Source organism: Alligator mississippiensis, chromosome 5 (genome assembly GCF_030867095.1).
Source record: "Alligator mississippiensis isolate rAllMis1 chromosome 5, rAllMis1, whole genome shotgun sequence".
Lineage (NCBI taxonomy): Eukaryota > Metazoa > Chordata > Crocodylia > Alligatoridae > Alligator > Alligator mississippiensis.
Window position 1 is genome coordinate 27,223,768 of NC_081828.1, and position 72,089 is coordinate 27,295,856.

At 43.8% G+C, this 72,089-nt stretch overlaps 1 long non-coding RNA gene across 1 annotated transcript; it reads right to left on the reverse strand.

The window, feature by feature from the left end:
• Positions 1-207: 207 nt before the first annotated feature.
• On the reverse strand, positions 208-33,247 carry LOC109283557 (uncharacterized). Its single transcript, XR_002090759.2, has 3 exons — positions 32,874-33,247; positions 5,858-5,941; positions 208-4,466 (listed from the first exon to the last, which is right to left on the reverse strand). It is a non-coding gene; the product is annotated as an uncharacterized LOC109283557 (long non-coding RNA).
• Between the last annotated feature and the right edge of the window lie 38,842 nt (positions 33,248-72,089).

The window sequence follows — 72,089 nt, forward strand, 5'->3', positions numbered from 1 at the left end:
CCCAGACGTCTTACTTATGCAGTCTAAGATGATGATGTTCTGCTCGTTGTATTTGCCAATATAAGCCTGCATCCAGTTTTAATTTGCATTAGTTTGGATGGTTCTAACAAGTTCTTTAGCGGATGAGTTTTTTCTATCTAAGTTTTTTGTGATTGAAAAATTCAATACAGAAAACAACATTTATAGAACTCAAACAGGTTTATTTTCTTTTCCTATGTACATGTCTCTAAATACATTGATTATAAAAACATTTCAAAGCCAGAACTTAAACTGTAAGATTGTATTTGTGAAAAAAGGCAAAAGGTTCGATATAATTTAAATAGGACAAGATATTAACATTTTAATTAAATACTTTTGAAATAAATATTTTCATAGAGTCATAGAAAATTAGGGTTGGAAGGGACTTCAGGAAGTCATCTAGTCCAACCCCTTGCTAAAAGCAGGACCAGCCCCAACTATATTATCCCAGCCAGGCTTTATCTAGCTGGGTCTTAAAAACCTCCAAGGATAGAGACTCCACAACATCTCTGGGTAACCTGTTCCACTGCTTTACTACCCTCCTAGTGAGAAAGTTTTTCCTAATATCCAACCTAAACTTCCCTTCCTGCAACTTGAGACCACTGCCGCTTGTTCTGTCATCTGCTGCCACTGAGAACAGTGTAGCTCCATTCTCTTTGGAACCCCCTTCAGGTAGTTAAAGGCTATTAAATCCCCCCTCAGTCTTCTCTTCTCCAGACTAATTAAGCCCAGTTCCCTCAGCCTCTCCTCATAAGCAGAGGCCTGGGTTTTCTGGGATGTCCACATCCTTTTTGTAGTGGGGGCCCAAAACTGGACACAGTACTTCAGATGTGGCCTCACATTGCCAAATAGCAGGGAATTATTACTTCCCTCAATCTGCTGGCAGTGCTTCAACTAATGCAGCCCAGTATGCTGTTAGCCTTCTTCACAACAAGGGCACACTGATAGCTCATATTCAGCTTATTGTCCACTGTAACCTCCAGGGCCTTTTCTGCAGAGCTGGTTCCTAGCCAGTCAGCCCCAGCCTGTACCAGTGCATGAGATTGTTTCATCCTAAGTGCAGGACTTTGCACTTGTCCTTACTGAATCTCATGAGATTTCTTTTGGTTCAATCTTCCAATTTGTCAAGGGCTCTCTGAATCCTAGCCCACTCCCCCCAGCTTGGTGTTATCTGCAAACTTGCTGAGAGTGCACTCTGTGCCATCTTCCAGGTCATGGAAGAAGATATTGAACAAAAATGGCCCCAGAACTGACCCCTGGGCCACTCCACTTGATACCAGCTGCCCACTAGACATCCAGGCATTGATTACTACTCTCTGACCCTGATGATCCAGCCAGTTTTCTATCCATCTTACATTCATCCAGCCCATACTTCCTTAGCTTGCTTCCAAGAATGTTGTGGGAAACCTATCAAAAGCCTTGCAAGAGTGAAGGTATATCACATCCACTGCTCTACCTGTATCTAAAGAGCCAGTCATCTTGTCATAGAAGACAATCAGGTTGGTCAGGTATGACTTGCCTTTGGTGAATCTGTGCCAACTGTTCCTAATCACCTTTTTTTCCTCCAAGTGCTTAAGAATTAATTCCTTGAGAACCTGGTCTATGATTTTTCAGTAAAGCTGATCAGTCTGTATTTCTCCAGATCCTCCTTCTTCCCTGTCTTAAAGATGGGCACTATTATTTGCTCTTTTCCAATCATCTGGAATCTTTCCAATCACCATGAGTTTTTAAAGATAATGGCCAGTGTTTCTGCAATCAGAGTGTCCAGCTCCCTCAGCACCCTCAGGTGCACCGTGTGTGGCCCCATGGACCTGTACACATCCAGCTTTTCTAAATGTTCCTGAACCTGTTCTTTTTCCACTGTTAGCTACTCACCCCCTCCCCTACTGTGCTCCCAGTAGTCTGGGAGCTGACTGTCTTTGCAAACTGAGGTGAAAAAGGCATTGAGCACTCTAGTCTTTTCCATAACATCTGTCACTAGGTTGCCTCCCTCATTTAATAGGGGACCCACACTTTCCCTGATCTTCTTATTGCTGACATACTTCTAGAAACCCTCCTTTTTACACTTCACATCCCTTGATGGCTGCAAATCCAGTTACACTTTGGCCTTCCTGATTTCATCCCTGCATGCCCAAGCAATATTATTATACCCCTCCCTAGTTGTTTGTCAAAGCTTCCATTTCTTATAAGGTTCCTTATTTGTGTTTTACCTTACTGAAGAATTCCCTGCTAAGCCACGCTGGTCATACTTGCTAGTCTGCCTGTGCATAGGGATGGTTCATTCCTGTGTTCTCAGTAAGGTTTCTTTAAAATACAACCAGCTCTCCTGGACTCCTCAGACAGGCCTCCCTGCTCACCATTTTAATGAGTGAGCCAAAGTCTGCTTTTCTGAAGTCCAGGGTCCTTACTCTGCTGGTCTCCATCCTTCCTTTCCTCAGGATCCTGAACTCAACCATCTCATGGTTGCTGCTGCCCAAGTTGCCATTCTCCTCTACATTCCCCAACAATTCTTCCGTGTTTGTGAGCAGCAGGTTAAGAACAGCATGGCCCCTACTTGGCCTCTCCAACACTTGCACCAGAAAATTGTCTCCGGCACTCTCCAGAAACTTCCTGGATTGCTTGCAGATGTCATGGTGATTGAAGTCCCCCATGAAAATCAGGGTCTGTTATCAGAAAACTTCTATTGCCTGTTTGAAGAAAGCCTTGTTCACCTCATCTTCCTGGTCTATAGCAGACACCCACTACAACATCACCCTTGTTGCTCTGACCCTAACCCAGAGATTTTCAACAGGCCTGTCATTTCACATTGGAGCTCTGACCAATATTATTTTAGTGCTATGTGTAAGGAGTTTGATGATTTTGAAATAAGACTTAGCTTTTGATAGTGACTAAAGCTTATTACAGGGTTTCTACAAACCTAAATGTACATTTTTGCTGGATATAGTAATTAGTATTAAATTGAACCCTCTTAGGCTCCTGGCAGACATCAATTATATCTTAAATAGTCACCCAGCCACACATTCAGCAATTAATGATGCCCCAAAAAGGGAAACGAGCCATTAAAATATTACACAAAAAATGTGTAATATGGCTGTGGCTGGTTTCCATTGAACCTTAAAATGAGCATGTGGCAGGGTTTAAAACTGCACTAGGATATCCAACCAGCCCCAGTGTGGTCTCAGAGCTGGCTGACGATCAGCTGACTTTCAGACACCTGGCTTTCAACTAACCAGTGGAGGAGGATCATGTTCATGATCCTAGGCTCCCCCTGCACTGGCAAGTAGGGCACGATTGGGATCTGATCCCCAATTCAAAATTGCGCTTCCTGCCACTACGTGTGGCATGACAGGAGGCATGATTGTTAGGATTGCAGATCCCATCACGGCTTTAAATGAACACCTGTCAGAAATCTTAGTGATCCCACAGTCCTCAAATTAGAGCAGTATTTATTGGTGTCTCAGTCATTACATTAGCATTTGGAATCTGAACCTGAAGTCATTTGCAGTAGTCCAGGCACTTCCTTTATGATGTCCACACAGTAAGGACTAGCTTAGTTTGATTCTGAAACACTTTTAAATTGATAACCCAAAGTGAATGTGCCTATTGTCTGTGTTCCTTCAATTTTACTTTGTAGAAAATAAAATAATCAAAACTTGAGCATGCTGTTAGAATATAGTAAAAAAGATAAAGGCATTCTTTCTAATGAACTCTTTAAGTGAAATGTTCTGGAGGACAAAAATGTTCAAGTTCCTAGCTGACCTTTACAGTCATATAGGAGAGGATGTGCATAATGCATTATTCTGTCGGATATGCATTACTTATTATAAAATAATAGAGGCTTTAGTACTTTACATGTGACCATTAGAAAGATCAGAACATAACCCAGCCTTCATAATGTAATTGAGTGCTGCAAAAATATCTCTAATGATTAATATACTAGACATTATGCAATGCTCCTACAAGGTAATTTTGGCCTGACACAGAATAATGATTGTTACAGTATTTCTGTAGCTTAAGAGACATTAGGCCTCCAGACTTCTAAAACCAATCATTGTGTTGTATGTGGGTGTAAAGAGCCTTCTCATTAACATCAAAGTGGCTCAAGCATCTGTTTACAATAAGACACCGATATTTTAAAACCCCCTATATTCATATAATGACATAGTTTTGAATTACGCCTACAATAGAAAGAACATTCCAAGTTAAGGCTATAAACTCTCTCATTCATTCTGCACTACATCATGTATTTCATTGTCCTTGATCCTGCATAAGTATAGAAAAAGGATGAGCAAAGATTCATCTTCTCTTCTACACTGATCCAGTGCAGGGGTTGGCATAATCCCATTGTGGACCGTAGGTATTCATGCCAACTAATGCCTCTTCTGGCTTCCCTGGGCAGCTCCTGTAACACCCCCACTCCTTATGCTGTCCCCAGCAGTCAATCAGGACTGAAAGAAAGAGTGGATGTTTGAGATGAAGTGCAATGGCATTATTTCATACCACAGACTAATGGCCTACAAAACTGCATTCTCCTTCTTCATTCATATAGCAATTTGAAAAACAAGAGTAAAGGTCAGCATTCAAATTTATCATCTACTCTGGCTTGTGTTGACACAGAATGAATCAATACCGTTCCTCCAGAGAAGGATCTTAGAGGATAGCGGCTTGCTAGGTATTCCATGGTATGCATATTTTCTCCTCCTTTGCATACTAGCTTATCCCCTGTATTCCAGCATGTGTTAGATAATTTCAATGTCTATGTAACCTACAAAAAACATGGAACTTCACAGAGTCCTCTTGGTGAAGAATTTAATCTTTTTGGTGATCTCTTTCCACTGGAGGAAGGGGGTGGAGGCTTAATGGAAAGGGTGGGGGAGCAAAGTCTTACCTGCTGCTGCTCGTCACAGAGTGAAGGCAGCTGCTGCTGACACCACTGCTATATCAGCATTGGCTCAGGCAGGAGCAGTCCTATAGCCAGGCTCCCTGAGAGCTCTCTCTTGTACCCCCTTTGCTCTCTCCCAACCCTCACGCCCCCAAATATGTTACTGGGTAAAGGCCTGTGCCTGCTGTGGCAAAGACTGCCCTGAGGTGGGGGAGCACATTCTGCTTACCCCTGCCCCTCAGATACACCGCTGAGTGTGGTGCTGCCCTGCCTGGCTCCCACAGCTGTAGAGAGGCACTGCAGGGGTCGGGGACAACTCCAGCATCCCTCAGTAGTCCGCACCCAGGTCTGGTGCCCTACTCAACCTGGCCTAGTTGCACTACTGAGTTTTAGCACAACCAATACCACTAACATGGTGACCAAATACTAAAAGTTGGTTTTATGATCCAAAAAAGCAATTCAAAGGATAATTCCAAGCAAATGCAATATCAAAGCCAAATATTTTACTTACAAGCACCAAAGTAAAATGGTGTCTGAAACCTAAAACAGGGCAGGTTTGTTTTTTGTTTTTGTTTGGGGGGGGTTGTTTTATTTTGTTTCAGGGGTTTTTTGCACTCATGGAGCTTGAGTAAGCAAGGAAAATTTATTTATATGTATTATATAACCAGGCTACAATCCTGAAACCTTCAATAAAGAGTAAGCTAAAACACCATGAAACAGGGGTTTGCAATGGATGTTCTGAGAAAACCAGGAGAACAGAAAAAATCCTTGAAAAAGAGAACAAACAAAGGAACTCAGTGGTGAGAACAATAAGATTCAAGCTATGTTGGTTAGGAACAAAATGCCTAAAGTTTGAATTACGGTACTATATTAATGCCTTCATTCTTGAAACCTAAAGTTTGTCTCAGCAGCAAATATAAAAAGGTTGTCCAGTCAAACATATGAAAAGGAAATTACCTGGCACTTGCTGAAGTATTAGATGTTGGTGGTGGTAAATGTGCTGTTCTAGGATCTCCACCCCATCTTCATTTGTTGATGTACCTGGAAGAGCAATGGTATAATTTTAAAAAGATGGTTTGATACTTAAGCTGATTATGTATTTTATATTTTCATTAATAGGTGATACCCATTTCCTTTCCTTGCCTATTTCCTTTCTAGTAAAATAAGAGATCACAAAGTTGACACAGTGAGAAAGGTTATTACTAAAATACTGATACAACGGAAAGATGTTTTCACAACTGGCTTATTTTGCAGAGCTTAATTTTAGGAAAGGTTACAGGAAAACAATTGCTGCTTTCAACTCTAGGTTTTTCTTCCTTTTTGAAACTCCATAAAAAGAAAGAAACCTTTTAAAAAAGGATAGGAAAACAACTCTACAGTGCAAAAACTCTGCATGTAGGCTCATACTTTATTTACAGTTTTCATCCCAAGTAGCCAGGGGCAGGGATAAGGAATTATTTTTCCTCTATAGCCATAAAGAGATACTTTTTGAAGACTATATTCCAGTGACTGGAATAAATTTATTATCCTAACACTGTCCTCCATGGGTATTGATGAGTATTGGCAATAAGCATGGAGAATTTTCATCTAAAGTAAAAACAGAGCACTAGTTTAAGTTAAGACATATTGAAATATTGCAATGAAAGTTGAACAGCCCAGGTTAAAATGCAGGAGTCAAGTAGCTCAGATGAAGTTTACAGGAGTACTGAGACTTCCAGATCTCAATCAGCAGTGTAAAATTATTTTTTTTCAGGTTTATCCTTTTGCTGCCTCCTTTCGGCAGCAAAAGCATCCAGTCTGCATCATAAAATCTAACAATTTCAGAGCAATGCACTCTGGTTCACACTCTCACCCCAATTTTAATGAATATTCTGTTCATTTAAAACTGGAGTAATATAATATAGAGAAAAAATATACTGATACTGAATGCATTCCTTGTTTTCTTCCTATTTAATGGGAGACAGTATTTCACTTTCAGCACCAGAGAGTTGACTATGGGCATTTTAACATAGCTTTTCTTGCTTGTATTTCATCCACATATTTTACTCCCTTCCCCTCCTCTTGGCATTATAGCATGGAGTCTCTCACCTTAGCCTTCTTCCTTGATTAAATAACTCAAAAGGAAACAACATAGGTAAAGATGGAACTGGAAGAGTAAAAGTATGTAACACCTGACTTGTCAGCTGTAAGAAAGTGATTGGAAAATAAGATAATGGGGCCACTGTTCTCATTGTGTCTGCCCTCAGAAAGCTTAGGTACCTTGGAGACTTTTGGGAGACTTTGGGGGGACCTTTGAGGATTTTTTGTACAAGGTCACTTTTTGTATTTTTGTATGTACTTATTTATTGATTGGTTTTCATGTCATTCACAAATCCTTGTTTGCCAATTTATAAATAAAAAGGAAGAAATTTAAGGTTTAAAACTATATTTTAAAGTATTATATTCTGACCCCCTAGTCATGTGGATACACCTCCTGACTTCAGTAGACACATCATCATGGAATAAACTACAAAAGAACTGTTCAAAGAGAAAGAGATATTTCAGCATATATTTCAAATAAGGAAATTTTACAATATTTTACATTAGCATATCTTGGACCAAAGTTATAATTACATTCAACAGGTCTCTGGTCAGAATCAGAAAGAGAAACCAGTAGGCAACCTGCTGTTCTGGTGTCTCTCTCTCTCTCGCACACTTTCATTTTAACCAGAAATTCTAAACTGGGACTTGAGAAACTCTCCTAATGAAAGTTTAATCACAATATATGTATGTTTCAGTATTACGTTTTGGTCTACATGAATCAGCATTTTCTAGCAAATTTTTTTCTTAGCAAATTTTTCATCAAAACATTCCCAGTCAGCTCTAATGAGAACAGCCTTTTAAGCAGTTCAGGTTTATAGATAGTGCATCAAAAAGAAAACAATGAAGCACCACCTATTATTATTTCCATCTTTTATGTTACTCAGGCTAAAAGAGGCATTTCAATATCTCATCAGTGATGTCCTGATATATTTTGATGTACCACCACAGTATATTTAAAGGCATGTCCTTTGAACTGGTGTAAAATTGAAGTGTCTTCTAATTTTTACCAGGATTATAGCTGAACATGAGACAAACTTCACCCAACATCCAAATTAGCTGCTTTTTTTTAACAAACTGATATCAAAGAAAAATACAAAACATTTTGATCTGTATAGATTTCAATAGCTTCTAGAGATCCACCATGCTACACTGTACAAATGTATCCCCTACTGTGGAAAGTTTACAATTTAAGTGGGCAGTGATAATAAGAACTTACAGTCTAAAAAAATAATAACAATACATATTCACATACTTAGTGCCTAATTGTATAATTACAGTGGGAAGTATTGAATGACAATGAGAGCTTAATATCTTTACAAAGGTAAATTCTGTAAGGAGACAAAGCAGATGGAGAAAGCATTATTTTATTTATTTATTCCTCATAAGAGAAACTGAGTAACATAGCGGAGGCACTGACTACCAAAAGCAGTAATATTAAATATTTAAGCTGCACAGGGATCTTTACTAATGTACTGAACAGCTCTGGCACCTTACTCATGGCAATACCACATTCCTAAACCAAATGACACAGGATCTATTGACTCCTAGAAGCAGCTGCTCATTTGCCGCAACACAGATATTTGAGCCATGGTTGAGATTTGCACGTGCAAATGCTTCCTCACAAATATATTAGTACTCCTCCTACTTGTGATAGCTGTCTCAGGAGTTGAGTTGCTCCATGATTGTGACACTGCGGTTACAGTAATTGAGTTTTACTGAACAGGAGTTCAGGCTAACAGGTAATAGCAGTCACTTATCTACTCATCAGAGAGTAAGCAAGAAAAGAACACAAATCCCATTTTGAGTCTCCTTCTATTGCTTTATTTCTTTAGGCATTACACAAAGTGGCAAACTCTTCCAACAACATCTCATCCCATCAGAACAAATGTTATCACATCAGAACAAACATTATAATATTGTGCACTTTGCTATAAGAGTGCTAGAAGCATCAGAGAAATGTGCTGCTAGCCACGCATGTGAAGATAAATAATGATATTACCACTCAAGACTACATTTTCTACTCTGGGCTGCTCTGAGTCACTATGAGCCATTTTAATCTCTTTTTACCCTGCAGGCTTCTCAGATTCCCTAGCTCTTCACTGCATCCCCTTCATCTCCTTGCATGCTATCTTCTTCAAACAGCCTGGATCACTTTGATTTTTCTGCACTGTACCTCCCTGAACAGCTCAGATGCTCTAACCACTTAGCACCATTGTGGTGAATGTGTGCCCAAATGCCAAATTACCCAACAGCTGGGGAGAAGACTAAGATGACTCACTGAGCTTAACACTGATAGAAGTTATGACAAGAATTTGTGAAGGTGCGAGCTGGACCCCAGGCACATTGACAGGGTCTTGGAACACTTGAAGAATCAGACACCTAAGTTTGGAAGATGATATAGTTTCAGCTTTGAGGAGATACAAAAAATGGGTCAAAGGAAGCAATTATTTTTTTTTAATTTTCACTGTTCATGACAGACTGGCTGCAAAAGGCCTTGAACTGACATTTTACAAAACTGTAACATCTAGAAGGTCATTGTGGACTAATTCAGTCTATCCATCTGAGCTCTAGCCAGCAGGCACTAGGCTACTGGTTCATTGACAATGTACTGCCTTGGCCTGGGAGGGGCCAGTTCTGGATTTGTGAAGGGGATTAGAGATTAAAATAGAACATTACCCCTGCTTACTCAGGAACTACTGTTGCACTGTTTGGAATAAAGCTGGAATAAAGCTGTTCTCTGTGGGACAAACATTACAGTCATTTGTTCAGCCCTTTAGGAAGCATCACAGAGAGCAATCTGGAAGAGGCTACAGGCTACATACCAACATTATATAATCGCTTCATGTACATGAGGTCCCGCTCCATTGATGTTGCCTACAGAGCTGTACCCACATACACTACATCTGAAATTGGCCTTGTGTGTTCAGCTACCGAAGGAAGTCTCCTTTTAATTCTTTGCACTGGTAGATATTTCTTTCAGCTTAAATTGATTAATAATAAAACTTACAGTATTTCAGAGAAACACCATATAAATTAACCATAAACTGAAGCCCTAGCCTGTGGCAAAAAGATATAAAGCTTTCCTTCATGTCAGCTTGCAAACAGCTTTCAAGCATATTGTAAAGGTACTTGTTCTGGGTAAATATTTTTATTTTATAAATATAAATTACAGTTTATTGCCAGCTGCTTAAAATGTCCATGATTTTGTAGGATGGGCCTTGCTAACTTCCAGCTGTCTTCCATTTACATGAATTGGAAAAAAAACACTGGGTAAATTGCTGCCCATGGTGCAAAAGCAACTCAAGTGCCCATAATTTGTAGGAATTTGAGATAAGTCTAATTTAGATTTCTTCAAAAAGTAAAGTAGTATCCACTTAACCATTACCCCTCATAAAGAGCTCTTATGGGTAGATAGTATGATTAATAAGGGAAAATTAAAATAAACGGGCATTCTACATTTCAGATGCATGGCACACTTCATGAGTTTAAAATGACTCTTCTGTCCACCAGCCTAGCCACAGAAGCATACAAGTCTGAATAGATGTGTGCTACTGGAAATATAGCTGCAGCACTTTATTCATTTCAGGTGACTTTCCAGTACCGGATACATGTGTAACTAGTTAGAAATAACTGAAGAAAAGAGAAAAGGTTTCATAGCTCACTGGGTGGCTAAGCAGCTGTTGAGTGGTAACAATAATGGTATGAAGAAAGCATTTGTGTTCCTTATAGATGGCTTCTATAAGTGTTTTGCTCTGCAGGCTTTATCAGTGTTTGGAAACTACAGTATGTGCAGAGTACATGGGATGCAATAAGGAGCTGACACATGTATCTGAGTTACAGGAAGAGGTACAGAAGCAGCAAAAGGATAGCTTCATATAGAAGAGGCTGAGAAATACCATAAAAGAAATGGACACAGTAACTCTCATCTCTCAATAAGCAAGCTTGCACTATATACCAATATTTCCTAATATATTCTGTATTTCTTACTCCCTTACCCTTTATTCCCTCCTTGTTAAGCAGATCCAACATGGGGCAGGGACTGGTACATAACAGTCAGATGTATTTATAGAATACCAATCAGAGAAACCTCTAAGCTACTGAATGTGAGCTGAACTATCAGGAAATATGTAGCTTTTCCATACACTGCAGGAGCCTAAGTATTTTATATTCTCCTTGACGGCTTCTATTTACCTTCAACAGCACATCTCAATGGGTCCTTTGGGATGCTATTTATGCAGCATAGAAGCAAAAGTTACAGAACTCCTCTTTGATTGGACAAAAGGTCATTGGTCTTTGGCTTTCTGATTCACAGGGCGTTCTTTAAGGTCATTCTTCATACAATTATCTGTAAGAGAGACTTTTCCCCATCCCCTTCCATTGTTCTTATCTGGTCCTGATGGGCCAGCCTTCCTGCTTATTTTTCAGGACCACAATGAAGTCCATACTGCAGAGAAGAAAGAAAAGAATCATAGAAGACAGAGAAATAGAAAGGAAGTAGTCATATAAAGAAAAGCAAAAGAAGTACTGAAGGTAAAAGTGTGGCTGACAGCCCTAGAATCCCTCAGGATCACAGTCAGCAGTGAAGAGAGTTACCTTGCGGAAAAGACACAGCTGGCAGGAAAGATGTCAACCGCAGGAGGTAAAGAAAAATGCAGGCAGGAGTAGAAACCAGTGAGCCACTCTGTGGACAGGAGTGCCTTGGGAGAAACATTACATGGATAAGATGGCCAAGGGCTCATAAATGTGCAGACATCACAGAAATTATAACAACATTTCTGTCAATCTGGAATGACACTAGCCCAAGAGTACATTCAGGTTACTTCTTCACCCATTGTCAGAGCTCTGTTCAAAAGCAAACACCTTGTACCCTCATACCCAAGGGAGTTAACCAAAAATGCAGTCATTACCTCACATCTTGCTATTCCCCTAATATGCCCCATTTCACCTCCCTGAATACTGAAAGCTGCTTCACAGCACATCACTGTAACCAAGCTGTAACACTACACTTAACCAGCCAGCAGGGGTATTTAATAATGAGGCCATCTGTACCTTCTCCCCAACCCTGTCCGGAAAGCTCTGTGACACTCCAAGCATCGTCAAGCTTAAAGAGTCAGATTTCTAGGGTCCTTCTGTTAAACAAAAGTCCCTAAGCAGCACATCAGCAGTCCAGCCATAAGGTTTGTCCTTATATGCAAGCTGCTATAAATTTTTCAATATTCAGCAAATTAAATAGCACAATTAAAAGGCTGTAGAGTCCAAGGCAGGTAATAGACAAAATATATTCCAATTTTTTCTCACTCAAATTTGGGATGGGTATCACAGTGAACTCTCATCCCCCCACTTCCCCCATACCACAATACACAAGCAATTTTCATTATAATTCATAACTGTTAATTTTACATACTGATAACTTCTTCAAAACTCTTCTTTGAGGTTGAAGTTTCATGTTTGATTTCAGCCAAAAGAGAAATCCTCAAGTGCCTTATAAAGACATGGAATAAAAAGGAAGAAAGAGACTCTCTAAGTTTAAACTTAGAGAAAATGTGTTGCAATCCTTCCCCCCTCCCCAGCCCCCCAAATCAAAAATGAACGGACTTTGCTTCACCTGAATAAAGATCAAATAATTGGAGCTTTACATAAATACTTGGCAATGAGATCCATCTTCAAGCTTGGATTTTACGCACAGGCCAACCAGCAGTCCAGCCAGTAAGCTAGAATAGCTACAACCCACATTTTGACTTGCTTCCATTTCTACTGATGTCAAATCTGATCCTGTCTCTCTTCATTTGAGAAATCATTTCAACCCCCACTATTTTAAAATATCTTCAAGTCACAATTCTCAGTTTGAACTGAGCAATCTTTAAAGGTATTCTACTATGCTACACATTGGTGGCATTTTATATACACACACACACACACACACACATATAAAGACACATACATATACATAACATAAAACACATGCACACACATTTGGTATGTCCATGTAGTAACAGACACGCAGAAATAAGTAGCTTTTCTTCCCTTTGTCCTGTCCTGCTGGGTATTTTTAATCTATTCAGGTTCCATTTATGTACATAATGCCAAATTGTAAAAAAAAATAAAAAAAAATAAAAAATAAAAAAAATACAAATTTGACTTTAGAAGATGAACTGATGTAATTAGTAACATTACACTTATTTTATTACTTTTGCTCTAAGTTGTTAGTATTTTTTAAATCTTAATTTCTGAGTGACTTACATAATTGTTTTCGTTGTCTGAGTTTATTGATTTTTTGGGGGAAGGGGGTTATAATTAGGGTGTAGTAATTTACTTTCTATCTCTTTGGTTTAATTGAGTTAATAATGTCTTCTGGGAAGCATGATGTCACACTATCAGCTAATTGTTTGGAAAGCTGGGGAAATAGCTCTTTTATTGTATGTAAGAATTTTAAAAGGCAACTTTTCTTCCACAGATGTAACTCCAAAAATTTAACTTTCTTCTGAAATGACACAGCTGCTTTCAATCTTTTGTGTTTCTAATACTGTTCTTGCATTTGCTCAATTTTAAACTTTCTTGCTGGATGTGCCAAAGCTCTTTCTGATCGTGTGGGTGCAGACAGAAGTGACAATTGTCGCTCGATCTGGCCACAGAACGCAGTCTATAGCTGTGACCAAACGTAAGTGCACAGCTGCAGACAGCTTCAAAAACAGCCAATTGGATGAAAATCTGACCCTGCATTGCATGAGGTAAAGACATTTCAAAATGTAGCCTTTTCTGGAACTTGTGTCTGGGGAGCTCCCAGCCTGCCACTGTTTTTAGAATGGGAGGGGGGAAAGGAAGAGGAAGGAGTTCAGTCTGGGGGTTTTCAGCCCCCCTGGAGGCTGGGACCAGTGTATTGTGTCATGACCCAAAGGTCTGATTTTTTTGTGTGTGTGCTTCGGCACTAAGAATTATCCCCGTGGGTTTACAACTTCGTTGCACGGAGGAGTTCTGCTGCGCAGAGAACCCGTGTGCAGGGAAGTGTTCCCGCCACTTTGCAGCGATCTTTGCAGGGTGCATTTCCTTTGCAACACAGAAATGCACGGTGCAAAGGTTTCCCGCTCGTCGTATGCAAATTTGTGCCCCGCAATTGGCTAGTTCTAAATTATTCACACGTGGCAGCTAGCGATTGGCCTGCTAGCCGTATAAGAGGCTTGAGCGGTTTCCGCCCAAGCCAAAGAGGACTCTGCATCCATCTCGTGGGGACTCTGGGTGTGCGCGGCAGGGTAATAGAAACCCTGGGTGTCGCTCAGAGGAGTTTGGCGGCCTGATCCACCGCCCACCTCTTCCCGTCTTCGAACGGAGCCTACTATAAGACGTAACGACGAGTTTAATGCGCGCTTGTCCTGGACATCCGGAGTTTGTCTGCGTGGAGCCTAGCAACCTCCACGTGTTTGTTCGTGTTCTGTCTGCGTGGAGCCTTACAACCTCCACATGTGTTCGTGTTTTTTGTTGTAACCGCAACTCAAGCAAGTTCTCAGCCTACACCACGACCATCTCGGTGTAAGTAAAACAATCTTAAAATCAACCGTTACGTGTCTGTGCCTAATTCTAACTCGGCGCCCGCCCTCTCCGATCCGGCCTGCCCGGGCTGCTGGCCACAGCCCGCGTGCAGAGCGACGTAAGCGACCCGGGTTCAGACCCGGCGCGCACATATTGCAGCCCCCTTGAGGTGGGGGGCTCCAATTCACCCACCCCACCCTTCAGCACCAGCCGGGGAGCCCCAAGAACAAGCTCCCTCTGCTGCCTTTCCCCACTCTCGTTCTGAAAACCGAGCCATGGCAGAGAGCCTGGGCCATTGCTATGGGAACCTGGGTGCAGGCTCCCAGCCCACAGCTAGATTCCCCCGACCCTGGAACAAACAGTGAACTTCTGTTGGTCTGGGGTAACAGTGCAACTCAGAACATTGTGCAGAAAATATTCTGAGTTACAGCTGGGAGCTGCACTTCTGTCTGCACCCACAACAGTGTTCTGCAGTAGCCTTTATGACTTGGCTAAAAGGCAACATGCTGCCAAAAAGGCCCTCTCCAATATTATTCATGGCCACAGGAAATGCTGCCTTTCACAGATATGTTTCTTCAGATTGAGAAGGGGAGCAAAATCTTATGTTACCCACTGTAAGTTATTTGCTAGTTATTGTTGTCCATGGGCCAGTGAAGACACTGTAATTATACCAACATTGGTAAATGGTAGGGCAGGGTGGTACCTTATGGACTAACTTGTCCGGAAAGGCATGAACTTTCACAAGCTACAGCCTACTTTATCACGTGCCATGAATGGACCAGTAGAATGGTCTATTTTATGCCATGACCAGTTAGTCTCCTAAGGCCATGTCCAGGTGAACACGGCCATGTGGTATGTAGCACCGCAGACACACCTGCGGCACCACATACTGCACATTCAGCTGTACTTCTCACTGCAAGGGAGCAGTGCAGGGAGTTTTTTGACCTCTGGATATCCAGGGGTCAAAGAAAACCATGCAAAAAAAAAGACAAGCTACGCACACCGGGGACAGTGTGCACCGCTCAAAACTGGAACCCCCCACCATCTGAACTCCATCCACTCCCTTTCCCCCCTCCCATTCAAAAACAGTGGCAGGCTGGGAGCTCCTCAGACACAAGTTCCAGAAGAGGCTACATTTTGAAACATCTTTATCTGGCCGGATAAGTGGAAGGATCGGCATTGTTGCAGCCTCAAGAGGCCCCAGGATCCCAGGTAAGCCCAGTCCTGGCCCCAGCCTTCCCTACCCCACCCAGGAAAACCTGCCACACACGTGGCAAGGGTGTTCCAAAGGGACAACTAGTGGCAGCACAAGGTGCGCCACTGCTAATTGTCTCCAGGGAACCAAATGTCCATGCTCACCTGGACATGGCATAAGGTGCCATCCTGCCCTGCCTTCTGCCTAACTCAAAAATAACAAAGCCAACTGGACTTATTTAGTCCAGAGATGAGAAGACTGAGAGGGGGTTTAATAGCAGCTTTCAACTATCTGAAAGGTGGTTCCAGAGAGGATGGAGCTAAACTGTTCTCAGTGGTGACAGATGACAGAACAAGAAGTAATGGTCTCAAGTTGCAGCAAGAGAAGCTTAGGTTAGATATTAAGGAGAATTTTCTCAGTACTGAAGCACTGAAACAGGCTATCCAGAGAGGTTCTGGAATGTCCATCCTTGGGGGTTTTTAAGACACGGCTAAATAAAGCCTTGACTGGATGATCTAGTTGGGGCTGGTCCTGCTTCAAGCATGGGATTGGACTAGATGACCTCCTGAGGTCCCTTCTGTGCGGGCCGGGTCAGACCCCAGGCCCTTTCATCGCTCTGCACACGGGCTGTGGCCGGCAGCCCGGGCAGGCCGGGTCGGAGAGGGCGGGCGCCGAGCTAGAATTAGGCACAGACACGTAATGGTTGATTTTAAGATTGTTTACTTACACCGAGATGGTCGCGGTGCAGGCTGAGAACTTGCTTGAGTTGCGGTTACAAACAGAAAACACGAACAATCACGTGGAGTTTGCTAGGCTCCACGCAGACAGAACTCCGGATGTCCAGGACAAGCGCGCATAAAACTCGTCAATACGTCTTATAGTAGGCTCCGTTCGAAGACGGGAAGAGGTGGGCGGTGGATCAGGCCGCCAAACTCCTCTGGGCAACACACAGGGTTTCTATTACCCTGCCACACACACCCAGAGTCCCCACGAGATGGATGCAGAGTCCTCTTTGGCTTGGGCGGAAACTGCTCAAGCCTCTTATACGGCTAGCAGGCCAATCGCTAGCTGCCACGTGTGAATAATTTAGAACTAGCCAATTGCGGGGCACAAATTTGCATACGACGAGCGGGAACTCTTTGCACCGTGCATTTCTGTGTTGCAAAGAAAATGCACCCTGCAAAGACTGTTGCAAAGTGGCGGGAACACTCCTTTGCACGCGGGTTCTCTGCACAGCAGAACTCCTCCGTGCAATGAAGCTGTAAACCCATGGGGATAATTCTTAGTGCCAAAGCACACACAAAAAATCAGACCTTTGGGTCATGACATCCCCCCTTGCTGAAGGCACAATAGAATTATACTTCAAACCTATCATCCGGGTTATTAACAGCTCTGTCAATGGTTCGCGAAACTAAACGAGCAAAAACAAAATCAGTCAACAATAAAAGTTCGTCCTCAAGGGATCGAATCAAATAATAACCGACACACACACATATACACAAAATCACACTCATAACAAAAAACTGAATGATCATGACTTCGGTGGGCGTCATGGTGGAATCGCGCGTCAGGCCTTCGTTCCTTTCAGTGATGTTGTCCCTCTCAGGGCCTCTCTCCACCACGCAGTCTGAATCCCTGATCTGTAAAAGAACTCTCTTAAAATGGTTATTCCACTACTATTTATAAAATCACACAGGACCACACGATAATGCAGTCGATTAAACTTATCATCACTATTAAATACAAATATGTAAACACGATTCTATACTGGACAGCTCTTCCTCTTTTCCGACTCAGCAACTCGACAAAATCGTCGAGGAGTCATCGTCGCCTTCTTCTAGATAGTGAAAACCTAACTTGTAGGCTAGCTGCCATTGTCCCGCGTCTCCCAAAATCCGAAGCTGTCACTTATTAAGTCCAGAATGCTGCAGGAGGAATCCGAACATGTATCGCTCCTCTTGCGTTCTCTGGTGTAATACTGGATGCTCGGATTCGTGGTGTTTCATGTTCTGAGCCTCAGTTGGGCATTGACACTCCCGATCACTGGATAGTCTTGGCTCCATGAGGACGCACAGTCTTGACAACTGATGAAGGAGACTACTCACAGGATGATCGACCAGTGGGTTCAGCACAATCCGCAAAACCACGATGTTTCTTTGCCCGTAAACCTTAAGACAACTATCTATGCTGTTGAGGGTCACCGGAACGGTTCCAGGGTCTCACAGGTGACGGTGAGGCCATGGTCACATTCGTTGGAGTGGTGTTAGTCCCAACGTGCATTCTCTTGGATTCCAGGCGCAGTACGAAACTCCGATAATAGCCAGTACAAGCTGTTCTGCACTGGTGTGCTCTGGTCATCGGTCGTGCCATGCGTGGACCTTCTGTTCGATCACTCCTGCCACAAGCGCTGGAATCGGAATAGGCCAGTGGACGCTAAACGCCACCATGTCGATGTCGGTGACATGTCCCCTACTCCATGAAGCTTGTCTCACCAAGAAGCTTGCTTCTTCCTGGTCCAGGAGGTCGGACCCAAGTTCCACGACCAGACGTCCCAACCACACAGCCAGAGTTTCTTCGGATCGGATCCTGGATTCTCTACACAAATTCTGCAGTTCGGCTCTGGAACGAGCGTAATAGGTGGTAGCATGAACTGCACTCTGAGGACCGATGACTGGGCTGCTTAATACTGCAGGCTGATCAATTTCTTCGCAAGTTGTCGTTGCTGTTGCTGTTTCTGTCGGAGCTGTAGTCATTGTTACAGTGGGGGTTGTTGTTGTTTCAGGCGGGAGGGGCGGATGCACTCCTCCACTTGACTCCCCCTCCCTTCGGCAAAGGGGTGTGGTCGGCGGAACCGATGCTGCGTCGCTGGGCGGAGTCACCGGCCGAACCCTTGCGGGCTCTCCCGAAGCTCCATCCCTCTCTTCCGGCTTCTCCACGAGGTCTTCCCTCTGCTCGGCACCATCTTGTCGGGGCAGTTTAAGATCCCCTCTCTCAGCTGCTTCTCCGACCGCTCAAACGGCCATACACAGCTGGGTCTTTAAGCTTAAAGTTTCACTCATCAGATCAGTCATAGTCTGAAAAGTTGCATTTAATTCTCCCCCCTTGTCGCACCATAGGACCACTCTCTCATCTACGGCGCGGTCCTTCATCTCCGGGTCTTCGCGGAGCTCGGACGGATGATCACGACCCCTTAGTCCCGGTATTACCATGCAATGGGAAAGCCATCTGATCGGCATCGGCTCTCCCATCTCCCAGGCACACCACGAGCAATGGACACACTCCCGGGTGGGGGTCGGGCTTACTGCGCTCGCCGGGTCGACTTCAGCAAGGGTTACACTATCGAGGGGCCTATACAGGACCCGCTCATCACTCATGATACACCCGAATGCCGCGGGGTGAAGATACACTTCTTTCCATTCTAGGGCTCCGACTTCTGGAGTTCCCTCTTCTCCCTTTAGTGAAAGGTGTCCACGGACACATCTCCTGCCCGTTCCGCCCGCCTGGTGGTACGCGACGTGCGCCTCCAGTTCTGCGACGCTTGCTATGCTGCGTCTCCCACTTCTCCAAGGGCAGTTCTCAACTAATTCTAACTCTAGCGAGCCCTCTCCTGATCCCATCGGCATGTGCTGCGGTGATCCCGATCCCATCCTCATCGCCATGTGCGGGCCGGGTCAGACCCCAGGCCCTTTCGTTGCTCTGCACGCGGGCTGTGGCCGGCAGCCCAGGCAGGCCAGGTCGGAGAGGGCTGGCGCCGAGCTAGAATTAGGCACAGACACGTAACGGTTGATTTTAAGATTGTTTACTTATAAACAGAAAACACGAACAATCACGTGCTAGGCTCCACGCAGACAGAACTCCGGATGTCCAGGACAAGCGCGCATAAAACTCGTCAATACATCTTATAGAAAGTTCCATTCGAAGACGGGAAGAGGTGGGCGGTGGATCAGGCTGCCAAACTCCTCTGGGCAACACACAGGGTTTCTGTTACCCTGCCGCGCACACCCAGAGTCCCCACGAGATGGATGCGGAGTCCTCTTTGGCTTGGGCGGAAACTGCTCAAGCCTCTTATACGGCTAGCAGGCCAATTGCTAGCCGCCACGTGTGAATAATTTAGAACTAGCCAATTTTGGGGCACGAATTTGCATACGACGAGCGGGAAATCTTTGCACCGTGCATTTCTGTGTTGCAAAGAAAATGCACCCTGCAAAGACCGCTGCAAAGTGGCGGGAACACTCCCTTGCACGCGGGTTCTCTGCGCAGCAGAACTCCTCCGTGCAATGAAGCTGTAAACCCACGGGGATAATTCTTAGTGCCAAAGCACACACAAAAAATCAGACCTTTGGGTCATGACACCTTCCAACTCTATTTTTCTATCATTCTAACTACTGCTCTCTATAGCAATATCGCTAGCATACCATAACCATTTCTTTCATAGATGGTGTTTCACAGGTATAAACATTATTATGGGAAATAAAATAAACTCCTATAACATCAAGACTAGACTATAATGGTGCACTAGGTATAACTATTTTATTGAGACAACTTACAGCAGTAACAATTATGCATCACAGCAAGTCAAAAAGCCTGAATGAAAAGGTATTACTTATTAAATTGAAAAATACTTGGTGTTTGGTACTAAAACAATACTTAGCATATGCATAGTGATCTGCATCTCCAAAATATTAAATTGGCTGATCCTCACAAATCCCTAACAGACAAAAGGTAAGAATAAAATTATCCCTACTTCTCAAGTGAGAAAAACTGACACACTCAAAGTAAAAAGAAACCAAAATTGTGCTAGGTTAGACACAGAGAGATGTTTTTTTAAGTTAACCCACAGACAAGTGGGGAAACATTATACTGAATAGGAGGAATATTACATATCACACATAGGAAACTTACTGTCACAACCAATTTCATATACTCCAGCAGAAAGCAACAGTAAGGAAAAGGAAAGAAATTAATAAACTGACTTTTGGTCAGCAGAAAGCCCTGTCCTTAGGAATGATAGCTCTGGAACAAGAGCTGTCACTTCACAAAACTTTGCACAATTATTCTCCCAGTATTTCAGCCTGTCAGCTACAAAATTTAACCTCCCAATACCACAGGAAATGACACAAACTCCACAAATTAGCAACAAGGAAGCAATTGGGATCATCGTTGTCTCTATTGGGTGATCTTTGCTGCTGTTCTCTTGGCATTTCATTTCCCTCTTTGCCAACATTTCCTCTAGTTTTCCTTCTACTGTTGCTGATTTTCTTGGAAGCAAGGTTTGGAAGCAAGATTAGCTGGTGATGTAGAAAAACATATTCTCCCAATCTTGCAGCCCAGAAGTGCAAATGAATCTAGAGAAGAGCAGCAGGCTCAGTATCCTGCTCTCAGTTTACAGGTTCAAACACACAGCACATGGGGTCTGCTTTCTAAGCATGCCTACCCTTCCAGCTGGCATGCTGGCTGGCTGTGTTCCAGCTGTCTCCCAGGGTGTCTCTGTTAAGCTTGAGGCACACACCACAGGAGAGCAGTTTAAAGGAGATGGGCAGATACCCACTTGATGCCCTCCCCAAAGCATAGTGCCCATGAAACTCAGGGCTATGGAAAGCCCACTGATATCTTCAAGTAAGGTGCCATTGTGCTTCTTAGCCAGCATTATTAACTCAATTAAGCAAGAGATAAAGTAAATTGCCACATGTTAATTATATTGAAAAGTTAAACTCAAACAGCCAAGGACAACAAAAATCAATTATGTAATCAACTCAGAAATTACAATTCTTAAACCACTAATATCTTCCATAAAGCAACTGGAATAAAATAAATGTAACGTTACTAATTATATCAATTTATCTCTTAAAGTCAAATGCATACATCTGTGATGGCCTTATATATTTTGACAAAAGGGGGAATTAAAAAGAATAACCATTCCTCTCCTTAACAAAGAGAAGAGGTCAGGGCTGTAAGTATCTATTTAGCCCTGCCTCTCTGACTTAAAAGGAAGGTGTCAAAAGAACACTGAGAAAGCACTTATCAAGGCTGACAAGCACTACTGATCCCATAGAGGAATCTAGACCTTTGCCTCCTCATTTCTCCACTGACTGTTTTTTGAAGTACAAAATTAAAATTCTGATTCATTATGCATTTGGTATGCCAGGATTCTGCCTGATTACTTGCTAGCAGAATATGTTTTATTCCCTGCACCATCTTCTATGACCCCTCTTTTAGGAGTATCCCAAAAATAGCTTAACTACTCCAGTAGTCTTATACACAGCATTTGTTTGTATTAGATTCTTTTTTTCCTGAAAGGTGAGGTTTACTTTCATTTGAATCCATAGTTGCCCTTCTTTTCATCTTCTTACCTTCCTCACAGTTACATTACAAGATTCTATCGTTTTTACCTATACAAGGATATAAGTATAACAGCACTATGCTTTGGTTTCTGCTTGTTCAGGAAACTTCAGAAAAAGGTGCGAGGATTCCCATAATAGTGATTTCTTATGTGAAGTTTCTTCTCAGACCACTGTTATCCTGGATATTAGGAGAAGTTGGATCCCTCAACACTTCAAAACTCTCCAGACTATGCACTCAGTACCTGCATATATTTTGAATGGATACTAATTTATGCTTTTGTTACATATTCTTGAGGCAGTCAATCAAGCTTTACAAAAGGTGTTTTACAGAAGCTTGTGCCCAAAAACTTACTAAGAAGAATTTTTCCAACTGTTTGAGTTGGTCTAATGAAAGATATCAGGTTTACCCAAAGAACCTTGTCAAGCTTTACAAAAGGAACCTGAGATATGAAGGTACGTGAGGATACAGATTGTCGTGATTTTAAGACATGAGAAGTAGAAGGACAATAATTCCAGTTTTGATTGAGAAAATATCGGGAAGCTATGATGAGACTCTCTTGAGAGAGAAGGAACAAGGCAAGGACTGTGTTTTCTAATACATCTCAGCACATTTTGCACACTATTGTGGTATAAACAAATAATAGTAATTATCTGATGGGGATAAAACCTGAGCTAGGGCATATAACATCATTAGAAGCTGTTGTGAATTTACAGATACAAAAGGATAAGAAAAGACTAGTCACACTAGCAAAAAGACTGCTACCGAAGCAGCATGTAATACCATTGTCTCTGAGCTTTCAAAGATCAAGTTATCTTGATCTGCATATAACTTAATGTAAACAATTGGTAAGGACTGAAAACATTACATGGTAATAGGTCAGACATTATTTCCTTTAAAATAAACTAAAATGCTTCATTTGGGAACTTAGCTATTAAAGATGTCAAGTTTTAACGTTCAAGGCTCTGACCCTGCTAGTTGCTAGACACACTACTGCTGGGCAGGCCACATGCCCTGTGGGCCAGGCTAGCAGGCTCTGCATGCTGCACAGGCAGCACTAGTGAGCCACAGACCCCCAAGCACACACTTCATGGGCACCTCCACAGCAGTGCAAATGGACAGCCCGCCCCAACCCCACTTCCTGCTGCACCACAGGTGAGCAGCCGCCCCAAACAGTCTACCACATGAACGGGTTCCCACCCTCAGCTGTGCACTCCCTCCCACACCATACTGTACAATGCTGTCCCATGGGGTAAGGGTAGAAAGCAAAAGCTGGAGGAGGGAGAGTGGAGCCTGGAAGAGACCCAGGCTGCTGCTGCAATAGAAACGGTGGCTGTGTGGGACCCCCAGGACTGGGACTGCAGATAACCCTTTGCAGGCCACATGCCGCCTATGGGCCACCAGGTGAACAGTCATGCTCTACCCAATTCAAAATAGCATTTAAACACTTGATTAAAGGAAGAATTTCAGTGGAACTAACTCACAGGTTACAATGGGACTTAAGAAGAAGGTTGTATGGGGCCAGAATATTTTGCTCCTAGCAATTATGCTCAAAATTTGGCCCTTAAAAACCCTGGGCAAATTCATCAACTTCCACTGATTTACAGAACAATGGATTTGTAAGGGCATAACTTTGCCTTTTAATATTTGCAAATCATTTCCTCCTTTACATTAATCAGACAGCAGCTGTAATTGAAATGTGAAAAGCCAAGGAACTGAACAGCTAAAGGAGCTGAGAATAGAAGACAGCACTTTTTGCATTTAGGTGTCTGGCTGAAATCTATCTTCAGTCAGAAGTGAGTCAAATATCAGCCTCCAATGTTGTCCTACTTAAAATAAGTTGGTCCCGCTCCTATTCATACTAGATAAAAATATATATTAAAACCTCAGAGTTAGCATCTTCATTTGCAGTGACAAAACTATTTTAGCAATAAGCTCTTCAGGGCAGGAACATATTGTATTTGTGGACCTGCTCAGATGGGTAACCATACCTTGAATTTAATGGGAATTGAAGGTGCACAGCAACTCACAGGATCAGGTTCAGTTTATTTATTAATAAAAATGATCCTCTCACCTTCCGTTGCTCCAGGTCAAGACTAAGACACACTGGCGAGGCAGTGAAAGAAATTAAAAGGAAGGGAAGTGAAGATGCCATTCCTCCAAGGTCAGACAGGTCCTGCAGAGTCTGCGGATTCCTGCTGTGAACCCCTATTCTAATGCATTGTCCTGCCCAGCAGGAACCTGCAGACTCTGCAGTACCTGAAGGAATGGGCTCTGCACTTTTTAGCAATAATCAGTGTAGTTAAAACAGCAACTTTGCTAAGACGGTTGAGATACTATGTTAACTACTCAGATGTCTGATATATGCATTGTATCTTTACTAAGTGTGTACACTCTATGAGTGTCACCCAGGATATGCCAGTCGTGAAATTACTGCCCAGTAGGCCTATGACAAACTGGTGAAAAGCAAGTTACTGCCTTTTACTCTTAGTTAAGGATACCTGACTTTTTTTTTGTTTAACTAGTGCAGCTTTTGATGTTATAGTGTAATTAAATTTGAGCCCAATGTGCCCAACTTCTACAACAAATGATATATATTTCTCTTTCTTCTCTTTGTGTTGAAAATATATCCTTGCTGACTAGAATCACTGTGGCAAGTTGTAAATGATGTATGAAATGAAAAATCCCTGCTCAGTGCAAAGAGAGAACACAGACAGGGCTTGACAATTGCTGCTGTGCTATGCTATTTACAAAAATATTCAGCTCAAATACTATCACACAGACTCACCAGTGCTGACATTGGGCAGCAAGTTATGTATGTCAATTTTTCATTATTGCTCAGAACCCAGTAACTAGGTGATAGTGGTTTGATAAAGTATAAAAATAAATAAATAATTTTAAAATGTTGGTGCAACCTAAATCATGATAATGCCTTTTTACTTGCTTTGTCACGATGTTTTCTATTCACTCTCACAACTAACACATAAACATTCAATTGCTTTAATCTCAGTGATGCTCTGAATTCTTGAAACTTCCAAGATTGTTCCAAAAAGGCTTAGGAAATCTGAAAAACTATTTAACAAAATGACTGGTTTCTTACAGAACTACATAACCATGTATTGCAAGGTGTGTCATAACTATACCATGTTTACTCATGCACACCAAAAGCACAAGAACTCTGCAAAGAGACTCACACAGGGAGACAAAGGTTCTCTCCACATTACGGCATATAGATACGGATACAGAACTATACCTTAGCACAGTTGGAAATTGCTTTTTTTCCACACCGAAAAATACCACTGGGTTAAAGTGCCAGATAATTTTGTATTATAAGATAATTTTGTCTAAGATACCACACAAACGGCTGTTAAAGCATGGTAGTCTACAGCAAGGTTTGCCGAAGTGCTGTCATTGAAGGTATCCTTTCCCAGGATGCACATGCAAACTGTGTTAGCAACAGCTCTGTTGGAACCATTGTCCAGTAGCATGATGGACAACATCCCCAGTCACCCACTCAGAGGCAAGAACAGCAGTCGCCACAACTGCCGCAGCTGGTCCAGCCCTGGCCAACACCTCTGCCACCCAGGGCAGGGAACCTAGTTGTTACACGGCTGCAATTGTCTGTCTTGGCTCTGCAGGCATAGCAGTTGCTATAAAGGGAATAGAAAAGTACAGTAGCTAAGAACTAGGAAAACCTGTTCTTATTGCGAGTCAGTGAATTTTACCTCCAAAGATATAGTCCTCCAGATTGACAAAATGCAGATCATGCAACACCTATAGGCTTGTCTTTAAAGGTTTTTATCCACAAAGTCCTTCAAAGATCATACAACAAACTGAAATTTGAGATCTCTTTCTGTCTCTGTGTAGTTCCATCCTATGCTTCCATTGAGACACCTGCAAAGGTTAGAAACCTGCCTCACCTCCCCTGCAGGCAGCCAGCAAAGGGGACCTTCACAAAGGCTTCAAAAATCCAAATTCTTTAAAATGTATTAGCCAAAACTTTGGTTTGATTCAGACATTTTTAACATATACATTTTCATGCACTGTGGAATTTTGGAAATGTAGATTTCCATACTTAAAATTTAACCTGTTGGGCATATTTTTGACTCATTACCCTCTACACATAGTTACTAATTCAAACTAGTTGGGAGAAGATGAACTTGAATAAAAGTGTTCCCTTTCAATGTTATTTCCTACAGATTCTGTAATGGTGAGGCTAGATGTCCGTGTCTGTTCCTAACCAGGTGCAAACAGTTCATGGATGGCAGAGAATGAGTACAGCATCTTCAGAGCAGAATTTATTAACTGGAGGAGCAGAAAGAACCAGAAGTATTTAGGGCAGTGGTGTCAACCTTTTGGTCCCATGGGTCAGTCTGTGGGCAAGGTTAAGCCCTTCACACTAGGGGCTTGGCATCACCCCTGCTTGGCCTTGCATGCTGAGATCAGGCATCCAGTCCAGCACACAGGCTCTAGGGCTCCCCATGGCTCCAGAAATTTTGCATCAGGGGAGCAGTCCCACTGCCACCCTGCCTCCAAATTTCTGGACCTGTAGGGAACACCTTGGGTTGGATGGCACAACACTGCAGGCTGGATCTGGCCTGCAGGATGGGGCTTGAGCACCCCACATTTAGTGAGATAATTTGGGGAGATGTTGTAGGGTCACACATTATAATGGCTTCCCCAGTCATACAGTGGAGAAAGATGGACAGATGTAAGTGTCTCTCGCACTGTACCTAAAATATATTATGAAATCTTATTAATGGGGAGAACTACACAGTAGAATATAGATGGCTATCAATCCTGAATTCTGAAAATATAAATATATAAGCAGGATGATACCACTGCCCGCTGGACCAGGGAAAGGAGCCTCAACCCACAAGCAATTTAGGGACTGTCTTTTCTTGTACACTGTCTTACACAGCGATGATTCATGCTCATAGACATTATCACAGTGCAAATAATATTAGTTACTATTATCTAGATATCATTTGTACCATCCTAGCACTTCGGAGCCCTAGTCAAGGATCAGGACCCTGCAGGGCTAGGTGAATAACAGCAACACTGAATGGGACCAGAGAGACAGCCAAGAATAGTAAAATAGGAATAACAGCACGGATTCTGTAGTTCACTTATAAATTAATTAACTGTCAAAAATCCTTGCCTATCACCTAATTCCTGCACAATATCATTCCAATGCTATCAAATGTCACCACTAGGGAAAGGTTAGGGAAGGAATGTATTAATCTTTAATGGGCATATTCTACCAAGCGCAATGAGAGGAGTAAGCCACCAAAGGGTAGTTTTCCTTTACCTGGGGTCAGAGAATGCACTGGGGCCATTACCATCTGTCACAATCAAATTAAGTAGTGCCCATGTCACAAACAAGTAAAACCATTCAAAACAGTTTTTTTCTGCACTAGGTTAACTAAGGGTTAACAATAATGATAGTAACCGCTTTTTTTTTGCTGCGCATGTCAAAAAGAGATTTATAACTGCGTCACTAACTAAAAATGAAACTTAGCCTTCTGTGCTGTACATAAATCATTATAACTGGTCAAAGAAAATAGGGAATAACCCTGTGAGATAGAACCCTAGCGAAGACCGCTAGATAATTGGCGATTCTAATTAAATTTATGACGTGGCGAAAAGCAATTGGCTATTACACAAATAAAACCCGTCTTCACTTCCGTGAAGAACTGGAGACCTCTGCGCACACACCTGAAAAAACCTCTGAACGTATGCGTGAGAATAACTGACAAATTGATCGCTTGTCGGTCTCCCCCGTCTCGACCTTATCAGATGTAAATCAACAACCTGCCGGCCCGATTTTTTCTCCGTTTATCTGCCCGATCAAAGACTTTTATGCAGACCGACATACGACCTTCGAACCTTAAGCTGTAACTAACCAAGTATCTCTGACCTCCGCTATTCACCACCTTGACAGCGTGAGTAAATAATCTTGCTTTGCAACCGATAAGCGTCTGCCTAATTAATTCCACTCCACGCATCACAAGTACCCGCCTGACGGCCTTCTAAGGCCCCGGACCCTTATCTGCCCAGGTGGGAGTCAGGGAGAGCTGCTGGCCGGCTGCCCTGGGTCCCAACATGGCGTCACGAACAGGATCAAGGGAAAATGTGATGGAGTGGGAATTAATTAAGAACTGCCCCTGGTGTAGTGGGGGGCGCCGCTTAGATAACGCGGATGAATTATGGGCCCACATCGCTTATCACCAAGCAAGCAGAGCGGAGTCAGGGTGCGTCAGCGGCTACTTCTCGCTGAGAGGAGAGGAGCGAGTTGAAAAGGAGTGGGGAAGCTCCGAGTGGGACAAAGAAAAGATGATTAACGTAGTGTCACTCCTACTGCGTGAAAATGCAAACCTAAAAACCAAGTTAGCTACAGTCAGCAAAGCTGCTGCGGAGATGGCAGCGTGCCAAAACCCTCCGTTGCCACCAGAAAATGGCACCGAGAAAAATATGAGCTGCCCGGAGGACCTGGAAAAGAAGGGCAGAGCCACAGAACAGGTGGGACTCCACCCAGCAAGCCCGCCCCCTGAGATGATGTCGCTCCCAACGGCCCCACCTCCATACGACAGGGAGGGGACAACGAGTGAGAATCTGATCCTCCCACCAGACACAGTAACAACTACAGCTGCCGCTCATCCTGTAACAATAACCAAGCAAGTAACCAACTCAGAGGGTGCAACCACCACCACCACCCTTAATGTCATCGAAGCATGCATGGAGATTTATGGAGGAGAGGACACCATCACCCTTCGCCTTCTCCTCAACCTGCTTGTTACTCAGCCAGCAGAGAATCTTTTAAGTCAACTTCCACGACTGCAAGCCCTTGTGAAGTCAATAGCTGCAAACCCAGCCGGAATATCAAGCCACCTTACTGCATATCCAGTCGAATACCAAGGGCCAGAACATTCCCAATTCAACTCACAAAAGGAATCAAGACTGCCATCCCAGAGGATGCCGGAGGAAAAAGCCATGTTTGGGTTCCTCCTAAACCACTTCACACTTACCAAACAACAGCTACACGTCCTAGGAGATGCGGGACAACGACAACTGGCACATATATTAGGCTACCAACCTCGACCGATCCCGCCAACTGGTCCGGGCCCCGGAGGCACCCATGCCTAACAGCGCATTCTGGATAACACCGCAGCCTGCCCCAACAAGCAACTACTCGAAGGGGGTATTGATGAACTATTCCAACCACTACGACATTACGCTCGTAGATGTACAAAAGACGATTTTATTGTTTTTAGTTTCCTTTGTTTGTTTGTCTGTTCATTTGTTTTGTTCCCTTATAGGCCCAGCGGTGACGAAGAAGCAATCTGTGACTGCCCGATCGCGGGAATCACCGAGCATCAACCTACAGCACACCCGGGTCAATACCACAATGGCCGCCTGCTCATATGTCGCAAGCAGGGTCGTCGCTTTATTCCTGCTGTTACCAACAGGTTCCTCGGTGAACGAAGCTGACTTCAAAACCTCCAACTCAGTCCTGAACCTTTTGTCATTTTAGGCCAAAAACATAACTAACGACTCATTTTATGGTTTTTCTTTTTCTGTTAATGATCTTGTACATACTTGTTTTGTTTTGTTTTAAAGCCTGTTCGAGACTTTACGCAGTGAAGCCAAGACATAATGTTTTGAGTGAAAAGCTCTGAATTATTGAGAAAGAACAGCATTGATAGTCTAAAGGTTTGGGGGATGTCGCAGAAAGGTCGGGTGTGGACAGAAGCATTAACTGAGGGGACGTGAGAAAGAGATGAGGGAGATGATGATGGAAGGGGGCAAGTAGTCAAGGTTCTAAAGGAACCTGTACATTCAAAGAAGAGGAAAAGGAATGGTTTAAGAAAAGAAGTAACAGTAGAAGAAATGAAGAAAGGCCACTGATAACGGTACGAAAAATTGGTGTTTTCAGAGCTACGATTTAACTCAAGTATAATAAGCCACAATTTTAAAAAACCCTCCGTATAGGAGGCATTAATCTGATCCCGCACTCTCAGTTACCTTAAAAAAATCGAATTAGAAAAGATTGCATACAATCAAGAATAACAGTTTACTGCGTTTAAGTTAATTCAAGTGTCGGCGTCTTTGATTATATTGTGTTTACCATTAATCATAATAGCCATTGTTATATTTGTATGTTTTAGTTGTTGAATTTTACAATATCTCAAAACAAAATTAACCACGCTTTTTGCTTTTGTATTAAACCCGCTTGCCAAACACTAACAATGATAAACAAAATGGTCTATATGTAAACATGATGTGACTTGCTGTGCCATGGGCAAGGGGGCATGTCACAACCAAATTAAGTAGTGCCCATGTCACAAACAAGTAAAACCATTCAAAACAGTTTTTTTCTGCACTAGGTTAACTAAGGGTTAACAATAATGATAGTAACCGCTTTTTTTTTGCTGCGCATGTCAAAAAGAAATTTATAACTGCGACACTAACTAGAAATGAAACTTAGCCTTCTGTGCTGTACATAAATCATTATAACTGGTCAAAGAAAACAGGGAATAACCCTGTGAGATAGAACCCTAGCGAAGACCGCTAGATAACTGGCGATTCTAATTAAATTTATGACGTGGCGAAAAGCAATTGGCTATTACACAAATAAAACCCGTCTTCACTTCCGTGAAGAACTGGAGACCTCTGCGCACACACCTGAAAAAACCTCTGAACGTATGCGTGAGAATAACTGACAAATTGATCGCTTGTCGGTCTCCCCCATCTCGACCTTATCAGACGTAAATCAACGACCTGCCGGCCCGATTTTTTCTCCTTTTATCTGCCCAATCAAAGACTTTTATGCAGACCGACATACGACCTTCGAACCTTAAGCTGTAACTAACCAAGTATCTCTGACCTCCGCTATTCACCACCTTGACGGCATGAGTAAATAATCTTGCTTTGCAACCGATAAGCGTCTGCCTAATTAATTCCACTCCACGCGTCACAAGTACCCACCTGACGGCCTTCTAAGGCCCCGGACCCTTATCTGCCCAGGTGGGAGTCAGGGAGAGCTGCTGGTCGGCTGCCCTGGGTCCCGACACCATGAAGTAGCTAATATACTGTAATCTCCACCCTCCCTCCCTCCAGTACACCTTTTTATCCTCATGTTTACCTGTTTGTGTGTCCATGCCATAAATGAATATAGCAATTCTCTCTGGCCCTAGTAACTATGAATCTATTTGTCTAAGCACCCGAAACTGAATCTGCTAAAAGGTGGCAAAAGGAATCCAAAAAGCTAAAACTAAATCATAAGCCATTGTAGACATGAATCTGCTCCATTTCAGTGTGCACAAAAGAGTTGGGGTGTACAGAGAGGAGGGAAAGAAATGAAAAGTAAACCCTCTCTCCCAGAAGAGCAAGTAGTATTAACAGTGAACTGCATGAAGGAGACAAAAGACGGGGTTGTCTGCAGTATAGTTCCCCATTAACGCTGCAAAGAAAGTATATCTTGGATCCGTTATGTGAAAGTATTTTATCAGCATGCCTGTAATATTCACAACAGCCAAATAACTGTGTTGTGCTTACCAACAACATTCTTTGCTATACAACAGGAGTTTAAAATACCATCTAGAGTATATTTTGCATCACTGTCTACGCAACATCAAGCATTACTTTAAAGCACAGTCTCTCACTTAATAAACCAACCCTTGAGACACAATGAGACCACATTCACATAACAGTATATGGACAAATGGGCAAACAGTTGTTTACATCAATATTTTGGCTTGCTATCTCCCTTAGCAATTGGCAGTAACTTTTGAAAATTAGTATAGCTGCTCTTTGCATCTCTCTGGGTTTAACAAAGATCACATATCAAAGTTTCATGACCAAATTAATGTGTGGTATATCCCCTTCCCTAAGGCCTTTCCCCTGGTTTTATTATTGCAGATAATATTGTAAGAGTGGTGTGAAATGGCCAATTCACACATGTGCCATGTTTTGCACACTGCCTGAACCTGCTGGAACATGATTTTCGTAAGAATGATGAGAGTAATAAACATCTTCTGGCAGAGGCTTGCAAAATCTGCACCCATTTTAGTCACTCAGTAATGGGCCATAAAACTCTGAGAACTGCAGGAGAAAAGCAATGTACATACACATGCATAAATTAAAACAAGAAATGCCAACTCAATGAAATGCTACTTTTTCAGCCTGAAAATGCATGTGGAACAGGGGAAAAACATATACAAGGGCATGTATGATTACCATAAAAAATGCTATTCTAAAAAACAGATAATTTACAGATTATCTACAAAAGATTTAATAGTCTTCAGAAGAATTTGGAACAAGTCACTCATGTCTGTGAAACCAGTCCCATATCAGTTAAATAATCCCTCCAAATAATTTTCTCATTAGAACTGAAAATCATCGAACATGTTGGCGGTCACAGTAGTTTTTAGTCAAAGAGTGCCGGAAGTGTTATCAATTGTGCTGATAACATGAAAATTTCCCACATACCTCCTAATTATAGGTACTGCTTTTGGACTAAGGTATGAGAAAGTGTTCAACCTCATATTTTAAGTTGTCGTCCACCTATAAAAAAAAACAGTAGTAAGATCTGCTGTAAGAATCTCCTAACTACCCTCAGTTGAGAGAGGTAAGTTATCTTCCTTTAATCTCAGCAAGCCTTGCACTAGTTATTTCCAGTTGCTTCTCCTCTGAAACATCATTCCAAGCAAAGTAATAACAAATTGCTGATGTTTCAAAACCTGTCAGAGCAGGTCTACTACCACAACATTGTCAATTTAAGTGAGGGAAGCTTGCTAATTTGAGTAAAACATGAACAAAAAGAGCAGTTACCTTGCTACAGTTCCAGACATGTGAATTCAAGCTTGGTCCAGACTTGTTTCCTTGGCCTTTCCCCATCTGACACAGCTGTGAAATGTGCACCTGACCATTCAAGCTGGGGAGTCAAAAACATCCATATATGAGAATGGCAGCATCACTCCTTTGTGTGCTCTTGGCTACAGAACCTAGTGCAATTTAACCCCAGTAACCCAATGGGCCACTAGGCTCAGGTAGACATCTCACTTTTGACCTTCCAACACCTACTTAAAACATAGGTTCAGCGCATCTAGGCATTTTTGCTTAGCAAAGAACAGGTCTGAAGCCTGAAAAATGTAAAGTAATTGAAGTTCTTTACAGTGAACACTGAGAACTTTCATCCAAAAGATCATGTCGCTGCTTCAAAGAGGCTGGGACACTGTAACTTTAGATGCTGCCAGCAGCACGTGGCATGTATTTTCAGCATTAGATGAGAGACTACATATTCAAAAAGGGAGCTCTGAATGTGAATCTCAAAGCACCATGGCAACCCTGGACTGGGAATGGGGGAAATGGAAGAACTAACTAAAAAAGGCAAAGTTTTGTCATTAATTTGTTAGTAAGGCTGGTTCAAAAAATCCAGCAACATAAGAAAATCCTTAGTTTGTTTCATTTCCTAGTTACATGAAGTTAATTCAGACTGAGGCAATAATCTCTATAGCTGAATGAAGAAACGGAGTGGGGAATCAAAAGAAAAGAAAGAAGGAAAGCAACATTTTTCGCATTGAAACCAGTCATATCAACAGGGTGTGACCAAATAACAGCCTGTTTAATTCAGCTCTTTGTATTAGTGCTCTCAGGATTGACGTAATATTTCCTTTCATTTCTCTAGAGAATAATTTCCTGTCCCTAGTAGAAATTTCTAATGGGAATTTCTAATTGGTTGCTACCGGCATCAGCAAATCTATTAAGCTCTTAGTTCCTGGGTAAAAACAAACAGTCTGAACCTGAATCTGAATCTGAATCTGCATCCTTCCTATGCCAGCAAATGTTGGGTAGGGCATGAACAAGTCTGCCATTCTTTCTGTCCTGAACTGCTCCCTGCACATCCTGTATGTTATTACATTCCATAAGATTTCTTTTCTCTCTCTGAGCACTGTTTAATGAAATAATTTGTTTGGTTAGTCCTCTTTGGACATTCTTCAACCTGCTGAATGGCACACTGGCAGACACTCTTTCTTTATTCCTAACACATGTTCGAACCAGGGGTGGGCAAAATATGGCCTGTGGGCTGTGCAGGCAGAGCAGGTGGAAGGTGGCTGGGAGCAGGAGACCTACATGTTGGGGCAGGAACCACCTGGCAGAAGTGTACCCCCACCTGCCTGGAGTGGTGCAACAGGGGCAGGAGTGGAGGAGGAGATGCCGCTGGGGGTGAAGGGAGCAGCACAGCCCTGGTAGCCTGGGCCCCAGCCCACACTCACAGCTTCTGGTGGGGTTGTTCCCAGTACAACTGCAGCCGACCAGGTGCTGCTCTGCTCCCCTTGCCTCCAACAGCGGCTCCTCCTCTGCTCCTGCCCCTGCTGCATTGCTCCAGATGGGGAAGGAAGCTTCAGCCAGCGGTTCCCGCTGGAGATGAGGGGAGCAAAGCAACACCTAGCCAGCTGCAGCCACTCCAGGAACAGCCCCACCAAAAGCTGTGCACTGACTGGGGCTGGGGCCAGGCCAGTGGTTGTGAGAGGAGCACAGCATGGTGTGGGCTACCCTGAGCAGGACTCAACCCACTCTGGAGCACCACAGGGGCAGCCGTGGGCTATACTGCTTGGGTGAGCTCTGCTGCATGCACTTCCCTGCCTCCTCCTGACCCCCAGCAAGGTCCCAGGATCCAATGCTAAGGCAGCACCCCCCCACACACACACACCCCCCCACATACATCCCCATGCACACATCCTCCAACCCCCGCACAGAGCAGAGCATACATGAAGCAGATCAGCCTTGCCCACCCATTGCACCCCCAAACACTGCTCCCTGCCTACCTAAAGCCCCAAAGGAAGTTTTGATGAGTTGTTGTGGACTTCTGACAGGTCATCAAAACTCCCTCTGTGAACCTCAGGCTCAAACAATTGTCCACCCCTGGTTTAACACTTCCCATCTTCCTTTCTGAATAACTTTAGAGATAAAAAGTTGTTGTATTTTGATAAAGACTACAGTTTAATTATGGAATTCCCACCATTAATACCTAATATTTTTTCAAGGTGTTTTCTTTTCAAGGTATTTAACATGTGTCTATATTTTTGGTGGTTTTCCAGTTTTTCTCATTTATATGTTCAGACAGAAATGACATTAAAGTTGAAGAGTTATAGTTTGGTCTTTAACTCTGATATTTCTGAAGAACATACCTTAGAGGCTGGCAATCACAGCTGCTACCTTGACAATTTATGAAATTATTTCCTTCTGGACATCTCCACTGGCCTGCTGTTTATTGCTAAGATATACGGCAAAGATGTATGAAGATTTCTTTTCCCTTTTCTTTCTAAAGTACTTCTTGATTTGGGAGTTAATGTAGTTATAATTAAATTTGTTTTTCATACCTGACTATTAACCCAGTTTTTTTTACAAGGCTAGGAAGTCTCTTGGTCTTTACTTCCTGTTGGTTGAACTGTCACTTGGAAAAACTATATCATCAGTAGGATCTGTAGATCATGTATTTTGGTAGGTGATAACAAAGATACGTCTGGTAACAAAGTCAAAACGGCAATGCTAAATGGTAGAGGTGAGAGAATACATCCTTGTTTGACATTCTGAAAATGAGCACAGCTGCTGTCGGCATCTCTGGTCTCTGCTTGATATTGAATTATTCACTCATGTCCATGTCTATTTAACTGTGTGTGTCTTGATCACTTTAATTAGTTTAATGCTTCAAGATTTTCCATAATGAAACACGATGTTGGTTGTGGAAATGTAACTCTCCCCCTCCCTTTCTTGTATGGGTGGGGGGGAGGGAACTTCTCAAAATGCAACCTGAGCATGCCCAATGGAGTGATGGGCAGAAATCACATCCATCTTAGGAAAGTCAGTGAGACCCCTTGACCATGCCAGCACATGTATTGGGAGTAACACACATGTCCAGTGAAGGAAATACAGCCCTAGCAACCAGCTTCTGTAAATACAAAAATGTCCATGCACTAAGCAGTTCTGATAGAAGCCTCTGTGAAGATGGAAGCAGTTTTCTGCCAGGGAGTGACCACAGCAGAAAGCTTATCTGTTCACTCTTTGTTGTTTATAGAGCAATAAGACCTGAAACCAGAGCGGAGGTATCCTGCTTTTCCCATTTCCCTTTTATGAACTTAGAATACTGGGAGCACTCAAGGACTGTGCACCAGTGGTTTACAGCATGTCCCCCCCACAGAGGAATATAACATATATATTGTGTTTCTCAATATGTCCTTTGTACAGTTTTCGTTTATTACCTATTATCTTTTTGTTGTTATAATTAAAAGAGTTGATAATTTTAGATAATTTCTCATTTCAACTTTAATTACAAGTGACCCACAAATAGTGGGTCTATATAGTGTTGGGCTGTATAGTGAACTGAGAGGGGTTGTGCACTTTACTCGGCAAAATCCTTATACAGTGTTTTCTTGAGACTTATGACACTTATGATATATATGGGGTTTTTTTGGTTTTTTTTTTTCCCCTTTCAATGCTCTGTTTTTAAGGTTAAAAATCCAATCAACAGATGATTTTTCTGGGCTGAAATCCAACCTATCTTTTCTTAGTTTCATCTAAACTCCTTCCTTTATTCTGCTTATAATGACCCTGCAAAAGACAACCTATCATGGAAAGAATGGAATACTTCACCAGTTGTTGCAATCCCCTAGGCCATTTTTCTTTTCTCTTTTATTATAATGACATTTTTCCATTAATCTGGAAGCCTCTCTTGATCCAAAACTTTGCTGAAGTGATTTTACCAGTAGTCTCGTTAATTGACACTAGATTTTTCCAAGAGACTCATAACTTTTCCAAGTTTTAACTGTTTATTACATCTTTTAAACAAATAGCTGCCATTAGAAACCTATATCAATCAGTTGAGGAGTGGACATTTTGGTTTCAGTTCTCCAGGAGGGTGGGGGGGAGGGTCTTTAATTACAGTGGCTCTGACAGCATCTCTCATTAAAGATCCTGAAGCATCACATGCATCATCATCGCTGTGCTGAAAAATGGTGACGGGGGGCACTTTAACCAAAGGTTGTTGAATGAGCTTTATTTAAAAGGCCACCCCCCGCCCGCACCACCAGTATTTTTCAGCCTGGGGACACTGATACACATGACACTGGAGTCTGCTGGAGCATGGTAACCACCATGCTCCAGCAGACTCCAATACACTGTAATTACAGCATGTCGGAACAGCCTCAATGCACATGTATAAGTGCCCTAGGATGCTTGCACAACTGCAGATAACTTCCTGAAGGGTTTCACTGTTATGCAAAAAATGATCTTCTGCAGCACAAGTCTAATGGGACTTAAAGAGTTCCAAAAGAAACTGTTGCTGTTTACAAACCTCTACTTTGACAAATGTCCCATCTATATAATAAGAATTTGACAGTTGATAAAAATAATTGCTTTGAGATAAAAACAGTAAGATACATGTTGTTGAGAACAACAATCTAACTGGGTAAATATATGCCAAAAGTAAGGAAGAAACAAATTGACAGTAAGACTATACCAACTCAAGACTGTACTAAGAAGCCCCATAGCAAAGCAAGCCATGCCCTTCCTATATGTGCTGCTTCCCCCAACAGAGGTAACATAGTTAGGTTAGGGCAGGGCAGGGCAGCATGTTAAGGCAGCACATGGAGCCGGCACAGCCTACTTCACTGCAGTGTGCAACATCACAGTGGGAAGGTGGTGTAAACTTGTTGTAACAGTCTTTTTGCTCGGGACATTTTCTAACACTCTGTATATCAGGGTTGTCACGCTCATTTTGCCCCCTGGGGCAAATGGATGGATCTGGACCGCAGGGGACTTTGTAGGCACTGCCATCTCTGCTTGCCCCATTCCTGAATTCCTGGCCCTTTCAGGAGCCCTGAAGGCTGGATAACAGTTACACAGGCTGGATCTGGTTCACGGACCATATGTTTGAAGTGCTGCTTTAAATTATTCAGAAAGGTGTATGCATTTTGGCTGTTCTAAGCTTCTAGAAAAATGCTTCTCTTCATTCCTATGCTCCTTTTTTTTAAATGTAGTTGTCTTCCTATTCTAAAATGATTGGTGCCTCTCAGACTTATATACCACTTCTTTACCGCCACAAGAAAGCTCTGTCACTTTCCAAAAGAAAAGCACTGATTATTTACATCTGTAATTACCACAAGAAAATGTTTTCTTGCTGTACTGGGATTTTTTCCAGCATTTTCAGTGCAGAATTCCATGAACAAGCACATACTACAAGAAAGACCCCTCTGCAGCAAATACCACAAGAAAGCAGTCTCTTTTCATGTTAACTAACTGTTAAGCATGTTCAGTAAAATAATGCCACAGGAATGCTTTTTGTTGTGGTATTTCAGTAAGAACAAAGACACAGGCCAGTCTCAGGGGCAACTTTTTCTGACAAATTTGAAACCCATGCAAAAGTTTCATTAACCCTGGCTCTCCTGAATTTATCTATACCCAGGAACAAATAGTGGGGGTAATAACTCTCTATTATAATGATGAAATGTTTAAAACAGGATTACAATTGCTTTAGATTGTGGGGTTACTGAGAATATATTCCAAGTGTAAAATAAAAAAGTATTACTGAAAGCACTGGTGCATTTGTTCTTAAGTGCTTTAAAATATATACACTTTAATTGCCACAGGCTATTTTGCACTTAAATCTAATCACTGTCTGGTTTATTGAGCTAAACTCATTTGATAAAATAGGTGAGGCACTAGATATAATGTCTTATCTAGTGTCAGAAAACTTGGCAAAAGGGGAGACGTTTTTAACTACCATGCAGTTTAAAAAACATTAACGACTATGCACTTAAAAATAGGTTCATCTTTCTAAATTAATGTCTAAAACTAACAAAAAGAAACATCATGTATTTAGGAATTTGGGGGGTTGTGGCTTTAAGTATCTAATAAAAGTACTTGCTGTTTAAGTACCATAAAGGTAACTGAAACTGTAAAGCTTTGAATCTATTACGTACCAGTGACCATCTGAAACAAGAGAACATTTTGTTAAGTCCTAAAATAAGAATACACTTTAGGCTGCAAATTCCATAGATAGAAAGAACAAAAGATTGTCTAATATTAATTGTTTGGTTCCACAGTGGCCAACCTGAACTCAAGACCCAACAGCTTGCATAAATCAGCATCATTCTACTGCGGTTCTTGGGGCTTTAACACGAGCCAGAGTGAGTAACGAAGAATTTTGGCAGCCAGGGCCAGGATTGGGGTGCAGGATGCTAACAAATCCTCTCCTCACACAGGGGCTGCCACATCTACTGTGCTGGGGTGGGCATTCCACAGGCTACCATTTTTGTGTCACCTCTCAATCAGTGCCTGGGGCTTATGCCATTCTTGCCAACCCCTAGTTATGCTACTGACATTAGCTATGATGGATCTGCCCCTGAAAATTGTTAGAATAAGTCTACCTAAATACTGTCTTCTCAAGAATGTCTGCAGTAGTCAGAGGTGTTAGGATATGGCTCTAATACACATGCACACAAAACATCTACTGTATAACATCATCACTTGGGTTTTGCTTTGCATGCGCATGTTGGAAACATTTTCTAAGCTTGTTATTTGACACTAATGGATAGCATGTATGAGAGAGCCCATTATATCTGTTTGGATTTTTTTTTTTTCTTTTCTTTCTCTCTCTCTCTCTATTTTTTAGTTGTCCCAGAGGTTAGAATTAGAAAGTCAGGACATTTCCTCATGAATGTTTTAATGACTGAAGCATGGGAAAGTATACACTACAGATTTAAAAATAGGACCTTGATAAAGAGTTATAATATATCAAAAATATTAAATGATTCATTCTAATGCCATGTGGATAAAAGGTATATCTCATATCTCAGGAGATGGAGGAATAATTCTGTATTCAAGCATAATAGCATCCCATTGTTATTCAAGCACATAAGCATCTAATTCTTTAACATATGCTAAGTATTTTCTTAGCTTCCAAACAAGCTACATTTCAAAATATGCTTGGGGGAAAAGTGTAATTTACCACACACCATTCTAATTTTTCATAGAAAATTTGTATATGCTAAGTTTTACAAATTGAGATGCTTTTCTCAGAAGACTTGCTTGAATCATAAACCTATATATATTGAAAACCTGAGAAATTAAGAAAAAGTAGGAAGAAAAGAACACAGAGGTGATAGAACTATTAATTGTGAATAACAATTAAAAAAGCTGGCCCCTTTTTCTGTTTACAAATCATTAGTGAACTGGTCCTCATTTCCACAAGCATATTAATTATTAACCAGTATTTGCTGAATAGTTTACGAAAAGCAAATTTCAGCCTTTCAGGTGCTGATGAACTCTTTTGTGTCTTTGCTATTGATGCCTTTATGGTGCCTCTTATATACATTGGTTTCATTTTATTTTTAAAAATTACTTTTATGATACTATATATTTCTAAATGCAGGACTGAGCTGCTTTGTGCATGACTAGTCATAGAGCATTAGTAGATGATTGATTCCTACCACTGTGGAATTCACTTTAAATACACATGGTATTTAAATAGGAACTAGCCATTGACTCTGTAATCCCTTGTGCAACCCTTGTCCTGTGAAAGGATAAGGAAAAAGTCAAGTACAGTATTTGTCAGGATGCCTCCACCATCTCCACTATCCCCATAGGCAGTGACTTGTCAATGTCTGTGACTTCAAGCTAGTTCGTGTTCTGATATTATTGTGCACATTCCCAGAGGGGGTTCTTTGAAAGGACTTTTGCATTCATGTGAAGACAGAGATTTCAGTTGCTTTCCAAGACTGCCCAAGACAAAGTGACTGACTGGAACCTGAAGGACATAAACATAGTGCAATATGTTTTGTCACAAACAATCACAGATTAGGACCCTTTACACAGGTGATTGAACAAAATGAATAACAGAACTGGGACTTGTATGCCATTGCTTTGTTGCTCATGTAAACACAGTGTTTTTGCATTTCAAAACTGGTAAAATGTATAAGTGTATTAGTTTGAAAAAAAATCTTAAAGTATAAATCCCTTTAATTAATTAGATTTATCTATATTTTGTTTGTAGATTACTAATTTTAGTCCTGATTAAACTTCGGGTTTCTTTGGTAAAAAAAAACAAATGATATATAGTAGGCTGGAGAAGTTATTTGTTCTAAATCAAGTTTAGCAAAGTACACTGATAGCTATACAGCCAATAACTGTGCCATGCATAATCCAGTCCCTTCAGTTTGCAGTATTTTGTCTTTAAGAAAATTCAGAAATATAAAATATGAGTGCCAAAGAAATGACTATGTAATTTCACAGTATGCAGTAAACAAAATAAGCACCAATTTTATGGAATGAAGACTCCTGGTATGTTTGGTTGTAGCCAAACTGTTAATCCAGAGCTAATCCATGATAGGCCCTACTTACAAAGATGCCTTTATTAAAGATGCAAGCATATAATGCTGGTAATGATTTTCTTGTTCATTTTATATTTATATGTTATTAGGATCTGTAGCAAAGTCTGCTTTGAATTATGTAGGACTCCCTATTTAGTAAGATTCCATTTTAACTTTTGTACATGACAGAAATTCTAATGAGAAATTACTTAAAGATCATCTCCCTCAGTAACCAATTCCAGATAATTTATATGAGATTTCATTGGAAATGCAAAGGAATCACTGAAAAAAACAGTAAATTCACTTAGCTTCTCTCTTCTAAAGTACAACTGATGCTCTCTTTATGGAACTGCTGAAGGTTTGGAATATGGAAAAGTTGTGGGAAATCAGACATTCCTGTCTCAGAAATGAAAATAGCACATAGTACACTCAGTGAAAAGAAAAAAAAATATTAAAAGTTTTGAAAAATACCAGTCTTAAATTTAAGTCTATCTAATTCAAGTTCTGGTCATTTTCAAGAAGTGTTATCTAGGGTACTGACCATGAACACATGTGCATAACATTATACACAGAAAGAACATCTTTCTTAAAGAAAAATATTACTTCTGGTTTCTTACATATATTTTGAACAATATTAAAGAAGCCAGAACTGAAACAAAATATTTGTGAAAGCTCAATAAATATGCATAATTCTGCTACAAAAGAAAAAGCACATATTATGAATTAATATGGTAGCAAAAGTCAGTAGAAGAAAATACTATTTTAGAAACTGTTTTTGAAGAATAATCAGCAAGTCATTAGCCTTAAACATATCAACCAGAAAATACTATTAATACAATTTATGACAGAATATTGTATGGCATAAATGACACTACAAGGAACACAAGGTAGCATAAAAAGCAACCATTTACCAATTAGTCACTGTACATAAAAGCATGAACTGTGATATGGCAATTGCAGAAGACACACTACAAGGTATATCTGGTGGATAAAGCCACAATGAAAATGTAGGGTTAGAAAATATGCATGAAAAAAAGCATTTTAATATAAATACAAGGGAAGCAAAATATACACTAATGAGCGTGGGATCACATACTGTATATACTAACGTACTGGAGAAACTACAGAAAAAATAAACAGGTTCTGACATATTGTATTCTTCCAACATAATACGCATAATATGTAGTCTATTTATCAGTTGCTATGATTCATTTCTGATTTCCTCTTTGGAGCACAATATTCAGCTTAATATTTGGTTGTTATATTGGAAATATCTTTCCAACCCCATTTCTGATTAACTAGCTTTTTAGCATACTTCTTGAGGAATCCTTCTAAAAGAGGAATTTTAATGAATATTGCATAGATATGATACTCCCCCATAGCTTCTGGGTGACCACAGGTGACTGGTGAAATATTTAACAGAATATCAGGGTGAACTGAGTATCTTTGGTTCCATCCAAGCTGTTTACTGCTGAAAATATTTGGGTCACATAAATACGTTTTAGAGAGCAAAGAATTTCCTTTGTAAAAAAAATAAGTCTTTAAAATGTTTGAAGTATATACAGCTAAGTGAAAACATGTTTTACCCATGGCTTTTAGCAAGCTAAGCCTTTCTGAATTCTGCAGGCTTGACATGTCATTGCAAAGACACATCACATTTGATTATGTTGTCGTGTTGCATCCCCCGGCAGTTCATTGACAGACTGCAGGCCCTTGATCCAGTTTTTGTGCTTCTTTGTAAGTTCCTCTCTGAAGGCTCCAGGGCCAAATAACAACTGTAGAACCTGATAGCATTTATTGTCATGTGAATAACCCCTTCATTATTTTTCTGAACTAACTGCCCTTTGGATCCCAGCTTATGAAAGACAATAGGATATGAAAAGTACACCCATCGTTGCCACCACAATACCTGCATTAGTTAATCCAGCCTGCATCAAGTAAAAATATTGATGGAGGACACACAAGGAAATTGAGTTTTTGAGTCTACTCACCCCTGATGGAAATCAAAGGCAAATGAGGTCCCTCAACACCTTGCAGACTCAGGACTTTAAATTCCAGTTCAAATAAGCCCTGTTCAAGTGAAGAGATCATATTTAAATCAACCCATTGTTGTTTGTGATGCTTATTTGGAATAGATTTGAAGCTGCAGTCATTATATTGGCCAGTCCATTTTCACTTTAATTCGTAGACTTCAAAGTTAGAAGGAATCCACTGTGACCTTCTGAGGCAGTATGATTTCAGGCCACCTATAATGTGTTGTGTCCGTGGCAGTGGGGGAGAGGGGGCCTTCTTTCCCTCTGCTAACTTTGAAATTAACATTGTCAGTATTCCAGAGGGAACTGCAGCAGGGTTAAACCACATGGGCCAACTGTACTTAGGGCCTGTTTATATTATCACATAGAACTATATTTTAACCATGCACAGAAACAAGCATGTTTTATTTCTGAGCTGCGTTGCATGTTAATCTATTTTCTCAGGGTGTTGTTGGACACAACAATGGACTGATATTTTCCATATGTTGCATTGTTTCTTGGGGTACAGTATTAATAACATGTCTGCAAAAACATATCCAGATTATTTCTTTCAAGCTCATTTTCAAAGGAAAATGTGCTGTATACCTCCAAAATCTCTCTCACAATATGTTGCAACAAAGAGGTCAGACTCCTGTGGCTTTTCCTCAGACTTCATAGCCATTAACAGAAAGTCTGGGATCCTCATCTCATCCAAACTTCCCTTATTGATCCACAACAATTCCTATGAAGACTTAACATCAAAAGGACATTCAATTTTTTCACTGCACCTGAGTTTTACTCAGTCTTATACTATAAAATATTGTAGGGACAGCTGGGCTAGGAGTTTTAATTATACAGTACATGCCTTACACAGTTAGTTAAGTAATAATGTCACCACTAAAGGGTGCTGTTGTTCTAATGCAACAGGATATAGGTTTGTCCTAGTTATCAAAGTCAATCACAACTGTATGAAATTTAGCAGTTTCAACAAAAATTATAAACTAGGAAATCTGTAAAATTTTTGTAAAAAGTTTTCCATGATGAAGAGAACTCTTGCTCATGAAAGCTTATGCACCTCTGATTTAGTAAGTCTTTAAGGTGCATCTCTTCCCTGCCTTCTGCTGGACTTCAGACTAACATAGATAACAACTTATCTTTAGCTACCTCTATCAACAACTTGGCTTGTCTTTTTTACTTCCAAGATTTTGAAATTTTGAACTTTCAAATTTTGAAAATAAGTAGAGAAGTATTTATTCTATTAGGCTAGGGACAGGCATTAAAAAAGCCTGAGCCTGAATTGATTCAATCTTTGCAGGTTAGTTGCTAGACTGAACTGGTTTGTAACTGCACAGACATCCCAGAAATGCAGGCACATTCCTGCAGTGGCACAGGCTAGAAGCTGGGGGGTGCTACAGCAGCCCTCCCCTCCATTCCACAGCACTGAGCTAAGGGGGGGACATGGACAGACCCAGGCGGGATGCTTTGATTAGCCCAGCATGGAATTGATAACAGTGTTTATCAGCCCTTAACTCCGTGTTTATCACCCATTAAGAAAACAAAAGAGGGATATTACCAGCTACCTGTTGATTCTGCCTGTTGATTCAGCAGGGACCATAGCCAGCATATGGTCTGCTAGCTAATACACAGACACCTCCTCAGCAAGGCAGAGAGGAGCAAGGAGTTCCTGCTTAGCAGAGAGTGGTGAGGGGGAGGGGTGGAGCAGCCTGCAGTCTCTGCCAGAGCTGCAACCAGGGAGCAGAGGGGAGGGGACAACCCTGCTGTGGAACTGAGAGCATGCTGGGATGCTGGGGGTGTCTGGTTTATCTTAAATCAGCAAGGAGTCTGGGAGAGACATTGCATAAACCAGTTTGACCCAAATCAGTTAAGTCTGATACTACATTCAACCAGGTTTACCTCAAACCGGTTTCTGTCATTTTCAAACTGGTTTATGTGCACTGAACATCTGTTCACTTACAGGTTTAAACTAGTTTCTGATCACTTAAACCGGTTTGTGTGTTATGTCTGTCCCTAGCCTTAGGAATAATTAAATATTACACCAATTTGAGTTGACAGCATAAACCACATGTATAATAGCCAAAAACAGAGAAAGAGTTTAGAAGTAATACAGTACAGATAGACCCTAAGACAAAGGAAGGAAGATGAGCTATTTAAGCAAAAAGACAATGTTGGCACAAGAACAAATGTTAGTGTAAATAGGCGATAAGCAACTTACTTCTAAAAATTAGAAGGATTACAGGCCTCAGAGGAGTAAGCTTCTGGAGCATACTTCCAACAGAAGTAGTAGTGGAAAGAAAACTAGTTTAGGATGGAATTGGATATATTTATAAATACATTATTTGATATGATTGCTTGGGATTTGCTGATCTATGAAATCCTCAGATGATAGCTAGTGTTCTTGTCATCAGTGCTGCAAAGACTGCTAGAAAACTGAGAAACCAAATAAGGTGAAGATAACAATCTGGCTACAAAAACAGGAAAAAGCTGCTCATGAAAGATGAATGAGTATTTAAAGAGTCCCAGGTCTGTAAAACTGCCCAGCAGGAAACAACATTTCAAATATGGCTCTGAGTCAAACAGGCTTAACTCCCACTGATTTCCATGGGATAGATAGTCACTTACACCACATCTAATTTTGTCCATTTGTTATCATATCCACTTGTCAATGAAACAGCTGCAGTGGTGGTAAGAGTTCATTTAAATAATTTCTTGATTGTGAACATCTATTCATCAAAATACCTTGTTTCTCGCATATTTCCTGGACCATCATGGCTACAACAACACTCCAACCCTACTACTTGATTGTGAATTATATTAATATACCAACATGCTTCATACACGTTATTTCTGTGACTCACTGTTGTAGCCCATTGCAAAATGTCACATCAGGTACTTTTTTTCTGAACCACCCAATCCACTTGAGACTTGTTCAAGTGAGATCTAACCTCTGGTGTGGAACTTTGGGTGGTATATTCTTTAAAAAAAACTTGTGTGTATTTTTCTTTATTTTTTGCTGCCCATCTTCTGTTTCCTCTCAAGTCTCTCAAAGCAGAATGTAAATACAGTAACAATCAGGTTGCAGTTGAACTTTTTAACATAACAGTAGATTTGAGTGACTTTTCAAGGTATGTTATCATTTCTTCCTGCACTAAATATTAATATAGCACCTGACATCATGGGGTGGGGAGGAGCTGTTCCAGTTTGAGGTTTCTAAGTATTACTGTAACACAAATCATCATGAATTTCTTCGTGTGAGACCCTGGCACTAAGCATAATTCAAAGTCTTAAGGGGTAAAAGGTGTAAAGCCAGCCACTGGGAACTGAACCAACTTGAGAAATCCCTAAAAATATATTCTTAATAGGGCCAAGCATACAGGCAATAACAATACTGAGCTGGTAGGTCCTAAGCCTGAAATCCCTGTACTGTACACAATGTAATAATAGTATCCAAAATACTTAGTATTTTGCAAGTCTTGACAAATAAAAAGAAAGCATGAAAGCATGTTTTCTTCCTGCTTCATTAGAGACACTAGTAGTTAATGTTTATAGAATATCAATAATGCAGTTTGTAGTTCTGCATAATTAAAGACACCTCTATGTTAATAAAATAACTTGAAAAGAGAATGCAGAACATAAGGCATAAATATACTGATGCCTTTGGCCTTATTTCAGACAAGTTTAATTACCATGATATGGTTGTACTGTATCCTACAAAAATATTTTTCTGTCACTTAGAGCTATCAAGTTATACACCCATTTATGACATTTGTGAGGAAGAGCAAACAATATTCTAATGGCCCACAAGTGAATACTTAAAGTTTATGGATTTCTAGACTACACATTTGCAAATAGAATCTCATGTAAATGGAGGAAGCTTTCTGACACAAAAAACTATAATCAATTATTTTAAGGGTCTTCTGTAAAATGAAAGAAGCCAGAGGTGTAAGTAAAATCTAATCCTTATTCTGTCTTGGTCTCTGATGCTCATAAAAATACATCTTGACATCAGTTTAAGGCAGAACTTTCCACTGGTTTTAAAAGGAAGATTGGTGTGCCCTAGATTAAAGCTAGAATATGCCATTATTCATCAATATACAATACAATCCATATTTTTGAAGAATTCTAATTAATTACTAAAATACCTAAGAGTGAACATGATAGGGTGCATTAAGAACTTGGTTTCAGCCTTAGCTGTGAACACCTTGGACACGTTATTAATGACCTCCACTCTCCTGGAAAATGATAACCATCTCAAAGAAGCCAGAGGGGATAAACCTGTCCTGGCTTACAGGCAGCCCCTCAACCTCAAACAGCATCTTTCCAGTGACAGGCTATCTAACTCCTATTTCCACCAAGGTACTGGAACTTGCTCCAAACCCAGACACCAGCTGTGCCACCTCATCAATACAAATCACATCATCATTGGATCAAATAACATGGATTATGACATCCCAGGTTCATTCACTCATTCCTCTATCTATGTCATATATGCCATCACCTGTTTACAGTGCCTCTCTGCTGTTTACACTGGATAGAAAGGACGGTCCCTCATCCTGAAAGAATAAATGAACACCAATTTTAAATCGATTTTAGAAAGAAATGTAAGTTTGCGGCATAACACTTTAACCTTCCTGGATATTCCATCACTGATCTCAGAGTAGCTGTTCTTACACAACAAAAATTTAAAAACCCTCCTGAACAGGAAACTGCAGAACAAGAAATAATTCACACACTAAATTGCATTATGTATGGACTATAAACAGATTATGGATTCTAATCCCATTACCTGTATTCGCTTCTGTTGTTTTTTGGCAATCTCAGAGTGGACACAGGCAGAAACAGTTTATATACCAGTCCCTGAATGGGTTAACTGCTTTATTTATCTCTTCTACCTACCTACCTTGCCTCTCTCATCAGTGTCCCCTCCATTTTCCTCCCTCTTCCCTACTTTTTGTATTTATATCACTGTTATCTATTTCTATTCCACTTCACACAGTCCCTCCTAAACATCTGTAAACATGTTTACAAAAGCTTATGCATCTCTGATTTAGTTAGTCTATAAGATGAAAATCTACCCCATCTTCTGCCTGACATCAGACTAATAGGGCCTCTCTTTCCATTAGACCCAAGACTGCTTCTTCAGGCTAAGCTCTCCATTCACAGGTTTTTGATCCTGTTTGTTCCCTGCTTTTTATTACAGTTGTATTATTTCCTGTAGCTGCAGGCAGCCTAATCAACTTGAAACATAATTTCATTTTTTCTTCTGAGAGTGTAATGAAACAAAATATAATTTTGGCCCAGGATTAAGCATTTAACTTTGTTTATAACTTTAATAGTGTTAAAAATATATATTTAGGTAAATTTTGAAATTAATTGTTTTAAAACAGAAAAAGTTGAAATATTTTATTTAGAAAATACTAATACAAAATAATTTAACATTACAATTTTTCCCATATTTTTCCCTCCAAAACTATCAGTGAAGTCAAATTATATTTGGCAAATAGTTTCACTCCACCAAAACTGTAAGACATTTTGCTCGGTTTCAGTTGTAGGTGACTAACCAAACAAGGGAGCACTAGCCATTTCACTCCACTGCTGTACCTACTGGCGATTTATTTTCTTTTTTAGTGGAATTCATACAAGTCTACTATGATGCTAAGGAGTGGGAGCCTGGGATACCCAGGCTCTGCTTCCTATCCTAGCTGCTGCTGCTTCTTGTCTCCTTGTTTTTCTAGAATTGTGCACAAGTGATGGTTCTTTCCATTGCTGCAGCGAGGTCCACTTTCATATAGGTCTCACTAGGGAGTCAGCAAATGAGCATATACCCCATAGTCCTCACTTCACCACACTCACATATATGTTCACATCATTAGAGAATCCCCATTTAATCATATTTGTTTTTGATATTCCAGTTTGCATGCACAGGTGACTCAGGCATTGCCAGGTTGGCCAGTCTAGATCAGTCCCTCTGGAAAGGTCCTCCTAGGATTCCAGTACATTTCAGAGCACCTGGCTGTGCGTAATCTTTCCTTCCGTAACCTCAGTCATGCCCTGTAAGCCATTGTGTCCAATGACACAAAACTCTTTCATGGTTTAAGCCATTTAGTTACTTGTGTGTGTCCTTAAAGTGGATGCCTGAGGTCTCCACGACCTTTCCTTTTGTCTCGCTACCTTTCTTCTGATATCAGGTGGTACAATGCCAGCCAGTAAGTACTGGCTATCCTTTAGTGGTGGCTTTAGACATCCTGTTATTTCCCAACAGCAATCATTTAGAATTGGGCCTAGTTTATTGGCATGAAATGATCATTCCCATTGGCATGAAATGATCATACTGGGCATGCATACCCTGCAGTGGAGTAACACAAGGCAAGAGCAGTGGTTTCTAATGTATCTGGGTTTGCTCCCCACTTTGAGGTGACCAACTTGTATGTTGTTGTGGACACTGGCTTTCCCTTTCATCTTATCTACATGCAATTTGAAGGTAAGTGTTTGGTCCAATGTAAATCCCAAGCACACAGGGTTCAGGTGATTAGTCAATGGAATTCCTTCCCAGATTATGTTTAATTTCTGCTTGGCTTCTCTGTGGCATAGGTGAAAAGCTGTGACCTGCATCTTGGTTGGATTGGTGTGAAGCTAGTTCTTACTGTAGTAATTTGAGAAGGTGCTCAGTGCACATGTCAGTCTATCCTTGACAGGTCTCCTTAAAAAACGTGACCCGGGCTGCCTTGTTCTTTCTGTTCTCTTCAACAGGTGCAGAGAGTTCCGGCGCACGCCCGCCGCCTGGAAGAGGGCCATGACGGTCCTCATCCACAAGAAGGGAGACCCGAACGACCCGGGCAACTGGAGACCCATCGCCCTGTGCTCTACCGTCGCGAAACTCTACGCCGGCTGCCTGGCGGGCTGCATCACCGACTGGGCGGTGACCGGCGCAGCCATCAGCCGAAGCCAGAAGGGCTTCATGTCCACGGAGGGCTGCTACGAGCACAATTTCACCCTCCAGATGGCCCTGGACAACGCCCGGAGGACCAGGAAGCAGTGCGCGGTGGCGTGGCTGGACATTTCCAACGCCTTCGGGTCCGTGCCCCACCGCCACATCTTCGACACCCTCCGCGAGCTGGGCCTGCCGGACGGCGTTACCAACCTGGTGCGTGAGCTCTACCACGGCTGCACCACAACCGTCCGTGCCACCGACGGGGAGACCGCGGAGATCCCCATCCGGTCGGGAGTGAGACAGGGCTGCCCCCTCAGCCCCATCATCTTCAACCTGGCCATGGAACCGCTCCTTCGAGCCGTGGCAGGCAGCCCCGGCAGGCTCGACCTCTACGGCGAGAAGCTGAGCGTCCTGGCCTACGCCGACGACCTTGTGCTCCTCGCCCCCGACGCCACCCAGCTGCAGCAGATGCTGGACGTGACGTCGGAGGCGGCCAGGTGGATGGGCCTGCGTTTCAACGTCGCCAAGTGCGCTTCCCTGCACATCGACGGGAAGCAGAAGAGCCGCGTCCTGGACTCCACCCTCACGATCCAGGGCCAGGCGATGTGGCACCTGCGCGACGGTGAGGCCTACTGCCACCTGGGGACGCCCACCGGCCACCGGGCCAGGCAGACGCCGGAGGAAACCATCAACGGCATCGTGCAGGACACACACAAACTGGACTCGTCCCTGCTGGCCCCGTGGCAGAAGATCGACGCGGTGAACACTTTCCTCATCCCCCGCGTCGCGTTCGTCCTGAGAGGCTCGGCGGTCCCCAAGACCCCCCTCAAGAAGGCGGACGCCGAGATCCGACGGCTGCTCAAGAAGTGGCTGCACCTGCCGCTGCGGGCCAGCAACGAGGTCCTGCACATCCCCTACCGGCAGGGGGGTGCCAACGTGCCCCGCATGGGAGACCTCGGCGACATCGCCGTGGTCACCCACGCCTTCCGCCTCCTGACCTGCCCGGACGCGACGGTAAGTATCATCGCCGCCAGCGCCCTGGAGGAGACCGCCCGCAAGAGGATCGGCAGGCAACCCACCGGACGTGACTTGGCCACCTTCCTGAGCAGCTCGCTGGAGGGCGAGTTCGGCCGAGACGGCGGGGACTTTGCCTCGCTGTGGAGCCGAGCCCGCAACGCCACGCGCTGCCTTGGGAAGCGCATCGGCTGCGCCTGGACTTGGACCGAGGAGCGCCGGGAGCTGGCAGTCTCCCTGCAGCCAGCCCCGCACACCGACTCCGTGACCGTGACGCCCTGCACGAGGACCTTCCTGGAGAGGTTCCTGAAGGACGTCGTCTGCAACAAATACGCCGGCGACCTGAGGGCCAAACCCGACCAGGGCAAGGTCTTCGACGTCACCTCGAAGTGGGACGCCAGCAACCACTTCATGCCTAGCGGGAGCTTCACGCGCTTCGCGGACTGGCGCTTCCTCCACCGCACCCGCCTCAACTGCCTGCCTCTCAACGGGGCCATCCGCTTCGGCCACCGGGACAAGAGGTGCCGACGGTGCGGCTACGCGGCTGAGACCCTCCCCCACGTGCTGTGCAGCTGCAAGCCGCACGCCAGGGCCTGGCAGCTCCGCCACAACGCTGTCCAGGACCGGCTGGTGAGAGCCATCCCGGCCGCCGCGGGGCAGGTCTCCGTCAACCGCACCGTCCCGGGCTGCGAGAGCCAGATGCGCCCCGACATCGTGATCACCGACAAGGAGGCCAAGAAGATCACCATCGTGGACGTCACCATCCCGTTCGAGAACCGGCGCCAAGCCTTCACCGACGCCCGGGCTCACAAGCGGGAGAAGTACGCCCCGCTGGCCGACACCTTGAGGGGCCACGGCTACGACGTGACGGTCGACGCGCTCATCGTGGGGACGCTCGGAGCCTGGGACCCCAGTAACGAGAGCGTCCTGCGTGCCTGCCGCGTCTCCCGCCGCTACGCCAAGCTGATGCGCTGCCTCATGGTGTCCGACACCATCCGGTGGTCCCGCGACATTTACGTGGAACACATCACGGGCCACCGCCAGTACACGGACCCCAGCAGGAGAACAGCCGCCGGACCGGACCCGGAGGGGACCGCCTGAACCGCCCCCCTCTGCAACAGACGGACCTTCGCTTCAAGAGGACTCATCAACAACGGACGACGACCCAGCGCCACCCGAAGAGGACCCCCGCGATAGACTATATCTAGACTGAGACACTTCATCTTCGGACCACTTCTTCCACCGTTGCGGACCATTGTCACGGGTATGTGTGTTTCTATCCTCTTTCTCTCTCAGCGTCGCGAAACCTCCCCCTCCCTTCCCTTCCCCACTCCCCTCTCCCCTTACCCCCGGGCTTAGTTGGCTAACTTTGTATCGCATGTAACCTAGTTGCGTTCCCAACCTCACCCCCATCCTTCTATTGTTAGTCCCTCGCCCGGGCGTTCTGTATTTCCCTATCGGCTTTGTCATCTTTTTTTTATTTGGATTTACCATCCTTACCATTTACTAATAAAAATCCTTCTCTTGTGACGTGATACATAGATCATCAGCACATATGATGCTCCTCATATTATTCTGTGTGGATTGGTCACTGGTATACATGTTAATAAAGATTGGTACTAGCACGCTACCCTGCGGGAGGCCATTTCGTTGTAGTCTCCAGCATCTCCATTTCTTTCACAGTTCTACATAAAAATATCTATTCTCCAAAAGAGATTGGATGATCTGCACTAGGTGGTAGTTGTGCATCACATCATAGACTTTAGCATGCAGGTCTTGGTGGATGTGTCATATGCTGCTGACAGGTCTACAAACACAGCACCTGTTAGTATCCCTTTCCCAAATCCATCTTCTATATGCTAGGTGCTGTTTAGTATTTGGCTAGTGCAGGACTTGCCTGGTCTAAATCCAGCTTGTTCTGGTATTAGATATTGTTTGATATGCTCCTAGCTAAAGTGATCATCACTGTTCCGAGCTAAGCTACTACTTTCTGCCATGTTTAGCTACTATCCCTTACTTCGAAACTTTCTCAGCTCCTTCTGCTTCCTCAGAACTACCTCAGATTTGTCTACCAGTTCCTAGCTGACTCCACATGATCTCAGCCATCTATCACCCCAGTTCAGTAATGAATCCTCAGAGAGGAATCAGTAGGACACAGGACCCTTATTATAATCTTTACCGCCAAGGGGACACTCCTAGGAGGAAATAGGATCCCATTTTCTCATTTACTCTTTCTCCAAGCAACTTTACTCAGCTTTGCCAGACTGCCTGGTCAGGGTGCCAGCTCACCCCAGGCACACCTGATGCAGTTTTATTACCCCAAAATCAAAAATAGAAGCAGGACTACAAACAGGCATCTAACTGAAGTGAAAATAAAATCCAATCCATTCAATTTTTTTCTCTTTACCCACCAGAAGATGCCAAGAAGAAGCTTCTTCTCTGACAAAGCCTCTGTCCATCTGGAGTTCCCAGGCAATTCTAGACGACTTCAGTGTTGACCAACTACATCAACAATGAGCTTTCTGCTCTTTGAGGATGCACCCCACTGCTTACAGTTGAGCATTTACCTATCTTTTAATACAACATATAATAGGAATAAAAGACATATTTGGGGCACAATAGTAATCCTGTAATCTCTTCCTCTGAACTATGCTCCAACTGCAACTGCAGACAGGAACAACTCTGTTAAGGTCATTTCTGTCTGTGTTCATGCATTCATTTATTCTGCCCCATAATCAGCCTCGACTCCTCATGACTTTTTGCAGCTAAAGGGGTTATTTGACTCTGTAGGCACCATCTTGTAGTGAATTCCCTGCCAGACTGCAGCTGTTCTTATCTAGGGTTACCATACATCCAGGTTTTCCTGGACATGTCCTCTTTTTGGATCCTCCAATCTCTGTCCAGACAGTTTTTTTTAAATATGATCAAATGTCTGGAATTTTGATCAGCTCAGCTGTGTGAGGGGGGCGGGTGCCTGCTAGCCCTGGCAAAAGCTGCCCAGGTGTCAGGGCTGTAGGGGGGCAGAGGAGATGGGAGAAGGAGATGCGGGGGAGTCTTCAGGGGCAGTGGGAAGCTGCATGGCCACCCGACTGCAGAGATGTCCCCAGGGTCCTAGTACCTACCAAGAATAGTTTAGTTTCTCTGCCACATCAGCGAAAGCACCCCCAGGGTCCTAGGAAATGCCTTTTTCTATCTATTCCTCTTGTAGCAGCTTCTGATCACCATGAGGTGTGGGACTGCAACTTGTGGAGGGGCTGGATTGTAAGCATCACCCCACTGTGGGAAAATGTTTGCAGGGGTGGGGCAGCCAAGAGATGGAGGGAGCAGGGGGCTGTGGCCTAGAAGTGAGGGGTAGGGGACTGTGAGTCAGGAGTGTGTGGCAGAGGGCTGTGGGTCTGAAATGAGGGGCACCAGCAGGCATGGGAGCTGTGGGTTGGGAGTTAGGGGCATCAGCATAGCACAGGGAGCAGGGTGCTGAAGGTTGGGAGTGAGGGGCACTGGCAGGGCCAGGGGTCTCTGGGTCGGGAGTGAGGGGCAGCATCAGGGGTGAGGGGGGCTGTGGCTTGAGAGTGAGGGGCAACCAAATGGGCAGGGTCAGGGCACCAACATATCATTGCCCCTCACAATCTTATATCCCCCGCCCCCACCTCCCACCATTTGACCTCCTTTTTGGAACTAGAAATATAACTTTATCTTCTCTGGCTAGGTCTCTACAACTGAGTATTTTATTTAGGATCTCCTAAGAGACAAAGTCACTAGCAAATGATCAGAAAGGAAGTAAATGCTTGGTTAGCCAATGAGAAAACATCATCCCCATATTATAGTTTCTGTGCTACTGAATCATCATTTTGAATGTGTAAGAAATTGTTACATTCAGATCCTTTCTAGTCCTTGCATCTTTTCTTGTTGAAATGAACAAGTTACATACTTGGGATTTTCACAAACCAAGAGGAAGATAAGCAACTGCAGTGCAAAAGGGACACAGCTGTAATAGAAGTTACAAATAAAAATGAGATGAGATGAGTTTGTAGGGGACAAGGGAAAGGTATGCATGTGTTCAAGTGTGTGCGCACGTGTGCGTGTGTGTGTGCATGCACACGCAACTGTGCATGTTCATCAAGGAAAGTATGTCTGGGGTCAGTAAGTGCCTTGGAGTAGTATTAAGGACTCCAAGGGGCTCAAGGGAGCATTTACCTATGTAATGGGGCTCAAGGGAAATGAAATGGGGAGTTTAAAAAGCTTATATTAACTGCAAAGCAAGTAGGAAGCAAAAGGCATGTGCACCAGATATCAGAAACTATATACCTTATCCAGGGCAAATGTCACATAAGAATGCTTCCCTTCAAGATGCCTGGAAAGTCAATGAGTTTGGCTATGTGTTGTTTAAATAACATAAAAATATATCTATAAGATAAGTTAGCTAACTTGTGATCCTAGTTTAAATTGTTATGCTTTCTAAGTTTTCCCTTAATAAGTGTAAGCTTTTTTTTAACGTGTACATTCCTTTGTTTTTCCTCCTTAATCTCCTTCTATAAAACTCTCATCATAGGTATATCCGTTTATGCAGCAAGAAATTCCCAAACATTCCTAAGCCTCTTTTATAAATTACTGGGCAAGCTTTCTGGCTGCTTGCATGAAAATAAGACTTATGTGAAGGAATTAAGATCACAAACAGACAATAATGAACAACAGAAAGCAGAGAGTGTTTGCTGGAAAAAAGGGATAATGTACAAAGTAAATAACTCTTATTATAGTTTCATAGTATCACAGTAGCTAGGGTCAGGAGGGACCTGAACAGATCATCTAGCCTGACCCCCTGCCACAGGCAGGAATGAATGCTGGGTTCACAAGACCCCAGACAGGTGATCGTCCAACCTCCTCTTGAATTTGCCCAAGGTAGGGGCAAGGACCACTTCCCTGGGAAGTTGGTTCCAGATTTTGGCCACCTTAACTGTAAACTATTGCCTTCTGATCTCTAACTTAAACCTATTCTCCATCAGCTTATTACCATTGTTCCTCATCACCCCAGGTGGTGCTGGGAAGAAAAGGGCTCTACCTATTTGCTGGTGATCTCCCCTGATGAGTCTCTAGTCAACCACCAGGTCCCCCCCTCAGCCTCCTCTTGCTGAGGCTGAACAGGTTCAGGTCCCTCAGTCTCTCCTTGTAGGGCCTGTCCTGCTGCCCTCTCACCAAGCAAGTGGCCCTTCTCTAAACCCTCTCCAGGCTGGCCACATCCTTTTTGAAGTGTGGCACCCAGTACTGGACACGGTACTCCAACTGCGGCCTGACCAAAGTCGCATAGAGGGGGAGTATCACCTCACTGGACCGGCTTGAGATGCACCTTTGGATGCATGACAAGGTATGGCTGGCCTTGCTGGCTGTGGTCTGGCATTGGCGGCTCATGTTCATCTTGGAGTCAATAATGACTCCAAGATCCCGTTCCACCTCTGTGCTTTCAAGAGGGGAACTCCCCAGCCTGTATGTATGGTGTGGATTCCTTCTCCCATTGTACAGCACCCTGAATTTATCTACATTGAACCCCATCCTATTCTCATCTGCCCACTTTTGTAGTCTGTCTAAATCTAGTTGCAGCCTCTCTCTCCCTTCAAGTGTGTTCACCTTGCCCCACATCTTAGTGTCATCAGCAAACTTGGACAGCGTGCTTTCTACCCCCTCGTTCAAGTCACTGATAAAGATGTTAAACGGTGCGGGCCCACGGACCAAGGCCTGGGGTTCCCCACTGCTCACATCCCGCCAGGTTGAGTACAACCCGTCCACCACTACTCTGGGTGCACCCCATCAGCCAATTTTTTACCCATCCAACTGTGAAGGCATCAATGCCATAGTCGCTTAATTTATTGATGAAGATAGGGTGAGAGACAGTGTCAAAGGCCTTCTTGAAGTCTAGAAAGACTATGTCCACTGCGACACCATCATCCAAGGATTTAGTTACTTGGTCATAAAAGGCAATCAGGTTGGTCAGGCAGGACCTGCTTTTGATGAACCCATGCTGATTGCCCCTGAGCATGATCTCCCCTGCAGGCCCCCCACAGATGTGCTCCTTGATGATTCTCTCCAAGATCTTCCTGAGCACTGAGGTGAGGCTTACAGGCCTATAGTTACTTGGGTCCTCCTTCCTCCCTTTCTTAAAAATTGGGACCACATTAGCCAGTTTCCAATCCCCCGGCACCTGGCCAGATGACCACGAATGCTCATACAGCCGGGCCAAGGGCTCCGCGATGACCCCTGCCAGCTCCCTCAACACCTAGATTGGAGGGCATCTAGACCTGCAGATTTAAAAATGTCTAACCCTTCCAGAAGATCCCTAACTACATCTGCACTGACTGAAGGCCTGACAGAACTATCAGCTAACAGTGCCTAACACACTATTAGTATTTTTGTTTGTCAAAACTTGCTTAATATACATCCTTATAGGAAAGCACATATGTTTACAATATAGTATTCAAGAATTTTTTGATAAATATGTTTTTACAATAGGATTTTTTGTACAGTTCCTTTACTTACATTTGCTGAAATTATTGAGATAAATAACCACTCTGATCTAATGAAGCTATACTAAAAAATATTTGCCCAGAGGATTCAAGTTATGTTACTTAAAAAAAATTCATTAAACCAATATTGGATTTTGAACCTATGAACTCCAAGATAAAAACATTTATCCAGAAACTGACAATCTTCAGGGTATCCTGCAAATTTTAACAAAGCTTTCCAATGAAAAGCAGTGTAATGATTTCAATATACACATATGCCTTTAGGAGAGTCTTCTTGAACTGCAGAACATAGAACAAAAACATCCATGAAGTCCATCAAGGTCCTTACCATACATTACTGCAATTAGAAAGCTCTCACAGGCTAGGATGATGGGCATTCAAAACCTGATATAAACATACAGAAGTGAGAGAGAAAGTACTAGGGCCCAATTCTAGTCCAACTATTAGGCACCTAAGGGAACTTAGGCCATCTTGTTCAAGTTCCTGAAAAAATACTAACACAAAAGATGGGTTGGCCCTTATCTTCCTTGCTGCTTTTTGTGACTTAGTCCTAAGGTGCAGTTGAAGGCATAAAAAATATTGTCTCATTAACAGTTTTTTAGGGACTTGAGCAGGATAGGCTAGGATTGCACTTATGCCCCTGGCAGATGTGCAATTAAAAGGCACAATTAAATGGGATCTGATGAGTGATCCCCACAATTGCACTACCTGTCATACCACACATGTATGGCAGGAGGTGTGATTGGGGGACTGAGCATCAGATCCCATCACACTATACTGCTGGTGCAGTGGGAGCCTGGGATCCTGATCCTGGGCTCTCCTTGGACCAGCAAGTAGCAAGGTCCCGTGGCTGAGAGCCCCATCAGTTGATCCAAGATACCAGCTACAGGGGTGCAACTTGTGGTTCCAAGGCTGGGACCCTTGCCAGATGTTCAGGACCCTGTGGCTTGGAGACCATATCAGATGATGCCTCCCAGCTATGGGGAGATAGAGGAGCCCTTGCCTCCAGCTGTGTCCTGAAGGCTGGGAGCCCCAATCTGCCATGGTTCACAACCAGGGGGGCACATCAGAGTCAAGGGCTCTGATACATCCCTGAGGCTGGGAGCAGCAGCTGATTGCCTCTCCCAGCCTTGGAAGCACATGGGAGTCCTTGACTCTGATGAGCCCCCAAGGCTGGGAGCAGCAATCATCTGATCAGCACTCTCAGCCTCAGAAGTGCATATGAGTCAAGGATTCCCATGCACTCTGGAAGTTGGGAACCCCAATGAGCCCAGCTACATGTTCAATTAATGAAGTAATAGGAACCAGCTAGAAAGTTGTTACACATATTCTGCATAATAAACGTGTGTCTTATTCCTTGTTTTATCACACCATTAATTGCATTAATGTGTGGCTGATTAACTACTTAAGATGTGATTGACTGGTTAATCATGTCTTAAGTGTAATGTGTGCCAAGGGCCTAAAGTACCTAATGACTAGGGGCCTACTCAAATTGTGATTGCATAGATTGCAAGGAAATCATTAAATCAGGTGATCTCTGTGAAATCCATGAAAAGAAAAAATAAAAAGAACAAAAAAAACCTTACTAAAAACAAAATGCTAGCACCCCAGTGGCAGCCAGCAGTCCTCCTGGTCACACAGCCTGGCATGAAAGAGGCTGTTGGCACAAAGGCGAGCAGGCAAACTGGTTGCTGCCACCTACCCCTTGCTGCTGATTGGCTAAGAAGGCCGCCTGTCATGCAGCCCTGCTCCTCTCCAACAACCAGCAACAAGGGGCAGGGCCACAGGATGGATAGGCCTCTCAGGCAAATCAGTAGAGCCAAAGAGAGGGACAGAGCCATATGACAGGGCCCCTCCCTGCTCCACCAATCACCAATGGGGGCAGGGTCACCAGAGCCCCTCAGCCAATGAGAGGCATGGGGGGAGCCTCCACAATAAGTCCATGACTACGCCAGCCAGCCCTGTGATCTGCCTGTGAAATTGGCCAGTCACCTCCTTGAGTCGGGTAGACCCCTACTAATAACTGGAACAGGAAATGGCTTCTCCTGCATATAGCAACAAACTGAGAGTCTGGAGACCTGAGCTATCCTCCAGCTTTGTTGTGTGACGTTGGGTAAATCACGTAACCTCACTCAACTGCCTGATCTAAAAATGGGGATAATGTTTATCCCTAGGTATTATATGTTTTGTGAACTACAAATACAGGTTTCCCTTGCGTTATGCTATACATGCGTTCCTGAAAAATGGTGCATAACTTGAATTCACCTAAAGGGAACCCACTTTACAATATAACAAATAGGGATATGTTCCAAGACCTCGAGTGTACAGAACCCTAGACCCATTTCTACAAGACAATTTTTGAACTCACCAACAGCAGACAGTACACACAAGCACAAGGCAATATTATAATGGGGATGGCAACTACAGAAATTCATGTTGCAGACAACGAGCAAGAAGCACAGATCCACACAAGAGACTATATTTTAGTGCACATCATTCCCACAATGCACTGCACAAAGCAGCTGACTGCGGGCTTCCACCACAGCAATCACATAAGAGTGAATTTACTGCTCATATAATTAATTTTTGGTATAAAAATGGTCATCACATAAGAGTGAATTTGCACATACAGAACTCAAATAAAGCAAGGGAAACCTGTATAAAGTGCTAAAAGTGTAATACCACAAAAGAAAACATTTTAAATATTTTATATTTGAAAAATAAAATATCATTAAATCATGTATGTGATATCTACCTGGAGTGGCAGACTGTACTTTACATATTTTTCAGTCTATGAAATACAAGTTTCTGTCTATTTGAGATGGTGCCTTTATTATACTGCAGAGAGATGAGAGGGAGGGAGTAAAAGCTGCTGGATTTGATTCACTGGAAGAAGACATGTCAAAGCATCAGAAGAAAACAGTGTACAGTGAAGTATGATCTAGCAGACTGCACAGCACCGAGTATTTTGTGGGGAGGGGAGACAAAGATAATCTTAAAAAAAGGTTTAAAGGCAACCATAGTTTTTACATTTAGTAGGGTTTGCCAGGCAATTACACTTCAATAACTTACTAACTGCTCCTGGTTCCCATATGAAACAGTTCATCCATCCATTTAAATATGTTAGTAATCTTACCACTTCTATCTGTTTTTCTTTTCTGTTTCCTTTCTTTTTCTATGTTCTTTTCATCTCTCATCCCAGTCTTTCAGTCCTGACCTATGTGACTTCTAAATCTGTGTTTCTTATACAAAATAATGCATGTCTTATGTAGTGTGCATTTACAGTTGCAGATTTCAGAGCACTCTCCTTATGTTCGCTAAGTAAGTTCATCTACTTCCCTTTCTCAAGCACTGGAAGAGAACCAATGTTAAAACTGAAATTAAGGGGTGCAGACAGAAGTGACAATTTTTGCCTGATCTGGCCACAGAAAGCAGTTTATAGCTATGAGCACAGACAAGTGCATGGTTGCAGACAGCCTCAAAAATTGCCAAAAGAATGAAAATCTGAACCCTCATCTCATGAGGGGTCAGATGAAGATGTTTCAAAACAGATCATCTTTATAGCTTTTGTCTGCATTGCCTGCCAGCCTCGAGCTGTTTTCAGAATGGGAGGGGGAGCAGAGAGAGTTTGATCGGGGGGGGGGGGGGGTTTAACCCTGAGGTGAGGTGAGGGTGGGCTCCAATTCAGCCACCCCAGCCTCCAGAGCCAGCTGGGGAATCCCTAGAAATTGCTCCTTTTCCTCCCTTTCCCCCCTCCCATTCTGAAACAGGAACAGGCTGGAAGAGAGGAGGGGCTGTTGCTACGGGAAACTAGCTGCAGACTCCCAACCAGCAGCTAGATTCCCCTCCCCCTGGAACCAACAGTGAACTTCTGTTTGTTCCAGCAACCTGTTGTAACTCAGAAAGCTTCTTACAAAGTGTTCTCAGTTAAAGAGGGGAGCTGCACTTCTGTCTTGTACCCAAAGAGATGGCAGACAGCATGGACTTGGTTGACTTGTACATTATTTGGAGTAGTTGCTTTTAGAGCCACCCAAAAGGCTCTTCTAGATGCAACAAAGGAGCAAGAAATCCTTTATAGCATTTTTTTTAAAATTTAGAATGAGAAAATACTATTCAAAGATCTTTTACAATATATTTTCCTTTTGTTTCCTAGTATGGAAACAGTACTGAGAGCTAGCTCTGGAGAACTAGGTCCACTTGCATTGAAGAGACTATTGCATAGTCAATCAAACGTTAGCATATACAAATTAATCTAAAGTCTGTTAAAATCAATAAAGTGCCTGTATTCATGGCAATGATCTGTGGGTCAGGTTCATAATGTCTTATGCAACTGGCACCCTAAAATTTGGCAAATCAGAGAGTCGACTGGCAATTCTGTTCTTAGGGTTTGCAAAGATCTCAGGTGCTTGACTCCCCTGTTTATTCTACCACAGCATCACAACTTCAGGTGCTGCTCAGAGCTAAATAACTAAGGCTGCATTGTTTAACATTCTGTCATAAATGTGTAAGTTTCTTTACCAACTCTTGTTCTTTTCCATGCATGGCATATCAGGCCTATGAAGGAAGACTTGTATACTGGGAAAAGGATTTTAATTAATTGCAAGATTAAAGTATTGTCATGAAACAGATGAACAGTTCTCATGAGTCCTTGCTGGGCTTCCAAAGCAGCGGTGTCAGACAGAAGATTTCTTTTCTTCCGTGTTTCTTTTTAAATTTCAGAGAAAAAGCTATGTAAATAGGACATTATGGTTATACTGTAATCATTTCAAATTCAGGAAAAGCCAAATTGCAGGTTGTAAGTACAACCTTAACTCTGCTCCCATGTGTACAGATGTCATGATTCAGTCTTGTGTTATATAACCAGGTAATATTTCTCATACAAAGTTATATAATGTAAGACCATACTTTTTCCTACAAATCTTGATACACACACAACACCTAAGTATTTTAATACTTAGAATAGGAAACCTATTCTAATATCAGTATGGAATTCCAAGAATAGCTTTCATTTCCTTTATTATTGACTAAGCTGGACCAGAGAATCAAGGACAAAAAAAATCTTGGAAAGGAAAAGTATCAGCTGTTTGGTGGAAGCTGGGGTTTTAGGCACCAGGGAAGGCAAAAGAATCATTTTGTTACTTTTCAGCATAAAGGAGATATGCATAATTTTTGGCAATGGGAAGAGATATACCTTCTTTCCTTCTATGTACTGGGTATAGGAAAAGATTACTTTAAATATGTGGGAGAGCAAATAATTCTTTGTTCCTCTGCTCAGGAAATCCAACAGTAGAACTGCTATACCCTATTTCACCATCTTTCATTATATCCAGGATTTACAAAGAGAATTTTAGCTTGATGCTGCTGCTCAAAATTATCAGCATTGAAATCATTAACATTAGCCTGTTTTCAGAGTTAACACACATTGAGATGAATGGGGCAGTTCATAGTATAGCACTCTATGAGCTACTGTTTCAAGCTTTCAGCATATGAAGACAAACATCACTGTATCTGCTTACATTCATTTGACATTTTGAAGGTTATCTTTGTAACCATAAGGGCTAGAGGCTTAATTACTTTTGCAATGAAAGCTTAGATTCTGGAGCACTATTATGTGGCAAATTCAAAAAGATCTATAATTATGTAGCAATTTACACGGCTGCATAATCACATTATACATAAGGCCCTGTACAAGATGCAAAATGTGTATCTAAGGTTTCAGGGAGAAAAAAAAACTGTAGTGTATCATATTTTATTATATTAGAAATAGCATGTGGTCGTATAATTAAAGGTTGCATTAAAGGTTACACAAGCAGGCAGAGTCAGAGGTTGCTACTCATGACATCTCCTGTGCGCCCTAACTTGAAATCTAAACATTCTATTATTGTAGCAGTTCCTATGGAATTTAGCAGGGACTGCTTCTGTCTAACACTAGCTCTTTGGAAACCTAGTGAGGGCTCAAGAGGACTGTTCAGCTGTTTCCTGACACTACTGTAATCGTGCAATTAATTAAAATCCTCAATATAAAACTTCCCCAGCACATTTCCCAGCTGCTAAGTTTCTAAGGTGCACTGAAAGGCTTTGACAGGGCTCCCTTTTGGGCACCAAAGTCCTTGGGGAGCTTCTCTCAGCTCTTCCTATATTAGGAAATTTACAGGGGCTGAGGCAATAGTTTTGTCCCACTAAGGACTAACATTATTACCACTAAGGAATGTAATCCAGACTTAAATTATTTGTGCATGCATTCTGCGCCAGTCTGCCCTGGTGTAACTGCTGTAAATATTTGGGAGCTATCCATTAGGGCTGTGCGAAGCTTCAGTAGCTGATTTGATTTGGAGGAGATTCAACCTGATTCAGGGACCAAAATTTGAATCAAATCAGGAGACCAATTAAAAGCTCCAGATTGATTCAGAAAAGGTTAGGAAAAGATTCAGCCGCTTCAGAGATTCAGCCATAGACTAAACAGGCAGCTGACACAGCTGTCTCCAGCTGGTAAGTCTGTTGGGGTTGAGGAAGGGGGAGGGAAGGAAGGGGGCTGAGGGAGGGAGGGATTGGGGCTGGGGCTGCCCAGCCAGAACAGGAGAGGTGCGTTACTTGGGGAGGAGGGTGAGCCCGCTCCTCCACACTGACTGGCAAGTGACAGCAGGGTAGCATCCCCACTCCCAGTGTTGATGTGGGCACAGCAATGCTGGGGCTGGGGCTGGGGCCAGCCAGTGCAGGGGGGTGCAGGAATCTCTGAATCGAATCACTGTCCTCTGAACTGACCGAATCCAAAGTGAAACCTTGCCACTTTGCATAGGCCTACTATCCATCTCCTATGTCCTATGTGCCTTAACAGTTCTCCAGTGTTACCAGATTTGTCTATCACTTTGGGTTGTGCTCATTTATTAGTGATACGTTTCTAGGGTCTTTGTAATTCTATCAGTGTGCTACTTGTGTTACCTGTGTTTCTGTATGGAGCTGTCTCTCCCCCTTCTGCAAGTTATCACCCCCAGTGGAGCTATCTTGCAAGACTCAGTTTCAATGGGGCTGGGTTCCTCCAGCTACCAAATCAATCAAATACACACACACACACACACACATATAGATTAACGTGACACGCCTGACCCGGCCAGGTTGATCAGCATGTACAGGCTGATACCCTCATGTGCCAGGAATCAGTTCATCAAGGCAACAATAAAATGCAGTCAGGCACAAGCACACAGATGAACAGAATACCTCTGAATCAGGGTGGGTGTCCAGCTGACATCCTCATGGACCAGCATTCAGTTCATTAGGGCATGTCTGAGCCAAACTGGGCCAATCAGCCTATACAAGCTGATCCCTTTACATGTCTCAAACTCAGCATGTCCCAATCTTTTGCCCTAACTGGCCTACTAGTGGTAGCCTTTTGATGAGCAGAACTTGCAGTATTTTTGGGCTTCACAGGGATCTCTGGCTTAGGTAAAAGAAGTGTTGCTGCAAAGCAAGTAGGGAAGGGGAAGTATAGAAGGAAAATACACCCGGTTACCACCAGTTTCACTATAAAAGTTATTTATTGCTAAGTATATGGATAATAGCCATGCAAGAAAAAACAAACAAAGACAATTACAATATTACACTGGTTCAACTGAGTATTTGGGGCAAACTAGATCAAGCTTAACTAATAAAATTCAGGTTCAGAAAGCTATGCCTAGAAAGAAAAAGAGAAAGAAAGAAAGACTTTGACTTTTAAGAGGCATTTATTCCAGGGAGGGTGACAAATCGGGGCCAGTAAAGAGTATGTACAGGTTGGTCCAAACACCTGGGCCTCACGGACATGGTGTTAGTTCTCCTGCAAGGCCTGCCCGTACACTCTAGATTAGAAAACCATAGTGAGCCAAAGGACTATTTACATATTTACATTTCTGCCAGCGGGGACACCCATGGGGGGCCTCAGGGGTTGACCCGCATGAAGCAAAGTCCAAGGCCTTGGCCCGCTGGACGCATGTCCGCAGCTTGAGCAGCCAGAGGCGTTACAGGGCGAGCAGCAGGAGCCCCGCCTCGACTCGGCAGAGCACCCCCTCAAGGGCCCAGTGTTCCTCGAAGGTGGGCACCGTCCGCCGCAGGATTGCATGCTCAAACTCGAGTGAGAGGCGGGCCCGCACCAGCAGGCGGAAGAGCTGCAGGGCAGCGACCATCCCAGTCCCGGCGAGCCAGTTTTGCCGGCTCTTCAGGGTGGCCATCTTGGCCTGGCCCAGCAGGAAGTTGGCCAGGCCGACCACGGCTTGCTCCACTGCCCGGTAGGGGAAGGAGTGGACGTAGACGTCCTCGGAGAAGTCCCGGCCCAGCGCCCAAAGCAGTGCAACCAGGGTGGCAAAGAGCAGCTGCAGCCGGGGGCAGTCTAGGAACGCATGGAAAATGTCCTCGTCTGGCACCCCTGGGCAGAAGGGGCAGGCCGCCGGGGCCGCCAGGTCCAGGTGGCGAACAAAGGTGCCGGTGGCCAGGATGCCGTGTGCGAGCCGCCACTGCAGGTCGCCGGTCTTCTTGGTGGTGGGCGCCTTATACAGCGTGCGCCACACTGGGGTCCCGGGCCGCATCAGGCGCTGCCGCCACGCGGTGTCAGGGCGGCCAGCCAGCACCTGGGCGTGCCGGTTGTGCACTACCCACATGTAGAGGCCCTTGCGGGGCAGGGTGCCAAAAGGGCAGCCCGTATTGCTGCTGGGGGGCACCGGGAGCCTGAGCAGCGTGTTGGGCCGCTCAGCCAGCTCGCCAGGTACCGCTGGGATGACAGGCAGCGGTGGGAAGGCGTCGTGCGCGGTGTCCATGGCGGGGAGGGTCCAGCGAGCCTGGAAATGGACTTCCAGGGAGGTCACTGCTTCCGCCGGGAGGGCGCCCCTGATGGTCCGCAGAAGCTGGCCCGCAGTGCGGACAGAGTGCAGCACCAGCCGGGCAGCCAGGGTTTCAGGGGACAGCCAGCAGGGTCCAGGAGGTGCTCCAGGCGGGTGCTGCGCGCTTCGATGAGAGATGCCACGAGGCTGGCGGAGGCCAGGCTCGGCGCAACACGCTGCAGGCCCGGGTTGTAGACCAGGGGCTCCCGAAGCAGGTGCGGGAACCGCAGGCGCCTGGCCTGGGGGCAGAGATGGAAGGCCGCCCACCAGGCCCGCACCATGCTGCAGTAGAACGGGGGAAGAACCGCCCCATTCAGGAAAGTGAGGTCCAGCAGAAACAGCTCCCGGTCAAAGTCGAGGCCCCCCACTCGCCGCAGGAACCGGCACGTCAGCTGCCACCACGGGAGGTGGCCTTTAGCGTCCAGGAGCCGCTGGAGGGCTTCCAACCGGTAGGCGGCCACCCGACTGGCCAGGTTGATCAGGCCTTGGCCCCCTTCCCCGGTGGGCAGGCAGAGGGCAGCTCGGGGGAGCCAGTGGTGTCCGTCCCACAGGAAGTCGACCAGGAGCCGCTGCACTCTCTCCAGGAGCTCTGGCGGAGGGTCCAGCACCGCGCAGCGGTGCCACAGGGTGGCCGCCGCCAGGTTGTTGGTGACGAGGACCTGGCCGCGGTAAGAGAGGGCGGGCAGGCGCCAGCACCAGCGCTGCAGGCAAGCCTCCACTCCCTCCACCAGGTCCTCCCAGTTGCGGGCCGCAAAGGCCGGCGGCCCCAGGAACACACCCAGGGCTTTGAGGCCTTCCTGGCACCAGGCGAGGCCTCCCGGCAGGTCCAGAAGCGGCATGCCAGCCCATGTCCCCAGCAGGAAGACATCGCTCTTGCCCCAGTTGATGCGGGCTGAGGCGGCAAGCTCGTAGGCACGTTGGCAACCCACCAGGGCCCGCACATCCTCCTGGCTGCCCAGGAAGACGGTCACGTCATCCGCGTACGCCATCAGCCAGAGTGGGGGGCTGGTGGTGGGGCCCGCCGCCGGTGGCAGGGCGAGGCCAGTCAGGCGACGTCGCAGAGCATGCAGCAGCAGTTCGACAGCCAGGGCGTACAGCATGCCCGACAGGGGGCAGCCCTGGCGTATGCCGCGATGCATGGGGAACGGGGAGCACAGCGCACCATTCACCTTGAGCAGGCCGGAGGCGTTGTGGTACAGGACCCGGAGCGCCGCGGTGAAGAGCGGCCCGAAGCCAAAGGCCTCGAGGGTGCCGAGCAGGTACCAGTGGTAGATGTGGTCGAAGGCCTTCTCCTGGTCCAGGGAGAGCATGCCAACGTCCAGGCCAAAAAGCTCCGCGGCCGCGAGCAGGTCACGCAGCAGGAACAAGTTGACCTGGATGGTCCTGCCCAGCACGCAGTAGCTCTGCTCGGGCCCGATGATGGAGGCCATGACGGTGCGGAGACAGTTCGCCAGCGCCTTGGACAGGATCTTGTAGTCGGCGCACAGGAGGGAGACGGGCCGCCAGTTCTTCAGGCAGCTGAGGTCCCCCTTCTTGGGCAGCAGGGTGAGCACAGCCCGGCGGCAGCTGGTCGGCAGAGTCCCATCGGCGTGGATCTCACGGAAGACGCGGAGGAGGCTGGGCCCAAGGAGGGGCCAGAAGGCTCTGTAAAATTCCACGGGCAGGCTGTCCAGGCCCGGGGCCCTGCCCGAGGCGAGCCCCCCCACTGCAGCCTCCAGCTCCGCCAGGGAGAGTTCGCGCTCCAGGGCCTCAGCCTGTGAAGCGCCCAGGTGCAGCAGGCCCCAATGCAGCTCTTGGGCGGCCTGCGGACAGATGGGCTCAGCAGCAAACAAGTCCCGGTAGAAGGTGATGACATGCTCCTGCACTTCGCCCGGGTCCGTGAGCAGCCGGCCCTCCGGGATCTTGAGGTGGTCCAGCATCTTCGCCGTGGCCTGCCGCCTCTCCAGGCCGAGGAAGAAGAAAGAAAGAGAGAGAGAGCTGGCATCTCACCGTTCCAAGGCACTTGGGTGTTTTGTTGACAAGCAAAGTTCCTAGTATGATCATTGAAGGTTGAACAGGCAATGGAAAGAGACAATCTGTTTATCCCAGCTTCTCGAGAACAACAGTGGATGGTGTCAGAGAGATTTCTCCTTCTTGAAGCATACTATTTGCTGCTTTACAGCTTTCTTATGTAACCCAGGTGGTACTCCAAAAGGTACCCCCTCTCCAACTGAAGGGATCAAAGCAGGTGCACAAGCGCTGTGGGAGGTGTAGGGACTCTCCTCCCCTTATAGAGCAGAGCCAGACCACCACTGGGGACTTAACCATATACCTTTTAATGAGGGAACAATACTGGGAACATAACAGCCATAATCAGGGGGTATAGTGGACACTACAATGCCCCAAGGGGCAGGATTCAACAAAGGTTAGACACTTACAATCATTGACAAAAGACAGGGTTAACAAAATATAAAACACAAACAGCAGAGCAAACAATACTCGTTAGGGAAATATAAAAGGCATAAAATACAAAATGTCAAAGGACAAAGAAATATAGGGCCTAGGTACCTGGAAAGGGAGAAAACACAATGGCCCCTTACCACTGTAAGAAGAATAAGAATTTCTCCTTGTTAGCTCACTCACCCCAAGTCACCAAAGCTGGGACTTAAACTTGGATCTCCCATGTGGTAGGCAGGAACAATGCCACACAGCTAGTAGTGCTGATACTATTCCAGGCTGCTAGGGATCTTGACCTTCCTGGAGCCCCGGCCTCACGTTGAACTGCCTGGTCTCTGATGGAGGAGCTGGGAACATCTCAGGTCGCTGCTCAGATCCTTGCTGAAGCAGGGAAGCCTCTCCTACTGGCCACAGCCTCTCATAGGGGATCCTGGAGCCCAGCAGGAAGCCTCTCCTGCCAGCCACACGCCGTGCTGCTGACGGTCCAACTGCTGCCTGCAGGTCCTGCTCCTTCAGGCTCTTCTGGGGCAACTGCTTCCGCCCCACTGGCTCAGCTCTTGCCAGCTCTTTGAAGCTCCTTCCTTGTGGTCCCTCACTGGTCTCTTCCCTGAGTCAGTCATGCTGCCCCTTTTAACCCCCTCCAGGTGACCCAAGGGGCCAATCAGGGGACATGAGGGGTGAATCTCTAGGGCCTGATTGGTGAGGAAAGGGACTCCCAAGTCCTCCAGTCATCTTTTGCCCTTTCAAAACCCCTGGGCTAGGTCACTGCCAGCTAGCCCATCACACTTATACCCTTAGTCTAACCTCTTCAAAGCATTCTTTTAATTGTGTAAATCAAGAGGGTCCCAAGCCATAATTGACAGGGAAAATCCTGTTATATAAACAGTTTCAATTTAAATGAATTACCTTTTTCAGTAAGAAAGGGTTATCTGGGTTGGAACATCTCAAGAAACTGATTAACAACCAGGAAAAACAAAGTTTTAAGGAATAATTAGACACCTAGGAGCCAGCTTGAAATTATTATGAATATAGAAAATATACTGGGAGGGATACCACATTGTTTCTTCTCAGATGGCCTAGCTATGCTTGCACTGTGAAGTCAGCATCAGTGTTTTGTATTTTACCTGTTGTGAATAAGCCTCAGCTCAGCATGACTTTCAGATTTTACTGTAGTCTTTTAACATACTTAAAGGGGATTACTTGGAGTGTTCATAAACTTTGTGGGGAGGACTTCCACCAATCATCCTGGGAAAAGTATGATAGCATTTGTAGTTAGGGCTCCAATAGGCTGGACATTGTGATGAACCCCGAACCATTGTTCAAATGTTGCCCATACCCACTCTGACTCAGTCTCCTGCCTCAGCATTCCCTAACCCAGCAACCGAGTTTTAGTTAATCAAGTTTAAATAGGCCTCCCATACTGGGACTGGGGAATGTATGGCCCAAGATGTCTATTAAACTTTTCTTCTGCTTAGTTCTGGTTAGATGAGGTGTGTGTGTTGGGGTGAATAGAAAAAGTCCTTTGTAAGTCCAGCAAGCTGGGTGCCAGGGCTCCCTCAGGAACACAGAGCTGACAGGCACTGAAGTCAGCCTCTATGCACCTTACAAATTAAGCGGTGACTAGAGGCAGTGGTTTTTATAGTCCCTTTGTCTTAGCGTAATACCCTTATGAAGTCAAGACAAGTACAGGCTGATACCCTCAAGACAAGTATTTCCAAGCCTTAGGTATCCTTACCAATTCACAGTAATATATCTGAGCAAATGTTTCAGTTCATAGATAGGGCTGCTGCTGCATTCCTTAAGTAGTGTTTTTGGTAAACTTAGTGAAAATGCTCTACATACTGTATGTGTCACAGGATGCCAGCCATCCACTTGTTATATTTTCAAATACAGCAAAACCTGTGTTAACCAGCACTTTGTTAGCCAGAAAACTCTATTAACTGGCATCCAAAGGACAAAATGGCAAAAGCAAAACCGGAAGTACCACTTCTGGGTTTTGCTGCCTCCATGAGCAGAGTTCTTGCCACTTCTTCAGCCCATGGCCCAAGGCAAAGCAGCCTACATGGGGCAAAACAGCCTGTGCAGGGCCCCCCTCCCTGTCCCCTGGCACACTGACGCCAGGGAGTGCACCAGACAGTGCCCATTTGATTAACCAGAATATTTGATTAACCAGCATCCCCCATTCCTGGGGGATGCCATATAACAGAGCTTTTCCTGGATGTATTTTTTGGGGAGTTTTCTCTTATGTCCCTCATTCTTGAGATAATCTCCCTGTAAATCTATAAAACTGCCTTATCATCCTGCTCCAAATCTCTCCGTCAAAAACTTATAGAAAACTACAAGCTAATGATCCACTATGACTACCACTTACCATGTTGACCCATATTGTTTCATTGTTGCTTTGTACCACCCAGTCTATTTATATTCATCTGTCATCTCTGGTCTTCATGTTCAGATTCTAAGAGCGATACTTTTTTCTGTATTACTATGACACCTACCATATAAGGTCCCAGTCCATGGCTAATATTCCTAGGTGCTACAGCAATCAAAATAATAATCTAAGGGAGAACAGATCAGAACCAGTTTCTTGCAGAACAAAACCAGTCAGGGCTCCTGAATCAGGAGGGAGCAGTTCCATTATAAATTTTACTTTTCAACCCCTAGCCATTTCAGCCATGAACATGTTAAAAAAACCTTATCACAAAGACTTTTGTCCCCCCCAATCCTCATGATCAAATATTTCTGAACTTTAAGAACTGAAGATTGCTCATGTTATCTACAAATGAAAACAGTCACAGAATAGGAACTGTTATGCAACCTGAGTCTGAATAATTGCTAACATTCCTAGTGAAAATAAGGTTCAGCCAAGTAAAGACAGAGGGTACATGTAGATTTAACAATTAGATTGAC